This window comes from Pelodiscus sinensis, chromosome 24 (assembly GCF_052426305.1).
Source record: "Pelodiscus sinensis isolate ZL-2025 chromosome 24, ASM5242630v1, whole genome shotgun sequence".
NCBI lineage: Eukaryota > Metazoa > Chordata > Testudines > Trionychidae > Pelodiscus > Pelodiscus sinensis.
The window spans coordinates 15,170,835-15,231,782 of NC_143075.1; the positions used below are offsets into that span (position 1 = coordinate 15,170,835).

General features: G+C 49.9%; 2 protein-coding genes across 2 annotated transcripts; one reads left to right on the plus strand and one right to left on the minus strand.

The window, feature by feature from the left end:
- Window positions 1–38,840: 38,840 nt before the first annotated feature.
- Window positions 38,841–46,751, minus strand: FBXO2 (F-box protein 2). The gene is made up of 6 exons (XM_075906640.2): window positions 46,642–46,751; window positions 44,639–44,914; window positions 42,378–42,504; window positions 42,198–42,293; window positions 41,637–41,772; window positions 38,841–41,234 (listed from the first exon to the last, which is right to left on the minus strand). Exons 2-6 carry the CDS (start codon window positions 44,886–44,888, stop codon window positions 41,100–41,102), a joined length of 744 nt encoding a protein of 247 aa, XP_075762755.1. The 5' UTR covers window positions 44,889–44,914; window positions 46,642–46,751; the 3' UTR covers window positions 38,841–41,099.
- A 3,457-nt stretch (window positions 46,752–50,208) lies between these two features.
- LOC102457268 (F-box only protein 44-like) lies at window positions 50,209–59,718 on the plus strand. The gene is made up of 6 exons (XM_075906639.2): window positions 50,209–50,428; window positions 52,453–52,723; window positions 53,052–53,178; window positions 54,313–54,408; window positions 54,963–55,104; window positions 58,039–59,718. Exons 2-6 carry the CDS (start codon window positions 52,465–52,467, stop codon window positions 58,183–58,185), a joined length of 771 nt encoding a protein of 256 aa, XP_075762754.2. The 5' UTR covers window positions 50,209–50,428; window positions 52,453–52,464; the 3' UTR covers window positions 58,186–59,718.
- Window positions 59,719–60,948: the final 1,230 nt, after the last annotated feature.

A 60,948-nucleotide genomic window follows, 5' to 3' on the forward strand; every position in this document is an offset into this window, starting at 1 on the left:
GGCATGTATCATGTGCCAGGTGGTAATATGAAAGGACTCTATGCTTCTAAAACTAAACTGTCTCTTTATTAGGAGAACTGTTTATAGAGATGGGGCAACTTCAGCTAGCATTCCAGCCATGTGTACACAGGCTGAGCACTGTGTGCTTTCTCCAAATTCTTCCCTCTTGCAACCGGTGCTCCTCCCTTCTGGTTCCATGCTACAAAGGGGACAGCGCAGAAGGTGGTGTGAGGGCAAGAACTGAAGGGGTAGATAGCAAGGGAAGTGGTAGCTTTGGGAGCACTGCCATGGCTGTTACAAAGCAAGGCCAACTCTCTAAAGGGAGGTTTTCTAAAGAGTGAGGGGGATACGCTTTCATTAGAAGAGAGAGTTGAGCCATTTCTTTGTGGATGGGAAATACCCTCTGTCATGAACAGGAGGAGTGCTGACCAGATGATTAAAGGGTTAACTCAGGTACCTAGCAAAGGTGTCGGCCAGGGGGCCAGGAGAACCAATCGAGATAGGGGGTTGAAATTTGAATTGGATATAGGTTCCCTACCTGCTTTCTTTGTGTGGAAGAGTTAGATGAGAAGTTGAGACACAGAATGATTTAAACCCAGGCAAAACTACCATGCCCCCCACAGAATTCAGGGCATGGGAGCGGACTAAACAAAGTGGAAAATTAGAAGTGAGTACCAGGAAAATGTGAATCAAGTTGCATTCAAGGTAATTTTTCTTTATTTTGTGGTTTGGTTTGAACTATTCTGTGTGATTTGATGCCCTCCCTCCTTCCCCTTAACCATCGAAGCATTGTGCCAGAGGTTTTTTTCTGTTTTAATTTGGTTTCCTCAGTTGCTCTGTAACCTCTAGCAACCAAGTATGCTTTATCAAGTTTATCTTTTGTTTTGTAATAAAAATCACTTCTTTTAAGGTGATGATTTGATGTTTGTGTCCTGGAAGGTCTGTCTGTGTGTATCTGCATGCCTCTGACTGAGGGGTCAGCTACCAGAGGCTGCAGCTTTTTTTTCCTCTTTTCTGTTTTGCAAGCTTTTGGGGGGCAAAAGAGCTTGGGATACCCCTGGGGGTGATTTCAAGTGTTCACCCCTGGTGTTAGGGAAAAAGCACTCGATGGTGGCAGCAGGTCCCCAAAATCAGGGTATTATGATTCAGGGGGGAAGTTTTTGAAGCTCTTTTGCAAGAGCCCATTTTCTGCACTCAGAGTGCTAGAGTGGGGGACAGCCCTGACACCCCCTTTCCTCTGTTAATGGGCATCTGATGCACTGGGCAAGGCTTGTATCAAAGTGACAAATACCTCAGCATTCAGGGCCAGCATCACTCCTCTGTCCCTTGTGATTTTTGTTTTGTTATGATTTGGTCACTTCCTTGTGTGCAGAGTTTCTGATGTTTCATACAAGAGACCAACCCTGAACTCTCTCTGGAGCAACGGGTGGTTTAATGTTCCCACACCACCCGGCCAGGAATAGGTCACTGGGGTTTCAAAGCACAACCTCTTCTGGGAATGAACGTCTCTTCTTGTACAAGGCCCACTTTGTCAGGGGCCTTATGGTGCTTTTACAAGCAGGTCATGAACTGAGCCTCCCTGGGAAGTAGGTAACTATTCTGCTCCTTTTTCAACAGAAAGCATAAATTGGGAGTGAGCTGAGAAAATCACTGGGGGGAGGGGAGCGTGGCATGGAAGGAAGAGAGGGGGAAACAGACATATCAATACTACCCATTGGCATCTGTTTGATGTATTCAGCTGCGTACAGCTTAGCTATTCATCACGGCCAATCCCAGATAAATCAAACATAATTACAGTGCTGCTTCCAGTACCTGCACAGAGCCAGGTGCAGGTTCTTCTTAGTCAAGAGCCAGGATATTGGAAAGAATAAATCAATGTTCTCCTTATAGAATTGCTTAAGGAAATAGGCTGCTGGATTTTTGTAACTGTGGTTCTCCGTGCTGGGGTTGTGTCCTGGGGCGGTGTCCTAAGGCTTTGCTTGTCACTAGCAGATGGCCTCATCCCACTTGGTAACACTCTAGGCTTCCTGGCTGTTCTTCCAGTCCCTACTCTTGTGCTGACGTGATTGTCCCCCCATCTTTCTAGTGTTTGCTCAGTTCAGATGTTTAACCCGCAGCAGGGTCTACGATCTAATAGACCTTGCACCTTGTTTGTATTTCATTCTTGATAGCTCTCAAATCGAGAGGGATCTGCTCTCGAGGAGCTGAGATAATGGTCCAAAATGCTAGGTCCAGCTGTTTTTGAACCACTGGAATGGACTCAGCTCCTCCCAGATGGCATGCCCTGCTGCTATTCGGACACAGCAGGTAGTGTCCTTTGCCTCAGGAAAAGGCTGGTAGAAGAAGAGGGAATGTTTGTGTCCACCCAACATGGATGGAGTCATTTAAAGACTGTGATGTGTGCAGGGCGCAGAGAGAGAATTCCCCAATGGCAGGGGCTCTAATGGCTTGTGTGGAAAATTCCCTCTGGTTTTGGATTGCCTTCCCCTTCTCTCTGCCCTTCCCCCCATCAACATCTGCCACTTCCTTTGGACCGGCCCTGTTCAGTGAATGCACAGTGTGCCTCCCAGCCGCTCCTGGACAATGTTGTGTGGTCGGAAAGGAGAGGCTGATTCTTCCGAGCGGCGGGACGTTCTGATGAAATGAACAGGAGGGAGCAGGGGGAGTTGGTAGCAGGGCCTTGGCCAGGAGCTTGTGTAAAGCCTCCTTCCATGCTGCCAGTGACAACCCATGTCTAACGGGCCATGCGCCACCTTGCAGTGTGTGACTAGCTGCGCGGGCTCCTACGGGGGCAGCGCTGCTGGTGCGGATCACGAAGCGTTGGCTTGTTGGGCCATGTTCTGCGACTAAACCCTGGCTGGCCCTGTTGATTTCAGGAGGTGGTATGTGGGGGGGTGTCAGCTGCATTCTGTTCCCCTGGGGGTGGCATTAACAGACCGCAGGGCTGTGTATCCAGCAGGGAGCATGGGCTTGTTTAGCATCTTCAGTGACTGCCTGCCAGTCACCAGCATCTCTCCCTGCCGGGGGCAGCGGGCGGGGGGAGGGTGGTCTGGCGCTCAGTGGTGCCAAGGCGTACTGGGTGGGCAGGAGGAGGCTGGCGCTGGGCATGCAGACAGGCGTGGATTGGCGGAGCCAGCTCCCCGCGTCAGTGTAGGCTCTGTGACCCCTCGGGTGTTTGCTGTAATTTACTGGGGCCCTGCAGCTGATTAACTGCAGCGTGCAGATGATTAATGACTCTTGTTGAATGCAAACAATCCCTTGTGGCGCGGCTGCTGCTGAGCCTGCTCTTTGCTTTGCCCGGCAGAGAGGGAGGCGAGCCGGCTGCGCTGACCCAGGTGCTGGGGTGGGAATAAGGGGGAGGCAGACTCCACGGCCACCCTCCTCTGCCGGCTGCTCTGCAGGCCTCTCCTCCCTTCCCCCGCCCCGGTCTCCTTGCCTTGCCCTGCTCTGCCCGGCTGCCCCATGTTGTCCTTGTCCCTGACCCTCCTCTACCTCCTCCTCCCTCCCTCCAGTTTTATTATGAACCCCTCTGTTACACAGAGAGATCAGGCCCCAGTCTGGCCCCGGTTCACACCCCTGACCGCAGTGGAGTGTAAATCGGACCCTGAGGCCAGGATGGAGAGGGGCCTTATAGGGAGCCCAGAGAAGGGGGCAGTGGGAAAAGAGGCCCTGCAGGGAGCATTGTATTTCTTTAAGAGGCCTTGCCACAGGGTTTCTAGCTCTCCTGGTGAGGGGCAAGGGGCAGGGTCCAGCCTCTGCAGCAGGGCGCAGGGTGGAGATGAGGCGCCTAGGCAGGGCCAGGCAGAACCTGAGGACAGGGTGAAAGGGAAGGGGATGGGGCCATGCTGACGGGTTTGAGGCCGAGAGGCTCAGAAAAGCCCTGGGAGTTGAGGTAGGTGGGGAGAGAGGGCAGGGAAGGAGAGGCTGCTGGAGGCAGTTTGCCCCCTGGGTAGCATCAGAGTTGGGAGGGCGGAGCCAGAGAAGAGCTGTGAGGGCTCCAGGCCAGAGGCTGCTCCAAGGGCAGGGGAAGGCTAAGACGATGGTGGAGATGAGAGGAGGTGGCCCGGTATGTCCCCTCTCCGCTGTATTCTGCCCTCTATCCTGCGCCTCGCCCAGCTGAGCTAGGGTTGCATTTCAGTACCTGGGCACCTAGACTTCTGCCCCCAGGAACCCCAGCTCAGGAGCAACAGCTGCAGCTCAGTGATACAGCAGGAGGCCTTCACCTAATTGCCTCTGCCTTATGCAAATCAATACCCCCGTTAGTCCGTTTCCTCTAATGAGCTGAGCACTCAAAGGTTAGAACAACCACCTCGGCCAGACACGGGCCTAATTACGTAAACGTCTCTCCAGCCTCATCTCCTTCATTTAGATGAGAGATGTCTGGGTATGTAGCAAGGGAGACCGGAGGAGCTGCAGGTCAGAGTGGGGTGCAGTAGAGAATGGAGTCGGTCAGATCTGGGTCACAGTGGGGTATGCAGTTGGTTGCATCCAGGTCGCAGGGGGATGCAGTGGAGTACGCAGTCTGTCAGATATCGGTCACAATGGGATGCAGCAGGGTATGCACTTGGTCAGATCCAGGTCACAGGAGAGTGCAATGGGGCACGCAGTGGATCAGATCCAGGCTGCCGTGGGGTGCAGCGTGGTACACAGTCCGTCAGATCAGAGTCACAGTGGGGTGCAGTGGAGTACGCATTTGGTCAGATACAGATTGCCGTGGGGTGCAGTGGGGTTTGCAGTCTGTCAGATACAGGTTGCAGTGGGGTGGAATGGGTTTGCAGTCTGTTGGATACAGCGTGCAGTGGGGTTTGCAGTCTGTCGGATACAGGTTGCAATGGGGTTTGCAGTCTGTCGGATACAGGTTGCAGTGGGGTGCCGTGGGGTTTGCAGTCTGTCGGATACAGGTTGCAGTGGGGTGCAGCGGGGTTTGCAGTCTGTCGGATACAGGTTGCAGTAGGGTGCCGTGGGGTTTGCAGTCTGTCGGATACAGGTTGCAGTGGGGTTTGCAGTCTGTCGAATACAGGTTGCAGTGGGGTGCAGCGGGGTTTGCAGTCTGTCGGATACAGGTTGCAGTAGGGTGCCGTGGGGTTTGCAGTCTGTCAGATACAGGTTGCAGTGGGGTTTGCAGTCTGTCGGATACAGGTTGCAGTGGGGTGCAGTGGGGTTTGCAGTCTGTCGGATACAGGTTGCAGTGGGGTTTGCAGTCTGTCGGATACAGGTTGCAGTGGGGTGCAGTGGGGTTTGCAGTCTCTCGGATACAGGTTGCAGTGGGGTTTGCAGTCTGTCGGATACAGGTTGCAGTGGGGTGCCGTGGGGTTTGCAGTCTGTCAGATACAGGTTGCAATGGGGTTTGCAGTCTGTCGGATACAGGGTGCCGTGGGGTTTGCAGTCTGTTGGATACAGATTGCAGTGGGGTGCCGTGGGGCTCATCGCAGCTCAGAGCGGGATGCTGTGGAAAGAGCAGCCGTGCAGCGCTGGGTTTGTGCTAACAGGCTCAGTGAGAATAGGGAGCAGGGCCCAGTGGGCTGCACCAACAGTGGGCCCAGGAGACACTGGCTGCATGGCGGGAGGGCTGGGGTGAGGCAGTGTTTCAAAAGCGCAGGGCAGGTTAGAGCACTGCAGAGTGGGCACTGGGCTGAGGCAGGCATGGCAAGTCAGATCACTGATTCAAGGTCCAGAGCCGAAACCGTCCTGCCTTGCTCAAAGGCCAGGGGAATAGGCACCTAGCCTTCACCGTGCCCTGCCCTGCTCTGCTTATGGGCTGAGTGAACAGACAGCGGGGGCTTGTTCTGGCCACTAGCTGGAGCCCAGACTGGGTTTGGCTTGCCCTGCGGGAGGGACGGGCCCTCTTGTGACTGGCTAACTCCCCCACTTCTTGTTCAGACCAGAGAAGGCTCTTTCAGACCCCAGCTCATGGGGATGCCTGGCCCCAGCTGGCCCTGTTAGCCGACCAAGAGTCAAAGCAGTGAGAGACCTGCCCTTGCACACACACAGAGCAAGAGGCTGCACTTTCCAAGGGGACCCAGCATCCCCTCCCCCACACAGGGGGCAGCCCTGTCTCCATCGTCAGCAGACACATCTGTCCTCTCGGCCATGGGGGTGCCCAAACGTCCGGCCCAGGGGTTTAGGGCCGGGCAAGCCCCACATCTTTGCTCGGGTGCTCAGAGCGTGCAGACCCTGCTGCTAGCCCGGCGGTGCTGAGCTGGGGCTGGCTCCCCGGCTGCCCGTGGCTGAGGCTTGGCGCGAGTGCGGCTGGGTGGCGCGTGGGTCGGGGCAGAGGCAGGCGGGGGAAGTTATTAATTGCTCTACAATGCCATGTTACATGGCCCATTTGCAGCTTTTCCTTGTCTGTTTTGAAACTGTGAAATGAGGCGCAGTAATCAAGGAGGGTTTTAATAACCATCCCGGCTCTGACATTTAAATTACAGATGGCATTTTCAATTAAACAGGCGCGCTCAGCAGGTTTAATTTAGCTATCAGTTCTGCTCTGTTCTTTAAGTGCTTTCTTACAAACGGTGATGAATTTCAAACGCCTTCCAACAGCAGGAGTGGGAGCTGCGAGGCCAGTGGGGAGAGGGGCCAGGGGCTGCAGGGAGTTGCAATAGCTACTTCCTAATATCGACTCGCACACCCTGCCACCTCCAGCGCTGGCAGTAAGTGTCTGTACACGTGGGCGCACACCCGCTCCGCGTCCCCTTCCCGGCGCTGACGCTCTGTCCCGTGCGCACACCAGGACTCGTGCCGTTCCCATGCAGTGGGGCCTTGTGCACGTACAGCTCTCTGCACACCTCATCTGCCCACTCGCTACCCCTCGAAGCACAGCGCACCCGCTTCCTTCCCATGTACCCCCCAACAGCAACACTGACACACGCATGCCCCCATCCTGCCCAGTTGTCCTCAGCTTCTCTGCACAAACAGCCTGCCCTCTTCCTAGCACCTGGCCTCCTAGCAGGAGCTTTGGTATGACATGAGTCTGGGTCAATCGCACTGACCTACCGATCCATCCTGTGCACACACACATGTGCAATACACCCCCCATCATGTGCACAGTGTGCATGCGCACCCCCCATCATGTGCACAGTGTGTGTGCGCACCCCCATCATGTGCACAGTGTGCGCGCACACCCCCCCATCATGTGCACAGTGTGCGCGCACACACCCCCATCATGTGCACAGTATGCTCACACACATACACATGAATTCTGCAACCCTTGCAGATACTTGCTGAGTTCCCATACGCTTGCTCAACCCATACAAACACTTCATCGGCTGGACTACTCCATACATGTCATGCTCCATGCCCTAGCTCCCAACAGCCAATACCCTTCCTCAGAAACACCCCCGCCAGGCCATGCATCTCTCCCCATACAACCACTTCCATGCTCCCTTTCAGCACACACCGCTCCTTCCCCAACCCCACAGCTGTGCATAGCCCCCACCACACACACCTTCCCAAGCAGGGTAAACCCTCCCCTGCCTGGCCTAGAGCATCCCAGCAAGACTGGCTGAGTCAGCTCTGCAGAGAGCAGCCAGAGGGGCCCACAGGGAAGCTAGTGGGGATGATCTGTTCACACTTACTGGGTTCCCTGATGCCTGTGGTTTGCTCTGTCCCTTAGTTCTTGGCTGGTGACCTGCTGAGCTGGGTTTGTAAGTTTTTACATCCCTGGAAGCTGTAGCTTAGCTCCTGATTTCACGCATTGCCCTCCTGGGATCTCTGCCAGGACTACAGGTGGGAGCAGAGGAAGGACGCCGGTGGCTTGTTTCTTTGGCTCGGGTAAAGTCTGTTAACGAAACCCTCCCTCTGCAGGTCCAGTTGTGCTCGGCTGGGCATCCAGGGCTCTTATTTGCCGCTCTGCAAAGCAGGTGGGACTCCCCACTGGTTCTGTGGGCAGCGTGCTCAGGTGTGAGGTGAAGGATGCTGTCCTGCCACAAGGAGACACTGAACAGGCGCCCCCTCTTCTCCCGGTGCCCAAAGCTGCCACCGAACTGGGCGAAGGTCCCTATTCCTTTGCACAGGTGGGAACTGGGGCGGGGCCTCAGGAAAGACGCAGGCCCCTCCCCATGGCTCACATCCCCTCCTCTATGATAATTCAGCCTTGGGCCCCCAGTCCTGATTTGGAGGGTGCTTCTCTGTATAGGAACATAGGGACTACCAGCCCAAATGCTGCAGAGCCCTGTAGTGTACCGCTCATGGGCTATGTCTACACTACAGAGTTTTTTTCGGAAAAACAGCCATTTTTCTGAAAAAAACATCACTTACGTCCACACTGCAATCGCATTCTTTCAAAAACAAATGGAAAGAACAGAGGGGTTTTTCTGACATTGGTAAACCTCTTTCGATGAGGATGAAGCCTTTTTCCGAAAGAGCTCTTTTGGAAAAAGGCGTGTGTGGATGGGGACGAGGGAGCTCTTTTGAAAGAAGAGGCAAAAGCACAGGTGCTCTGGTGGCCACTCCATCCATAGCAATCACAGCTTAAATGCGAGAGAGCATCCATTCAGTGTGGACTCTATTTTTCGAAAAAGCAGATCGCTTTTTCGATGTGCTTTGGCAGTGTGGACGCTCTCTTTTGGAAGAAGTTTTTTTGGAAGATCTCTTCTGGAAAAGCTTCTTCCGAAAGAAGCCTGAAGACTAGATGTAGCCTAGGAGAAGTTGCCTCCTGACCTCCGTTAATGAAAGACTGGCTTGTGCCCTGAAGCATGCGGGTTTCTACCCCTCCATCACTCTCATTCCGTCCTCTGTTTTTCCCCACGCTGGCCTGGAGGGATTCCTGGGTTGCTTGGACTTGTGTCAACCGGAGGCCCTCCTCCAGGTACTTAACCCAACGTCCGGGTGGCCGCGAGAGGAGGAGAGGACTGGTGTGGAATAAGGAGTCTGTTCTGTTAGGGAAGACCCCGAGGGGGACCCAGCACAGAACCTGCTCCACCTTCAAAAACAAGAAAATTGTTCCACAGCAGCTGTCACAAGCAGCCTCCTCCTTTCTCTCTGCTGTAAAACAGGGCTCAATAATTTCATCACCGCTAATAACATTCCTAGCTATACAAGCTAAGATAATGATAAGGGTAATTGAATCTCATGCGTCGGGGATAAGCTGAGTTCCTGCGGGGGATCAGGAAGGAATTTCTTTCTCCCTTCCTCTGTGCTGCAGCTCTGCACAGCTGCCCACATGTGCTGGAAGGCTCAGAGCCACCTTAGGCCTGGCCATGGCTGGAGGCAGGGCACCAGCCTGAATCAGATGTCCCCTGTGGATGTGCCTGTGTCTCGGGGACCATGTCCCAGAACAGCAGAGGTGACCAAGTCCGTATCTGTCTCATGCTGGTGCGATGCCAGGAAAACAAAGCCAAGCAGAAAATCAATCCTGTAATTGCAGATGAGAGAGGTGTGAGGAGGGATGTGACCGATGGAGGCAATCAGCATTTTGGGACTTCGGGGAATTATCTGGCTGAGTGCCACGAACCAGTCTCTCCTTTATGGGCCAATGTAAATGGAAAGACGATGGGAAGAGCCTCTCTTTTGGGAGGAGCCAGAGTGCGAAGATTCTTTGTGCTCCAGCTGGCTGGTGACCAGAGCTGCTCCAGCTTTTGCCAGTTAACTGCACAGCTACGTTGGCTGGGCTCTATGGTGTTGGGGCTGGCTGCACAGCTGTGTCCCCTTGCGCCTACTGAGCATGCAGTCACAGCCCAGGCCACCTCAGTTGGTGTAGGGGAGACCTCCCACGGTTTATTGGGTCCTGGTGATTCAGTAGAGGGCTCTCTTCCTATACTGCTGAGGTCTCTTGGATGAGACCTAGACCTTTGGGTCTCACCATGTATAATTGTTAGGCCTATGGGTATTGACTGCCAATCAGTGTGTCTTTGATCCATGGGCAATCACAGACCTCACTGAAACTACTGGAAATTCTGATCAGCTGCATTCATGTTAATTGAGGGAGCACTTAAATGCCCCTTGGTTTAGAGAGAGCTGAAATAATAGAAGCCACTGCCCAAGGTTGTGAACTGCATATGGAAAACTTGAGCAAGAACTAACTTGGAAAATAAGAAGGGTTTCCTTGGACCAATTGCCAAAACGGGCTGGACCTGAGTGTGTAAGAAACAGACGGCACTTGGAAAAAAGATCTGGGCAGCACTGGTGAGTGTGGCTGTGGAGAGGGAGCTGAGAGGGAGGGAACTTCTTTTGGACACAGGGCTGGCTGGAAGGGCAGGCTTGAATTTGTGAGAAAGTATGCTGTTCCTGGCTTGTTCCTACGGTGTTCAGGGAAACAGTGCTGTGTGTACATTCTTTGTAAATAAGCAATATTGCATCAAGAATATACCTGCCTCAATGTATCCTCCTAATGGAAACAACAGCGCAGCAAGGCCTTGAATATTTGCCAGCTGCTTGGATCAAGGGACAAAATAATTCAAGATCCCACGAGACGGCATGTTAACGTCAGTATCCTGGCCAAATTTCAACTCCGGTAATTGCATCCTGTCTATTTAATGGACTCCTGCAATTTCAACTGGATACTTTTATTTTTCTTCTTTTCCACCCCAAACTCATGCTTTGTAGCTGCACAGATGAGCAATGGTTTTCACCTGCAATTAGCCAAACGTGGGAATGTTTGTGGGTGATATTTGAATTTTGTGAACTATATGGAGCTGGGTCCATGCCTCCTGGGCATTCACATCCTGCAAAGTTGACTTGAAGGAACATGGGGTGAAACAGGGAATTTTAAGTGAATGCTTTGGAATATTCACAGCATGAAAATGTCAGATTTATCATTGCAAATGGCAGCAGTGGAAACCAGAGATCCAAGGATTCCACTGATCCAATCCAGCGCCTGGAAACCTACCATCTGACTTCCATGTCCAATCAAATTACATGATTTTCAAGTACAAGAAAGCGCAGGCCAAGGATCATTCATGGAAATTATTGAACAACCAATTTTGAACAACAACATTTGCCGAAATAATCCTGAGTTTGGATGATTCACATATGGGACACGAGGCAAAACTCATTTAAATAGTGTTTTGTTCTGCATTTCTCTCCCAGCTCTCGCTGCATCCCCAGAGGTGGCCGCAGCTCCACAGCCTACGGAGTGATTGTTTTCTATTCCTTCCCCATTTCAAAGCAGCTTGATCTATGCTTGTGGTGAGACTCACAGCATTTTGAGCTGTTGGGATGAAAGGTGTTAAATCCAGAAATGAACACCACGCTCAGTGTGGCTCGTTCTTCCAAAGCATTGCAAAGGGGAAGATGGCACCGGACAGGGAGGCTGTGCAGCAGGGACTGGCAGATGCTAGCATCTGTTCATATAGTCCCTCTATCTACTTAAATATTTATAGTCCCACCCCCATCCTGTAATATCTGAACATCCTCACTACAGCCCTCTGAGGCAGACCAGTGCTACTGTAATGCCGACAGGTGGAACCGAATCTGAGATCTCTGGAGTTTAGTGCATGAGCCTCCACCATAGGGGTGGGCAATAATTTTTGCCCAGTAGCCACTTCAAAAATGTTTGGCCTGGGGGCGGGGGAGCACGTAAAGCCTTCCCCCGCTCCCTGCGAACAGTGATGTTCGTCCATCGTGTTCGAAGAGGACCTTGACTTCTAATGAGTTGTGGGCTGTCCACGGTGTGTCCGCAGATGGCTGATAAGGCCAATGCGGGCACGAAATGTTCTGCCACATGTCGGGCAGACATGTGCAGGCACCACTGTTGCAGCGTTTGCAACTCTGGCTTTACGGAGTGCTCGCTTCTCTTGTGCTATGGTTGTCCTTCTGGCTTCAGATGTTTGACAGCCTTGGTGAATCAGCATGCGCCATGTCGATCGGTCTTGTGCCAGGGTCTCCCAGGAGGTGGTGTCGATTTCCAGGGACTTTAGAGAGGCTTTAAGCGTGTCTTTGTACCTCTTCTTTTGTCCCCCGTGTGATCGCTTTCTTTGAGACAGCTCACCATAGAAGAGCTGTTTAGGGATGCGATGGTCTGGCATCCTTGCAACATGGCCAGCCCAGCGTGTCTGGGCTTTCATCAGCAGGGTGTGAACTGACGGCAGGCCTGCTCTAAAAAGGACTTCTGTGTCTGGCACCTTATCCTGCCACCGGATCCTCAGAAGTGTGCGGAGGCAAATCGTGTGGAAGTGGTTCAGTTGCCTAGCATGCCTCCTGTATACAGTCCAAGTCTCACTGGCATACATCAGGGTAGTTAACACTACTGCGCGATAGACTTTAAGCTTTGTAGCAAGGCTTATTCCACGGAGGTCCGTGCTTCAAAGCGCCATGTCCTCCTGGCAGGGCGGGAGGAGGCTTCCCATGCTCCCCCACCCCCAAACCCTGATTGGCCTGGGGGTAGGGGAGCAGCAGGGCCTCCATGGGCTGGATCTATCTGCTTGGTAGGCCGGATCTGGCCCCCAGAGGCCCTTTTGCCCACCCCTGCTCTACCAGTTGATGTAAAAGCCAAGCCAATTGCCTCTCTGCTAAGGCTGTTGAGCAAACTCATTCTCTGTCTGTCTGTCTCTGTCTCTAGGGGCTAAGTGCCTCTACATGGGATAGTGAACTAAGGATATTAAATTGTGGTTAATTGACTAGTCGAGTAGTTGATAGAATTTCCATTGACTACTCGATTAGTCAATAGGCACTTCTGTATTCCTCCTTTGAACTGTACAAAAGCCCTCACTGGGGCTCTTGTACAGTTCAAAGGAGGAATGCGGAACTCTGCGTACAGCCTGGGACCAGCAGAAAGTCCTGCTGACTTTGGGCTGCACGCGGGTGCCTGCTTTGAAATGCACAAGAGCCCCCACTGGGCACTCCGCAGCAGACCCCGGATTTCCCCAGAACCCGGGGAAGTGCTGCTCAGAACCCAGGGTTAGCTGGAGAGTCCCCAGCTGACCCCAGGCTCCACGGCGCTTTGGCATTTTAAAGGGGCAGTTCCACACAGCTGAGCGGCGGATCAGCTGTGCGGTGGCTACCCCTGTGAAACATCGCCTTGGGGTTTCAAAGTGGAAGCGCTGGACAGCTGATCCCAGGCTCAGCTGTGTGGCGCTGCCACTTTGAAGTACCCCTTCTCTCATCCTCCTTTGCTGCTTCTATCTGATAGAGGCAACAAGGGGAGGGGAATCGACTGGTCGACCGACTGTCTGATAAGCATTTGCTTGTTGGATAGTCGACTAGTCCTTAACATCCTTAGAGTGAACTACACCCAGTAGGTGTGTGGGTTACTGTGATGGGGTGTGTATATCCCACACGGAGACAGGAGGAGTTAAAACCCTGTGGGCAGAGGAAGTCCCGCCCCTCCACCTAGACCAGGCATGCTCCAAGAGCTAGAGCGGTATAAAAGGAAGTAGCTCAGCTCAGTCTGGACTGGACATAAGAGGATTAGGCTCTCCTAGGCACTCTAGAGACACCCCAGACGGAGACCATATTGAGCCACCAGTGCCGGAAGAGCCCCGGGAAGAGGCTGGTGCTGCAGGACCAGAGGACCAGAGACCATGCTGGAGCATCCCCATGCAGACTCTGGTAGGAAGTGACCCAGGGAAGGTGCATGAGTGGTATCTCCCACCCAAGTGAACTTACATGTTGTGGTCAGATTCCCCACTGAGCAAGTGGCGAACCCCCCTCTCCCCCTGCTCCCCTAACAGCACTGCTAACAGAACTGATTCCATTCCAGAGTGCCTTCTTGTGGGCATGTGACCCAGAGTTTCCTGGAAGAAGCCGCTGAGGAGCGTTGCTATTCATTTCTCCCGTTAGCAGCTGTAAATGGATGATCCACCTTGACCCAGCACTGGGCAAAGCCTTTCCAGTTCATTATTTGCAAACCCTGTCAGAAGCATTAAGCTTAGGAACAGAAGTGTCTCCCTCTTGAGCTCGACTCAGGGAACCATTTATTATTTATGCCTCAGAATGAGGCTGCTGGTATTGATTTGCAAGGGAGGCAGTGAGTGGAAAAGGCCCCAGTCTTTCGGGAGTGTAGCAGCTTGGGGGTCCAATGTGCTCACCGGGGGATACACCGTGTGGGTTAGTTTGTAACTTGATTGACTGGTAGTGGCCAGACTCGACTCAAAGAAGTTCAGGGTGATCATGCTGCCCTGTTGCTTCCAGGGAAGGAGGTGTTGCCCATAACAGCTGCATGCTAGGAAAGGCATATATATATATATATATAAAATAAATAAATAAATAAATAAAAATAAACCCTAGGCAGCCATTTTGCTGTCATCTGGCAGACAGAGGATGGCTCTGGTTAACGCCGGTGAGAAGATCTATATGTTACTGATAGCTGAGTGCTAGGGGTCTTTGTTTAAGAAACTGTGTTTCATGGGCAGAGCCTGGTACTTCAGGGACATAGCGGGAACCGTGCCCACCTTTGTATTCATTCTTCGGATTCATTTCTCATTGATGCAGTACGAAATGTGGATTCCTCGCTCATAGCATCTGCTTCCAGTACTCAGATTTCCTGGCCAGGCTGTGATGGCGAGTCGGGGAGCCCCCGACCCTGCACCCCCATCCACAGCTAGATGTGAGACTCAGCCAGCCAGTAGAGTAGAAGGGTTTATTGCTTCACAGAGACAGCGCAGCATAGAAGCAAGGCTAGCTCAGACAGCCTTATTCCTCTGGGGGGGAAGGGGCTCACAGGCCCTGAACCCCCCTTCTTGCTCTGTCTGCTCTCCTCCTCCTACCCAGACGAGACTAACTCACCCTCCCAGCAACTGGGCACTCGGCCCCCAGGCAGCCCTGCCTCTTGCTTCTTTCAGATTCCTCCACCTAGCTCAGGTGTCAGGCCTCTGGGCCATCTCCTACCTGCCTCACCTCAGGGACTCATCCCCCGCCTGGCACGGCACACACAGTCACTGCAGACCAGCATAGGGCAGTAGGGTCACACCCAGCACAACACAGCAACCAGTGAATGCAAAACCAGAGTGGATCCAGGGCCACAAGAGTGGACAGGCCCCTCTACCTCCACTGCGTCACACCACGCAAGCCCCCATGGCTTTCCTTGTGCCCCAGCTCTTGTCCTGCTCTGCCAGCTTGCTCTGTGCTCCAGCCAGGGCACGGGCTGGGAAGTGGCGGCTCCAGGGAGCAGGGCCACAATGCTGGGGCTGAACCCCCACCCCCATCATTGCCCACCCACCCGAAGTCGGGGGCTTACCCGAGTGGGCCCTTCTGGCTACACCACTGCTGCTGGGTGCTTTGGCATGGGCCAGCTCCCTTGTGTGTTGGGAGGAAGGGTAGGAAGCATGGCTGTCTGTTTCAGTGAAGTGGTTAAATCCGCACTTCCGATTTACCTCCGTGCATACAAAGGCTCATGTGCACAGGCTCACATGGGCCGGCAAATGGCAGCAAATTAATTAATTGACCTAGCCTCCCTCTTTCTCTCTCCCCCTCCTTTCCACATCTCATTCCAGCCCCAGTAGTTTGAGCAAACACAGCCATTATAGCCTGCTCCCACCATTCGGTGGAGGCCAGGCCATTCTCAGTTAATTGCCCTTATCTAGCGATTTGCAGATACACATTTCGGTAATTTTGCAAGGTGGGAATGTGATCGTCTGGAGCAGCTAATTGGTCCACATGGTCTCCAAGGCCAGCTTTAGACTCTTGATTACCTGTGTGGATGAGCCAGGTAATTACCGCTGCTCTGCATGTCGAGGAAGGCAGGCCTTCCATAGGAAGAAGATAGGCTGCCGGGTTAATGAGTCAATTTGAAGGTGCTCGCCCAAGTCAGGAAAAATGACTGAATCACAGAGCATCAATTACTCTGGAGGGGTTAGAACCTGAAAGCCAGCAGCGCGGTCTAGTGGGTAGAGCACTGACATGTGGCTGAGACACCTGGGTTGTATTCCACTGTGTGACACTTTGCGGTTGTTTCCTCCCTCATCCTTTAGTCAGGTCTATTTAGACTGTGACCTCAGTCTCCTACTGTGTGTTTGTACAGCACCTGTCACAATGGGACCTTGCTGTCCATCAGGGCCCTTAGATGCTGTTGGAATCCACAGGAATGAATCTATGAAACACTGCGGAGCTCACGAGCCAGGTGTGAGAGGCATGCACAGAATGCAGGTACTTCCCCCTCTCTTCCTTAGCATCCAGGGAACAGGATGAAAAGCAAACTGGGTCCCGGAGTGCATGGCTGCTTCTCCCCCCTCCCCCAAATTCCACCCTTGTTGCCAGCCCTGACTTCTGGATAATTACATACTACTACTGCTAGCTAATAGTCACTCCTTCAGCTCCAATGGCAAAGGTCTGTGTAGCAGCAGTGAAGACACAGGGAGGCTGTTACAGTGTCCCAAGTTATGGGATTGTGAAGGATGGCGCTCCGGAAGCCAGTGTCCCCATGCAAGAGTGTGAGCGCTTTTCCTGTGCGGGGGGAGGGAATTAGATTCCAAGCATTGTGTGTATTATTTCTGTTTGTGTGAAGCAGCAGGTTAGACTGACTGTTGGAATAAGCTTTTAAGCCCCAATCTCCATAATTAAACAGGTAGAACGGAATCCATTCCAGTCGGTGTCATTAGAGATGGATGTTCCTGTTCCCGAGCGGCTGGCTGCAGGCAGAGCAGGATGTGGAGGGCCGGAACCAGGGGGCTGGCAAGTGGGTTAAAAAGGAATCAATGTCGGAGGCAGGAGCTGGAAAGCAGACCTGCGGAGCAGCTTTCTGGCAGGTACCCAGCGATTTAATGATGTGGTTAACATCTCAATAGCGGGCAAGGGGTGTGTGTTTGTGGAGGATGGAGAGGGCATCAGCATGTGGGGATTGGGATTTATAGAACTTGCAAGAGGCTAAACATTTTTAGGAGATGCACGTGCTCAAAGAATTGAGCCATCAGCATGGCCATGCACCTCCCAGACCCAGGGACACTCCCAGGGCAGGCCCCACAGTGCAACAGCAACTGTGCACCCCAGCTCTGCCTGTGCACCCCACTATCAGCCCAGTACCCTTAGACACTATTTGGAGTAACACACAACTCCTGGACTACAGCCTATTATCCCTGTACCAGGACTGCCCCCCACCTGACTCCTTCACACCAGCAAAATATTCTCAGGTGCAATCCAGTCCTTGTGCTCTGCATGCAAGGTGGCAGGCCAACCTTGTCAAACCCTGGTGACTCCTTGGAGGAAGGGATGGGGGTTGGCGTGGCAGCTCATAGGCTCCTCCCACCTGGTAGGGATGCAGGAATGTGGCAGCTCTGATCCCCCTCACTAATGTGCCCAAGCAACTTGAAAACCCTCCTCAGAGCTCTGTCAGGACTTTACCATAAGACAGACAAATATTCACATTCCACAGTCCTGGGAGCTCTGATCACATGCTGAAATGGCCCAGCCCAAAAGGGAGAGCAGACAGTGCCAACCCAGCTGCTCTGTTCCCTGCCCAAAGGGCTAGCACTGTGGCCCACAGCACAAGAGTGGAGGATTATGGGAAGTGGGTTCAGTTTCTGACTCTGCCATTGACTCCCTGTGTGACTCTCTGACTCAGTTATCTCATCTGTAATATGGGTATAATGGGACTTGCCCTCCTTTCTAAAGTGCTTTGAGATCCTTGGATTGAAAGGTGCTGCGTTATGGGCTCCCTGTGGTTGATGAAAATTGGCTTATGAATATGTGTAACTCAAAGAAGCTGTATGTGAAATGTATCATTTTAAAAGTTGTAATCCACTGTATCGATATATCCTATTTGTGTGCATGTATCTTTCTTGTATCTAAAGTTAGAAATATGAAATGGGAACCTGTTTTATTCATTTAGGTATCTTGTAAAATCCATTAGTGATAATTTATTAACTTAATGGCTGGGTCATCGAGTTCACAGTCTGTGAACAGTTTTATTTTTTCTGTAAGCCCAGGCCATGTGGCCAGGCCACCTGGTGCTGGAACCCATTTTGGATCTGGTACTTTTCCACTCAAGGTGAGACAAATTTGAACTGAACACAAAGAATTCCCACCTTAGGCATAATGGATATAAAATGGAGGGGACAAACAATAGGGTAGTGGTCCCCAACCTTTTGAGGTTGTCGGGCGCCGGGGGCGTGGCCGTTCGCCCGCCGGGCGCCTGGGGGTGGGGACACTTGCGCACCCGGGGGCGCCTCCCCCCCATAGCCGCATGCCCCGGGGCGGCCCCCCCCCATAGCCGCATGCCCCGGGGCCCCCCATAGCCCCGGGGCCGGGGCCCCCCCATAGCCACGCGCCCAGGGCCCCCCATAGCCCTGGGACCGGGGCCCCCCATAGCCACGCGCCTGGGACCCCCCATGGCCACGTGCCTGGGGCCGGGGCCCCCCCATAGCCGCGCGCCCGGGGCCGCCGCCGCTCCCCCCTCCCCCACAAGCACCGCGCGCCCGGGCCGGGGCCGGCGCTTCCTCCCCCCCCCCCACAAGCGCCGCGCGCCCGGGGCCGACACTCCCCGCAAGCGCCGCGCCATGTGCCCGGGGCCAGGCCAGCCCCGAGCACCTGGTGGGCACATGCAAATGCCCCCGCGGGCGCCATGCCGTGTTGGGGACCACGGCAATAGGGGAATGGTTAGATGCCAAGAGATTCCCCTCCTCCCCCACTTATCACCCAAGATGCCTGCAGGAAACATCTAAGACTGAACAGGGGGAAGGATCGGGGCCAAGCTAGGAGGCTGCCTATCTTGTGAAACAGATGAGTAGAATAACTGTTGGGGTAAGAATTTACCTGTAACGAGTTGCTTAGTGAATTAGGATTCGTTAGCATACATGGTTTATTTTAGCTTAGTGATTTACCTTGATCTCTCTGTTTTTCCCTTGCACTCTCTTAAATCCTACTTTTTATACTTAATAAAAATACTTTTGGTTTTTATCAAGCCCAGTGTAAATAATTGTTTATTTACAGGAAGGAGTAACCACTGTGCATCTCTCTCTTTCATTGATAAAGGGAGCAAACTTACAAGCTTTCTCTGTGTACAATTTTTATACCGAGTAAGATGGATTTAATGGGGGGGTCTGCTCCTCTTTGGGGTTGTGTTCCTAAAGGCTGTCACCGGCTTTATAGCTGAGCCCTCCCAGAGCTAAGCTGGTTCAGTGTCTATGTTCTGCTGGGGGCTGTTACCCCAACTCTGTGCCTTGGCGGAGGAAGACCAGAGCTTCTGGCCCAGCAGGACAGGGTCGTGGTGTACCCCTGAGGGCAGGTTGGCAGACTGTGGCATGGCCAGCACACCAGGTGACAACCCCAAGGGGACCTCTGTGATCCAACCCCTTACATCATAGCTGTGCAAAGTGCTGTTGCTGTGAGAATTACCATTCCCCTCTCTCTGCCTCCCACCATCTGCACATCAGTAGAAGCCACTGTCCTGTGACTGGTGGAAACTTGTCCAACTTTCTGATGATGGCTTCAGCTGCAAGAGGGGGAGAGCTTATTTGTGAAGGGAAATAAACAGGCTGGAAGACATTAGGCTAAGCAGAGCAGAATTGCCACCTGCCCCTTCTGCCTTTGCCAGCCCACAATCCTTAGATGTAACGGGGAAGAAAATGCAGCAGAAGGATTTAGAAGCAGCATGGCTTTCTGGGTTTCAGCATAGCTGTCATTAGTACAACAGCAGGAGCTCTGCGTTTTGGTCTGCAGCGATGGTCTCTGCGGACCTGGGTCAATTGCCTGTCTATGCTGCGGCATGGATGAGAGAGGATCGGGCAGCTTTAATTATTCATGCAGTTCAAAGGTTGGCACAGCCATCTGCTCCCTTGCTGGCATGTGTGTCCATAGAAGGCCGCTGCTGCTGCAAGCTGCAAAGAGAGCCAGAGCATTCACTGTTGTCCAGCTCCTCTGGCCATGGCAGAATCTTCAGCAGCAAGGCTAAGCCCCCAAAAGTTTTCAGGACCCAGCTGAGTAAAAGGGGGTGGGAGAGAGCCAGCCCTTGCTGCTCTGGTACTACATCTCTGCAGAGGCCAGCAGTGACAGGGCACTGCTGAGAGGAAGCTCACATCTTGCTGGCGCAAACATTCCAGGTGGCAGGATCAGAACCACGCTGACCGGAAGCTCCTGCTAGACTCTACCCTGACGGGGCGCCGTTGTTAGGAACCTCACATTACTGGGGGCCAATATGACGCTGATAGGATGTGAAAATCCTCTGACACACTGCTCATTCTGCAGGCTGGCGCTACTGGAAACGCCAGCTAACAAAGAGGGGTGAGCTATGCACGAAGGAAGGGCCCTTGTCATAATAAATAGTTTAATTCCCCGGCACACTGGAGTTCAAGCTGCAATGTGATGCTTAACTCCTGCCATCCCTGCAAACCCTTTTACAAGAATAGAGTAAAAATGAAAACCCCTCAGCCATAGAACCCTCAGGCTGTTTAGAGCTAAAATTAAAGGTAAATGAAACCCATCCATTGGAATGGGGCCAGTTAATGGACCCCGATGACCTTAACTCAGCACACAGAATGATGACCTGAGAAAAATCAGCAATTCAGAGGTTACCTTCTCCACCTGCAGCAAACAGCTTTATCTCACCAGTGATCATAAACTCAAATGCCCTACTCTTTCACCTTATGGTGGTTGGGCCGACTTTGTCTTTCTGCATGGCCATACATGTGCCATAGGTGGGGAGGAGGGGGAGAATGGATTGTCCAAAGTCTGAACTGGCATGGGCTGGCTGGGTAGTGGGCACGCTACAGACCTGGGTTCCATTCTGGGCTCTGCCACAGACTTCCTGTGTGACCTAAGCAAGTCACTTATTCTGCCCAGTGCTCTGACCTCTGTGAACTGGTAATACCAGGAGTGCTCCCAGCAACTGTTCACCAGGGGTGCACTGCTACACTCCCCCTGCAGTGGTAGATTGGCACAGCACTGGGCTCTTCCTCTTGCTCTGGGCATTGTGACCTGGTACATGGGGCCACTGGGCAGCGTGACCTACAGTGCAGGATTCCAGTGCCATTCACACTTGGCCCGGTGCTGGGTGATGGCAGTCACTGCAGTTTGGCCCTGCGACCCCCGTGACAGAGGGGCTGCCGAGCTAAATCTGAGTGGCACTGTGAACCCTGCATGCTGGGTTGTGATAACACTTGGTTTGAGAGCCCCCTCACAGCGGGGCTGGAAGCCAGGGGCCAAACTGTCCCTTTTGCCCCCACTCTGGGCAGCCCTGCTGTGTTCCCTGTATGCTAAGCACTTGGGCAGCCACTCAGGATTGATTCAAATGCTGCCCAACTGATTAGCAGAGCGCCCACAGCCAGCAGCATGTATTTGAACTGGTGGTGCACATTGGCACAGGCTTTGGTGCAAATAACAAAATTTATCCCGCATGCAGATGGAAAAAAAATTGAGGAAACACTGCATCCCTGCCCTCAAATTGATGCCTCTCCAAGGGTATGTACCATGGGCAATGTGCAGACAGCTGCTGGCACCCTGGGTAATACTTGTCTACCTTGCGAGGAGAGGGAAGGACTCGTGAGGACAGAATACACTGATGAGGGTGAAGCACTCGCTTGCTCTGGTTCTGAGAACTGAGTGACTACCTACCTACCAATCAAGGCAGTCTACACAAATACTCTGCTGATGGCAGTCATTCCCCATAGCTAATTATCCTAGATGGTGGTAGTGTTAAAGCTCTTGTCTCTCCCTATATGAGAATCCCCCAGGATCCAGTTAATGCTGTGGAAGATCATTGTTGTTAGTACCGGAGACTCACGGGCATGAAGGAAATTGTTGTGGTTTCATCTGCTTAATGGGAGACTGGCATCAGGAGGAGCCTGATCCAAAGACTATTAAATTGAATGGAAGGTTTTTTTTCCTCTTATAGACATCAGTGGGCTTTGGATGAAGCCCGAAGTGGGCAAAGTTAAGGTGATATTCAGCATTTTCACACCTTGCTCCCTACCTTGTTTGGCTTTGCAAGGGATGTGTTTTGTTTACTGACTCTAGCCTTTCTGTAGGGATTTTTACCCTCCTGCTCTGGCTATCTACTCTGTCACTTTAATAAAATGTGACCCACCATGGGCACAGTGTAAAATGTGTGGGCTGGATCCAGCTTATTGTCTGCCTTTAACCAGACCCGAACACCACTAAACCAGGGTCATAAAGCCAGTGGAGCTGGGATGCAGGAGCGTATGAGGTGTTTTGGTACGTGTGCATTTCCACAAAGGATTGGCCTTGCACTGCTGCCTCCTTTTCAAATGTTGCTTGGAGACCAAACTCAATTTTCCTCTAACTCAGCTGAATCTGCAGTGCAGAATTCATGGCATGAGCAGAGAGGACAGTGGAGGTTTTTTATTATTATTATTTTCAAGGGTTTTTTCTTTTTACAAGGAATAATTCATTTTTCTGCTGTTTGAAGGAGGCAGTAATTGATCTAGGGCTTTGCAGCTTGCCTCCTGGAATGGTTTCATTCTTAATGTAGGAATAAAACTCTGTTAGGTCAAATGCACGGCAATAAATACAAGAAGCACATTACCTTTAATATATTGGATTATTCCACTTGGTGGTGACGAAAAATCCAAGATCTAATTCCCCTGGCAACGCAAGCAAAGAAAATCACTTTCCCTGCCCATTTTTCACCTCCTAAGTCATTTTTGTCTGTCAGTGCGAGCGCTGCAGGCTTCGAATGGGCTCCATTTTTTTTGGAACCAGTGTGAAAAGGAGACGTATTTCCTCTAACTCCCACTAAATTGGCCACAAATTCACTGAGCAGCGCCTTTTATTTCTGGCAGTTGTGGATTCCCGCTCTGGCTGGGCCCTCGGTGCTGTCAACACAGCCGGAGTAGTGATGAAGTGAGCCGCTGAGTTCTTGGCTGTAACTCCGCCCCCGGAGTCAGGCAGCGGAGGGTGACAAAGAGGTGGACGAATTCTCCTCTCTCTTCCTGCCACATCAGTGCTTGCAGGGACTCCAGGGCCGTGCCATCTCTTTCCAGTGTCATGTTCTGTCATTCCGTGCTGCTGGCTTCCAACCAGTAGTTTGGTGCTTCGGGGCCGTCTCGGCTTCCATCACAGACATCCTTCCTGTGCCACCGTCTACCACCGTTTTTCTCTGTCTGTTTCCATCACAAGCCACAGTCATCACACTTCACACTCTTCCATTATTGCCCATGATGGGCCATGGTCTTCTTGCATCAAAGGCCATAGTCTCTGCTGGTCCTTATGCTAAGCTTTCCAGGGAAGCAGTGGCTTAGGTTCCACCTTTTATGGTCCCAAAGGACCTGCTCCCCTGTTTCCCGTCAGTTACCTGATAACATGAGCGGAGAGATCAGAAAAGTCAACGAGGCCAGGCTGGAACCTCCCCATTGCATCCCATCATCTTTGCAGGGTGGGTAAGAAACCTCACTCTCTTCTGTTCCATTTGCACAATCTCTGATGGTGAGGGATGTCTGGAAAGCTGCCGGGGTGAGGGCCACGTGGCTCAGTGATCCTTTGCATTAAAGTTATCCAGTTATCGCTTCACCAAAGCAGGCCTCCTCCACCTAGCCCCTCTCTGCCTGTATTTGTCGAAGACCAGACTCCACAGTTATCTTGCTGGCAATTAATTGGCTTTTGTTCTGCAAGAGTGAACAAGATCTCATCTTAATCTGCTTCATTATTTCTCCTCGTACAGCAGAGTCAACACAAGATTAGGTTTAATTTACAAAAAAAAAAAAAGCTAAGCCATGACTCATATCTGGATCAGGATGTTATCTGCTTTGCTTTGCAGTGCTCCCTAGGGCAGAGTGAAAGAGGAGCCGCTGCATGCCGTTCCAGAGGTGGAAAGGATGCGCCGTGGCCACAGGAACCCGGGGGGGGGGGGCGTTCCACTCATGTGGCTCTGAGATTTCCCTCCCAACCCCCTTGGGATGCCCCAGCTTCTGTGGGAGATTAATCCTGTTTCCCAGGAGGCAGCACAGTGGAGACATTCCTGCATGGGCTGGGGATGGAGAGTCCTGGGGGTGGAGCTTTGGGAGGCAAGAAAGTGAGTTCAGGCAGACTCTGCTTGGCTGGGGTAGGATCCCCAGGAATATGCCCTGTTCTGCGTCCTGCTGCACTGCCTCGTTCCAGCATGGGCAGGGCTGGCTTCCTTTAAACTGCCCCAGCCATGCACCTCCCTTGGCCCTGGGTTGGCGAAGCTCCCTTACGAGTGAGAGTAGTGATAGAAATGTAGCCGTGTTAATCTGGTGTAGCTGAAACAAAAAACAGGACTATGTAGCACTTTAAAGTCTTTAAAGTGCTACATAGTCCTGTTATGAGTGAGAGGTGAGTTCAGGCTTTGCTCTCCTAAGCTGATGCTACTCATTAGGGTGACCAAGTTTAGGAGTGGCCCTGAAAAAAAAAATCTAAATGTAGGCAGCTCTGGTTTGGCTCCAGGCCACTCCGAGCAGGGCAGATGCCACTGGTAGGTATTCCCGACAGCCTTGCTGTCTGGTATGGGCCTGTCCCAAGAGATCCAAAGGGGTTGGGCTTCAGAAGTCCAGGAGGACGTAGAAGGGGTGTGTGTGTGTGTGTGTGTGTGTGTGTGTGTGTGTAGGGCGGGGAAGGTGTGTGTGTGTGTGTGTGTGTGTGTGTGTCGGCACCTGGGAAGCAGCTGTCGAGATTTGCACACACACACTCTTTCATCTGTCCTTCAGGCCCCGGCATGGCAGAGATCTGGCACAACAAGCATGTCTCTTCCCCGGGGCTCCCCTAACAATGCAGCCTTCACCTCCCAAGTGCTTCACAGGAAGGTGTCTCATTACCCACTTATCTCCACTGGGGATCACAGAGCAGCTCACCTACACTGTAAATGGATGTGTCCCCAGCCTCCCATCGGCCTCCCTGCATTGATTTCTTCTTGGCCCTCCCTTCCTGTGGTCCCCTCGCCTTGGCCGAGAGTGACAGTTCCTTTGCAGCTTAATGGGTCGTTTATTCATGCAAGCAAAGCAGCAGTGGCTGAATAGCATTGGGCTGCTCAAATGACGCAAAGGAGGTTCTCCCAGGACACGTGCCCTGTCTCCAGGACTCCCCCGTGTGCTTGCACCCAGCGAGGCCAGCGGGCATCTTGCCAATAGGCCAGGCCAAGAGTGACATGCATGAGGGCGGCGCAGCGGTAGCAGGAGACGGGGATGTGAGTGAGAGGCTGCGACTGAGCACAAGCAGGGGCTCCCCTCTCTCATGCTAGCTGAGCTGCTTTTAACAGAGTGGAGCAGAGCATTGATTTTTCAGTTCAGGGAGCGAAATGAAAAATCACATTGAATCAGAGCATTGCCGGGCTTGGGGTTTTTTTTCTTGCCAAAATGAAAAACTACCAACCATGGTCCTAGTCGAAAGGACTGGTTTGTTTTCAGCCAAAATGTGTGTGTTGGGGGGTTCACTTTGGTTTGGGTTGCTTTTTGCTCTTTAAGAAAAATAAATAAATCTAACGAATTGTCAGAATGAAATTGCTGTGAAACCGAACGTCATTTCGCAGTGAGAAGTTGAAACGTTTGGTGTCCTCGAGGTCAAAAGAAAACATTTCAACTCCTTTGGGAAAAAATATTTTTGGCTGAAAACTTATTGGCTGAATTCAACCCAAATTTGCAAATTGACCCCAAACTGACCTTTTTGGGGAATAAACTATTTGTCTGAATAATTTCACTCAGCTCTACGGCTAAGTGCCCCAGAAAGCCATCTGCTTCTCTAGCTGTAGAGTCACTGCTCAGAGCCACTCTTGCTATCAGGCTCTGAGCCAGCTAGTCTAGGGGTATGTCTAGACTGCAGCCCTCTGTCGGCAGAGGGATGCAAATTAGGGAGGTCGACATTGCAAATGAGGCAGGGATTTAAATATCCCATGTCTAATTTGCATAAAAATGGCCCCCGCGTTTTTCCGACTCAGCACTTTGTCGGCAAAAAGCGGCAGTCTAGAGGGAGATCTGTCGAGAAAGAAAGCCTTTTTTGACAGATCCCTTATGCCTCCTGCAAGGAGGTTTACAGGATCTGTCAAAAACGGCTTTCTTTCTCGACAGATCCCTCTAGACTGCCGCTTTTTGCCGACAAAGTGCTGAGTCGCAAAACGCGGTAGCCATTTTTATGCAAATTAGGCACGGGATATTTAAATCCCTGCCTCATTTGCAATGTCAACCTGCCTAAACTGCATCCCTCTGCCGACAGAGGGATGCAATCTAGACATACCCTAGATGGCCCGCATTGGCAGGCAATAAAGCACGTAGCTGCCTCTCCTTCCCACCCACACCCCACACTCTGTACATCAGAATCTATGTCTCCATAATTATAAGAGCAGGAGATGAAGACCTCTGGAAAACCCTTTATCAGAACTATTATTTGAAATAACAGGGTAGAAATAAATGGTCAGTTTTCAGAACCAAGGAAGGTAACAAATGGTGTCCCACAGGGGTCCATACTGGAGCCATTCCTATTCAACATATTCATAAATGATCTGGAGAAAGGTGTAAACAGCGAGGTGGCAAATTCTGCAGATACTAAACTGCTCGCGATAGTTAAGTCCAAAGCAGACAATGAAGAGCTTCAAAAGGATCTCAACAAAACTAGGTGAGTGGGCAACAAAATGGCAGATTTTAATGTTGGTAAATGCAAAGTAATGCATATTGGAAAACATAATCCCAACTATACATATAAAACAATGTGGACTAAATTAGGTATTACCGCTCGAGAGAGATCTTGGAGTCAGTGTGGCTAGTTCTCTGAAAACATCCACTCAATGTGCAGGGGCAGTCAAAAAGCAAACAATGTTAGGAATCATTTAAAAAGGGATAGAGACTAAGACAGAAAATATCTTATTGCCTCTATATAAATCTATGGTACTCCCTTATCTTGAGCACTGTGTGCAGATGTGGTCGCAGTAAAAAAAAAAAAGATATCGTGGCACTGGAAAAAATTCAGAAAGGGGTAACAAAAATGATGAGGGGCATGGAATGGCTGCCATTTGAGGAAAGATTACTGGGACTTTTAAAACTGGGACTTTTCATCTTAGAGAAGACTAAGGGGGATATGATAGAGGTCTATAAAATCATGACTGGTGTGGAGAAAGTAACTAAGGAATAGTTATGTACTTGTTCCCACCACTAGAACTAGGGGCCACCAAATGAAAACAATAGACTGCAGGTTTAAAACAAAAGGAAGTATTTTTTCACACAATGCAAGTCAACCTGAGGAACTCCTTGCCAGAGGATGTTGTGAAGACCAGGACTTTAACAGGTTTCAAAAAAGAACTAGATAAATTCATGGAGGTTAGTCCATCAATATGACTTACTATGGGTAGGAATGGTGCCCCTAGTCTCTGTCACACGCTGGAGAAGGGTGACAGTGGAGGGATTACCTGATGATTCCCTGTTCTGTTCATTCCTTCTGGGCTACCTGGCATTGGCCACTGTCAGAAGACAGGACAGTGGACTAGATGGACTTTTGGTCATTCTTATGTTCCCTCCTGTAGAGCAAGGACCTTTGGGTTGAAGTGCCATATCAAAACAGTGCAGTCACCCACACCCTGTCCTCGTGAGCGTGTGGTCAAAGTGGGGTCCTATGGGACCAGCTAATGCCTCAGATCATGATGCAGTCACAAACCAGTCACAGATCCAGTATGGCCAGGGACCTCTGTGGGCAGACTGCTGAAAGGCACTGAGGAGAAACCCAAAGGCATGTGTCCCATAGGTGCTATCTGCCAAACTTAGTGTGTATGGAAACAAACAGGGCACCATAGGCAAGTCACTCTCCCATTGACAAGTATAAGCTGAGGAAAGACACAGACATGCCAATCCCAGCTGTGATTTTTGCCAACTCCTAAGCAGGGTCCAAGGTCAGTACTTTGGGTGGGGCCCACTAAAGCAACGACAGGGGGTAGGTAAACAGCACTTTTCCTATAGCGTGGTATTGAGCCAATGCCCTAGCATAGCACGTGATGGTGCCAGGCTGCTAGAAGTTCCCTGAGATGAGCGTGTTGAGCGATGGCCAATAATGCTTCACTTCTTTGTCTTTGGAAGAGGTAAAATCTTAGCCAGGGCACTGAAATTCATTTCTGGCGGGGTTATAACGTCTCTGGTAATTTGAGCTAAAAGTAATATATTCTTTCCCTTCCTGTGCTGAACAACTGTGCGGCATAGAAGTGCACCACCCCAGAGAGGGCTGCATTCATGAGCAGGAAAAGCATGGTTGCCCTTAGATTAGTAAAGTGCTTTGGGATCGATTTGGCTGAAATGAGCTATGGAAATTGAGACGGAATATTCTTTTAAAATTAGGATGGGCAGAAGAAAAGGAAATTGATAGGATCAGCTACTTCTGGGGGGGACGACCAGCTTCAGGAATTGGAAACTGGAATCAAAATGTAAGATTACATTTAAAATGTTTTCAAATATTGCAGGTGCTGTACACTGCAGCACCCAAGGAAAGAGTCAATGAAACCTCAGAGCTAGAGTCCTGCTTCACTGAAGCTACAGCCAGAGTGCCCCCTGCTGGCACTGATGCATTATAACAACCTCTCCTTTGGCTGTTCCCGCACAGCAAAACTGGGAGTATGGAAAAACTGGTGAGAATTTGGCTGAAATCTTGGCCCTGTTGAAGTCACTAGGAATTTTGCCTCTGATTTCAGTAGGCCCAGGAAATCATCCCTAAGTGGAGAAACTGAAGGAATTGAGAATCTAGCAGATTAAAACCTTCTGGAGCACCAGCCATCAAAAGCATGTGGCATGGATATAATAAGAATTGCTAATATAGTTCCTATTTTTAAGAAAGGGAAAAAAAGCGACCTGGGTAACTATAGGCCTGTTAGTTTGACATCAGTAGTATGCAAAATCTTGGAAAAAATTTTGAAGGAGAAAGTAGTTAGAGACATTGAGGCTAATGGCAATTGGGACAAATTACAACATGGTTTTACAAGAGGTAGATCGTGCCAAACCAATCTGATCTCCTTTTTTGAGAAAGTAACAGATTTTTTAGATAAACGAAATGCAGTGGATCTAATCTACCTCGACTTTAGTAAGGCATTTGATACAGTACCACATGGGGAATTATTGGTTAAATTGGAAAAGATAGGGATTAATATGAAAGTTGAGTGGTGGATAAGCAACTGGTTAAAGAGGAGACTACAGGGGGTCATATTGAAAGGTGAACTGTCAGGTTGGAGGAAGGTTACTAGCGGAGTTCCTCAGGGATCAGTTTTAGGGCCAATTTTATTTAATCTTTTTATCGCTGACCTTGGCACCAAAAGTGGAAGTGTCCTGATAAAATTTGCAGATGACACAAAGTTGGGAGCTATTGCCAATTCAGAAAAGGATCGGGATATCATACAGGAAGATCTGGATGATCTTGTAAATTGGAGTGATAGCAATAGGATGAAATTTAATAGTGAGAAGTGTAAGGTTATGCATTTAGGGATTAATAACAAGAATTTTAGTTATAAGCTGGGGACACATCAGTTGGAAGTAATGGAGGAGGAGAAGGACCTCGGAGTCCTGGTTGATTATAGGATGACTATGAGCCGCCATTGTGACATGGCCATGAAAAAGGCTAATACGATCTTGGGATGTATTAGGCGAGGTATTTCCAGTAGGGATAAGGAGGTGTTAGTGCCATTATACAAGGCATTGGTGAGACCCCATTTGGAATACTGTGGGCAGTTCTGGTCTCCCATGTTTCAGAAGGAAGAATTCAAACTGGAACAGGTACAAAGAAGGGCCACTAGGATGATCCGAGGAATGGAAAACCTGTCTTATGAAAGGCGACTCAAGGAGCTTGGCTTGTTTACCTTAACCAAAAGAAGGCTGAGGGGGGACATGATTGCACTCTTTAAATATATTAGAGGGATAAATACTAGGGAGGGAGAGGAATTATTTAAGCTTAATACCAATGTGGACACAAGAACAAATGATATAAGCTGGCTAGTAGGAAGTTTAGACTTGAGATTAGACAAAGGTTTCTAACCATTAGAGGAGTGAGGTTCTGGAACGGCCTTCCAAGGGAAGTAGTGGGGGCAAAAGATCTATCTGGCTTCAAGATTAAACTAGATGGATTTATGAACGGGATGGTTTGATGAGATAACATGATCTTGGTAACTAATTGACCATTCATTATCAGTGGGAAATAGGTCAACAGAGGGATGATAGGAATTACTATAGAGAACTTTCTGGGTGTCTGGCTGGTGAGTCTTGCCCAAATGCTCAGGATTTAGCTGATTGCCATATTTGGGGTCGGGAAGGAATTTTCCTCCAGGGTAGATTGGCACAGGCCCGGGAGGTTTTTCGCCTTCCTCTGTAGCATGGGGTACAGATCACAGCTGGAGGATTCTCTGCATCTTGGGGTCTTCAAAGTATTCGAAGGCTTCAATATCTGAAATATAGGGGAGAGGATTATTCTAGGAGGGGTGGGTGAGATTCTATGGCCTGCACTGTGCAGGGGGTCAGACTAGATGATCATAATGGTCCCTTCTGACCTTAAAGTCTATGAGTCTTTGAGTCTGAGTCTATAAGGTCTTTTTACAGCTGCTTACCTGAGAGTCTTAAAGCACTCCACAAAGGTAGGAGAGCATCATTATCTGCGTGTCCCAAATGGGGAAACTGAGGCACAAAACAAGAAAAGAGACTTGCCCAGTATGTCAGAGAAAATCCAGGGCAGGGGTAGGTATGGAATCCAGATCTCTTGATGCCCTGTACCCTGCTCTAACCAGAAAACTACACTGCCCCCTTGAATGTTTTCCTGAGGAAAGATCCCCCTAAGGGACAGCAGGGAATGGACCTGCCTAGGCTAGGGTGTGGAGTGCAGAAAATGGAAGGAAATGGTAGCTTGACATTGGAGTGGAAGTATATCTTGGCGCTCTCAGTATTAGGAATGTGCCCATCAGAGTGGTGTCTGGGTGTGCAGACATCTGGCTGCCTGCTGCTGGCTCAAAAAGCCATTTAATTTAAAGGGAATCAGTCTCCTCAGGAAACTGACTGAAGCAATTGGGCAAGAGAAATACCAGATCGATTTCCCCTCTCTCCCTCACTCCCCCAAATCCTGAATCCAGGCAGGGGTGCAAACTCCTCCATCTGGCCACAGAAATCCCCTGTGGATAATAATAGCTGCTTCATGTAGAAAATTCAATTAGACCCAACAAAGAGATGAATGTTAGTGCTTCCTCGGCAGGCCCCATCCGGTTCTGTTCTGTTCCTCGGCAAGAGGCTACCCGCAGGGGCTATTATGAAAGAATCCTTTCAATTCTCGTGGCATTTATAGCTAGGGCTGGCTGGAGTGGGCTTTTCAGAAAGAAAACCTACAGTGGGGCTCCAGCCTGGAGATTGCTGCAGAGGGATGATTGGCCATTGTGTGCGTCAGATGCCACTTACGAGATGGGACACCAGCTGCTGTGGATGGCTAAGGACTGAATATAGGCTGTGTCTAGTGCTTTTCTTCTGGCATCTCCCTGAGCTGTTGATGGGTTCTGGCCATGTTTAGGTAACTCTTAGTTTGCTTTTATAAAAATCTCCCCCTCATTTATCCTCTTCTTCACAAATTCCAACTAGAAACAGAAAATGTCTCTGTTTCCTGCCTTGCACCACTGCACCTTATTGCCAAGGGCATGTTTGAGAGCAGTTGTGTTCCACCCCAGAGGTGGCTACAGGGTACTTTGGGGTTCAAAGACCCTGTGGAAGTGAGAGTGAACATTACTCCCCTGGCTGCTCTTGGCACCGGTACAGGCAAGTGTTTCACCACAGGGTGGATTGATTTAAGTGACAGCGATGTAAATCATTGACTTAAATCACCAAGAAAAAATCATTGATTTAAATCAAGTTTTCCATTGTTGCTATCTCACATATTTCCTAAACAATGGTGCAAATCTGATCACTAAAACATGCTAATTTACAACTCAGTTCAGCATTTTACAACATCTAAGAAGGTATACTTTGTGTAACTGTTTTTAGTAGGGCTGTCAATTGGCCTGCAGTTAACGCAGGACAGGATTAACGTGTTAATCGCAGCATTAATGCTGCACTGACCCTTTGAAGTGCTGTTTTGGTGCTTTAAAGGGGCAACGCATTAGGACGGCACTTCAAAGGGGCTTTGCAATGTGGATCAGCTGGAATCCCCAGCAGATGCCCGGCACCTAATGTGCTGCCCGTTGGAAATGCTGCCACAGCACTTTCAAGAGGCAGCACTGCATGGAACCCAGATTCCAGCTGATCACGGGCTCCATGCAGCGCTGCCCCCATTGAAATGCTGCTGTGGTGTTTCAAAGGGGAGGTGAATGCAATTACTCGTGATTACATTCTTTTAATTGCGCAGTTAATCATGATTAAATTTTTTAATCACTTGACGGTCCTAGTTTTTAGATAACTTGGATTTGTATTAGTTTAAGGAATAGTACATAATATTAATTACCTGTGTCAAGCTGCAGATGCAGCAACAGTACATTAGGAATGGTAAAAACTAAGTCACACACACAAACACAATAGCACTCAGATTTTATTAAACTAAATCTTACATTTTATATAAATGTTTCACTTTTGCAATAGCAACAGTCCCCTTGAGTTGCCAGCTTATGGCTGTCCTGAAACTTTTTGTTTTTAATTTTCAAATTTTATTAACCCTGAAAAGTCCTCAGAACACTAAATGTGCGGTGTCCTTAAAACTTCTGCAACCAGCTCTACGATACGATGACAATATTCTCTCAAAGCCTGCAGAGGAAGCTATTGCTGTGAAAAGTTAGCTGAGCAACTGAAGGAACTCTGTTAAAAGGTACCAAGCTAATGATTTCCACCAATTCAGAGGGAGTGACTTTGTTCAAAACATCATCAGTAAACGTGTACTGATTATGTTTTCACTCCAGCCCTGTAGTGTATTGTGTCTGGCATAACTGAGGAGTGATTATTAGATGCCCATGCCATCTCAGCAGCTTTTTCTTTAGAAATTAGGCATCTACCTTTATATCTGGGGTTGAGAATGTTTGCAAGAAAATGAGGTGGAGTTAATGTTTGATCCATTCACTTCTTTATTGCCTGGAGTTTAACTTTTTGGTGTGGTATTTTCTTTTGTCAATGTCTCTTGAAGTGCCCTCCAAATTTTGACAGCCCCAGCAACAGCAGCAGCAATTTCTCTGAAGTTTGTTTAGGGATATGGATATAGTCCTTGGTATACTGAGTATATCCTCTGTATTCCTGTTCCATCTATTTAATCACAGTTTTCTTCACAAAGTTTTATGAGAATTGGCCAGTTCTTAATAAATTGGTTCAAAACAATCAACCACAGAATCCCACTGAATATTTTGAGGGATAATTAGTTTAGAGCCTCCTGATCTCTCTAGTAAAGCTGAAGCAATGGTTAAGGAGTATTTTGCAACTTCAATAACATTTTCCTTTATTCTTGGGGGAGGGGACAGACATACTTCAGTCTTTGGATAAAAGATGCATTAAATAGGCACTGCAGCCAAATGTTATTATGGAGCGTACACCATTTTCTTCTATGTATCTTCTCATCTTTGCCACATTTGCAGCATTGTCTGACAAAACTGCATCTGTTACAGTTGAATTTTTGTTCACAGTTTATTACAGCTTCCATTTCTACTTCTTTTAAATATTCTGTTGTGTGGGCATTTCCTGATGTATCTTGTTTTTGAAAGATATTCATCTCCATCTTCTGTTGTCCCAGAGGGATATGTCACTGGATCATTGTGTACATTGCTTCAACCATCAAGGCTTAAACTGGAAATATCTCCCTTCAGTATTTCTTGCACACTATTAAGGTTCCTTCTCATACGCTGTACCAGGTGGAGCATAGCCTGGCTATAAGCGATGTTCCCTCCAATCTTTTTAATCCGTGTAAGGATTTTTTTGCAACCATGTGCAGAATACATTTTTGTATGTGCACCAAGGCATGTGTGAATATGCACCATCAGTAGAAACAAAAAAACCTAACTGTGAGTGCTGTGATAATCAGTTGGGTGGCATTTGAATCTCTCCTGAGTGGCCGCTCAAGCACCCAGTTTACAGTGAACACTGCTCCTAAGGACTCAGCCATGTCAATGAAGTGTTTAATGTTAACAATGCAAAAAGGATAATTTGTGGCATAAATGAACAGAGCAATCTTTTTATCTATGGTGTCTTGTTGGTATTTGCTGGCCCTATAAATCCATCCATGGTGATGGTTTTATTGGATGATTGAAATCTTTTGCTTGCCACTGATACTAAGGCTATTCTACACTACAAGGGAAAGTCGAATCAAAATACACAATGCCAGTTACATAGCTGGAGTTGACGTACATTGTTTCAAGTTTCCCCGCCATATCCACAGCGGGAGGCCGACTGTAGCAGAAGCAGGAGTATTGGCTGACAGGGGAGGCATCCTCTGAGTTTGATTTAGTGTGTCTTAACTAGACTCACTAAATTGAACTCCAGAAGAATGATCGCAGCACCATCCACCTTCCATTTAGTGAAAACATGGCCTTAGTTGTCTGAAATGTGCTTAGTTGTAGCATTGCTGCTAAAGGTACCAACAGATGACTCTGAAGTTGTTACAGATAAATGATTTAAATCTCTTATAGTTAAATGGAATCCTGGAACAAAATTCAAAAATTTTGAAGTGTCATTCTTCGTCTTACTCTATTATTCAGTTAATCTTTTTTTCCCCTGAAAAGATGCAGATCTTAGCACAAGCTAAGACTGACTCCACTTAGAGTGCACTTAATTTTGGAGTAACCCCATTGAACTCTCTGTTACTTTTGAGAAACAACAATAGGATGGGAAAAGCTGAGTTATGCTGAAGTAAAATAGAGAATAGACTTATGGCATCACCATTTTGGTCTGTGACCATGATGCCCCAAAATAAGGGGCAAATATATATCTACTATATATTTTTGAGAATGTATCTGTCTGTCTGATCAAGAGCTTCTCCTAACCCTATTGGTAAGAGCTCGGACCACCAAATTAAATATACAGCTTCCTCGTATCATAACTTAGAGCAAGGTAAGGTTTTGGTTGTGCCAGGAAAATGGGATGTGCCTGGAATGGGATGGCTTCTCGTAAAACAGAAAAGAGACAGAATCACCAAATCAAGTTCAATCCTCAGAATTGACATAAGCAATATGACGTTCAACATTCAGTGAATGTTGAAAGAGACTGAACAAAGATGAGCCAGAAAAATAGTATGAACCTGGAATAGGATTGCTTCTCAATAAACCTTAAGGTATGAAAACTAGAAAAAAATGTTATTGGAAACCAAATTGACTCTAGCCCTTTTTTGTTAAAACACCATTAATTATAAGAGTTTTTAGGGATGAAGAAAAAAAATACACTTGGTAGACTTCCTGAATTATAGACCTGAGCAACGCTGCGTAAATCTGTTACTATAATATAAAATAAGAAAATGACACTTAGTGGCAACTCTAGATTACTCCTATACTGCATACTTGGGTGATGCATTCTAAACCTAGTTTAATTAATTAAACGGGCCGTAAGATTAGCTAAGCTAAAACAACAAACATGACAGTTTGGGAAATTACTTGATAAATCATACTTCTACTAAAAGGCATAGAGAGCGTCTTGAAGAACGATGCATTGCAAAGTGAATTATTTACGTTTCTAACCAGTTGATCCACATTGTTCTTCAGACATATCCACATCTTTAGCCACGTCATTTTCTCTTGATGACACCTATGGTGGCCTGTTAGCCCAAGGAATTACTCTGAAGCCTGTTTCTATGGGGCAGCCCAAGGACCCAGCTATGCTCAGTTTGCCTAGTAGACGTGCAGTGTGAACCGGGAGACAGATCTCTGAAGGAGGATTCTTTGGACAGATTTCCTTACTGGTGGCAGGAGCCGTGTGTGTGTGTGTGAGGCGGAGGGGAGCACTGCAAAGCAGAGATGCTGGAATACCTTTTAGTGTGGGGCAGCTGCCCCCTGCCGCCTCCTAGAGCTGGGGTCGGAAGTAGGGCAATGACTTCTGGAGGGCGGTACAGACTGAGTAAAAGGACCAAGACTGGGGCCACACTGGGGGAAAGGAGGAAGCTGGAGCCCCACATAAAACCAACTCAGGGGTGCTGCAGCGCGCGCGCACGCACACACACACCCACACACTCCGCAGGAACTGCAGGTCATGATCGCATTGGGCAAAGCAGCCACTGGTGTGCGCCCTGCAAAGGGAGCAGCTGCTGCTTACAGGCATGGTGGATTTTCTGAGCTAGCTCCAGAGATCGCGGGCCTGTTATTGTGGTACTACAGAGCCATCTGCTGGGCGCAGGAGATGCCAGCCAGCCTGCCTATGGAAGCTGGGCCCCATTCAGCTGATCCTTACCCCTCAGAGCAGCAGAGGCCTGGGCCTTTGAGCTCTTAGGCTGGGTGTAAATCAGGAGTGGCTCCCCTGGCTTCAGCAGAGTGACACAGGCCAAGTGGAAGCGCGAGAGAAATCCAGCCCTGGTTTCAATGCAGCAGGAGAGAGGGGAGCTCTGGAGTGCAGGGATAAAGAACAGGCAGGAGCCTACGGGGGGCCAGGAACTGCCAGGAGGACCCCCACCCTCGGGGGGCAGGCCCAGGGCAGGCAGGATGGCACAGGAATGCCACCCGCGTACATTCAGAGCCTGGCGCAGCTCTGGCAGCGGCATTTCCGGGAACTCCCGTTGGTAGCAGGTGGGCAAAGCATCCCCTAGCCAGGCCCTCCTCGAAGCACAGAGCGGCTCCTCCTTTGCCCGATGTCCTGTTTATTTTGTTCTTCTCCAGAGGGCCAGGCTGAGCCCCTGGGCCTCCCTCAACCTCCCCCGGACGTTTCCTGCTGGCTCACGTTCAGGGAGGACGGGGCTAACCTGCTGGCAGCCATTGGAGCCAGAGTGACCTCACCTCGTGCCGGAGGAGGTGAGTGTCAACCCTGCACCTGTTACACTCGGCAGGGGCCACAGCAGCCAGCTCGGTCGCTTGCCTCTCCAACTATAGGAGCTGCAGAGGTGTATCTGGCTGTGGGAGCTCCCTGTTTCTAGGGAATGTGATAGCTGGAGTTTATCCCAGGAGAAGTAGCCTTACTGCAGGTGTAGCCCCCCCTCTCCACCTGGATCTGGTTACCTTCTTTAAAACCAGTCTCCTTACAGGTTTCGATGGATAAGTCTGGGTTCTTCTGGATCCCGCCACCCACTCAGCTTTATTTTTTCCGATGGATTTATTTGGCGGTGCCTCCACCCCCCTCACTCCTTCCTGGCAGGGTCACCAGGGCAGCGTGGGAGGAAAATTCTAACCCAGGATAATCCCCATGTATTTGCCAAATAGTTGGAGACTCCCAGAAAATAGCACAAACACATACACTATAATAAACACAATTATATTAAACAGGAGACAAATAGAACAGGGTAAAACACTATTTTTAGGGTCACCGGTGCCCAGCAACTGTAAGATCAGTGTCCCATTGGTACCCGTACTTTGTTGGGGCCCTTGATGACTTTTGACCACAAAAATCTTCTCTGCAGTGGTTTAGCAGTGGGGCTGACTAGGTCCAGTACAGCCCAAAGGCCTCACACATGGGAGAAGGCAGTACATCCCTCCATGGTTTAATATGCAGCAGGTAATAAAATCCCCAAACAAATTCCCTGACTTACTAACTAAAAGATGGTGCACTCACACACTCCATGAATGAGCCTCAGGTTCAGAGATGACTCAGTCACTGCAGAGGGGCTGCTCTCTTCTCGCAGGGATCCTCTTCAGGCACTGCTTCGGTCCCAGAATTTCCCCTCACCACAAAGGAGTGCAAGGCTTAAGGTGCAGGCCACACAACTGCACCAAAATTCAAACTATAACCTCTTAGCCCAGCATTCAGATCCACACAGCAGGCAGCAGCCCTGAACTTGCAGATAGAGCTGAGCTGACCATGCAGTGGCTGGTCTCACCCAGGGAGCCGGAGAGCCAACTCAGCCTGGCTGGGGAAGCCTCCCAGCAAACTCCACAAACTGGGAATCAACAGTGGAGACATAAAACCCAACTGAGGGATCCTGCTGTCAGGTCCCTAGGGGCTAGTTCTCAGGGGGAACCCTGCATGCAGGCCTGGGTCTTACTAGCTCCCACACAGCCAGTCCTCCCCTTGCCCTGTCTGGCTCCAGACTCCCCTCCACAATGGCCTCTCCTTCCCCCTCCTGAACTCCCTGGGAGGGGCATCTCACTCCCTATGGGTTGTGGGGCGGACTCTGTCCCTAGTAGGGAGGGGGAGCCAAGGCAAACTCAGAGTGCCTCTCCCTGAGCTGCCAGCGGACAAAGCCCCGGGAATCTGAGTAATCTCCTTGGGGGTTACACAGGCTAGCAAGGATTCACAGCGTGGGGGTTACATGGAGCCCACTGCTGTCTCTGTCCAGTCCCATTCCAGGCCCATGTGTCTTCCCAGGGGACAGGCAGCTGACCAGGAGCTGAATATTAACTGGTGCCCTGTTGAGTAGCTGTGAGAACCCATGTGACATGAGTGCAGTAGAGAAGGGCCCAGAGACCCTACCCAGCAAGCAGGCAGTTCCCACTGGGCTTCAGGCAGAGTACCAGGGCAGAGTTGTAAAGCAACGGAGGGGACTCGAGGCCCTACAGGGAGCTCCTGGGAGCCAGGTGGAGAGAGGTCTTTGACTCTGAGCAGGCAGAGCCTCACCCCCTGTTCAGAAGGGGGCCAGCTCACAGCCCAAGATGTGCCCTTTGCACAAATTGTGTCTCTTGGAGCTTAGCGCCCAAGGTGCGGGGAGGGGACGTGCTGGTGAGAAGCTCTTGTGGGTGCCACACCGGCTCCTGTGCTCTCCAGCTCCCCGGGGATGATGCCTGCAAGGGGAGCCCAGATTTACCTCAGCCACTTTGTGCGTTTGATTGGTGGGGCTGCAGCACTTGGTCTGTAGCGCAGGGGCAATGGGTCCCTTCGCCTAGGCACAGCCTGCTCCTTAAGAGGATGGGTATAGCTGAGGTGTTGGCATATGCACTTCCAGGGTGTGTGGGGGGGGGGAGGGGGTGTAACACTGAGAAAAGTAACACAGGAGGAAAGTATGAGCCTGGAGACACAGGCAGACACACACGCTTGTATGCACAGTACTTTTATTGATGGTCTTCATCCAGAGAGAGCCTGTGACTTGGAATGCAAGAGGGCCCATCCAGTTGCAGAGAGCCCGCCAGAAGGCCGGGCACACCAGGTGGACCAGGCACACAGAAGCGCTTGCCCGGAGCTTCATTTGTAATGAAAGAGAGGCTGGGCTCAAGCCATTTTTTTTACCTTCTTAACTGATGTGGCAAGCCCAGAAGGCGCCAGAACACTGCTCTGGCCTTTTGCAAAAGAAATGCGAGCCTGTGGCATTGGGCAATGGCACACTTTGATGCTAAGGAGTTGAATTGGAGGCACTTCCCCAACAGCCCAAGCAAAGAGAACAGAGGGACAGACAGACTCTCTCTCTAGACACTAGCCCGCCTAAGGGAAGGAGTCCCTCTTCCACTAGGACTGATTTGCGGGGGAGGTTAGCCTTGGCTCAGCTAAGCATAGTCAGTGCTATGGGCATAGTCAAGAGGCAGTGGCAAGAGGCACAAGGTGGGAGTATTTCCATAAGAGTTACCTTGCATGTGCATTAGAGGTGGATCTGTGGTTTCCAGAAGTCCTGTTTAAACAGGCAGGTATCATCTGTGAGCAGGTGCTGCTGAGTAGCAGTTCTCTAGGCTTGGGGAGTGTGATTAGCAAGGGGCTAGTTACAGGCCCTGGGTGCAGATGAGAGGCTGCAATGGGTTCTTTGGCTTTCTGGATTGCCTGGCTTTCCCTTCCACCTGTTATCTCTAGTGGGCTGTGTAGGATCCTGGACTACACCCCACAAAAGCAATTCCTGGGAGCTTCCATCCCAAGAAATGATGTAGGTGTCAGGATTGGGAGTGCAGGAGAAAGTCCACGAGAGACGGAGAGGGATGGGGAGCAGGCTAGCATGGAAAGGGGAGTGAGCAAAGTGGAGAGATGGAAGGGAACAAGAGGAGATGGACGTGGGGCAGAGCAATGCACTGCTCTTGGGGGGGGAGGGCGTAATCAACTGAAGGGCTGATTTGCAGAGGATGTGAATCTGTTATAGCGCTTCCTCCCTCCTCACCCCCAGAAGCCTTGGGTTTATAGCTCAAGCAGGAGCTGTTTGCACCTTTAGCTCTGGAGGTCCTTGGTGCATCAGCTGAGCTGGCGGCTTTCATGTATATATGTTCTTCCCTGGTCCATGAGGTACAGCACACAGTGGAGGTTGGAGAAGAGGGCCAGTGTTCCCCAGGGATGAGGCAGCAGATGCTCTTTAGAGGTTTTCTATAAGACCCTCCCCTGTCTACACAAAAACAAAGCCTGGCCCCATGAGGTCAGGATTAACCCAGGCTCAACAGAGGAGTTGCCCCAGGAGTGAAGACTGACAGTCTAGAGACGTCCCTTGGGGCAGGTGGAGCTAGTTCCAGTCTCTGTGTCTGTCTCTCTCTCTACCTCTCTGGACCATCTGGATTTATTTCCAGCTGTTCTGCCTTGGCCCAGGCCCGGGTCCCTCTGCACACGTTGGCTTTTACTAGCTGAGATGCTTCATGTTTAGTAAAACTAGAAAGGCTCCAGGGCAGATTCCAGTTTAACCTTTTTTTTTTTTAATGTTCCCTTCCCGGGCTCAACCAAAGATGAAAGGCACCCTGCTCTCCCTACAGCTTAGCATTATTATTCATAATAAAGAAACCAGCCACACAGCATAGCAAACTTTAATTAGCCCTGTCCCCAAGAGATAGGCAACTGTTACTGCAGCTGGGGAGAGAAGCTAAGTGATTTGCCCGAGGCCACAGAGGGAGCTCAGTGGCAGAGCAGGCTGTGTTGAGACCATAGGGCCATGCATCTCAATGTGGATTGTCTCTGACTCTGGTAAGTGGCATTGTGAGTCACTATTCAGTGCAACTGATGGGGAGGAAGGTTTAAGGTCTGAGGTGCCCAAAGTAGAGATAAGGTCCTGAAATCATTTATTGCCAGCTCGTTTGCCCCCCCCCCCCCCACTCTGAGTCTTGCCTGGGCACTGTTCCAGAGCAACGCTGTACCTGGCTGGAAGGGCATCAGGCTAGTGGGTGAGGGGAGAGAACTGAGGTTTTTTAAAGCTTTCTAAGGGTTGGTGCATTAATGGAAGCAAAACCTGCTACTCCGAGTCCCTGCAGAGAGAGCAAGCAAGAGAGACACACTCTCTCAATGCGGTAAGTGATATACTCTGGAACTCCTGGAAGCAGCACCATGCAGAAACCATTCCAAGCCCATGGAGGATGCCAGGGGCTAGCTGCGGTGAATGGGACCCGGTCTGGCTTGAGGGCCATGGCCTGGCTAGGGCTCCACCATCACGCTGCTGTTGGTCACACGGACCCCGTACCATCCTTTCCAGAATAGCGTGTCCTGGCCGCCGTGTTCAAAGCGCACAAAGCGAGCCCCGGGACCGTAGTCGGAGAAGGTGTGGGAAATCTGAGGGGACAGAAAGAGACAAGCCACCCCTGAATCTCCCCTACATGAGGCGCTGAACCCCACCCGGCTGCATGGGGTCACGGGCCACAGGGACGCTGAACTCCCTCAGGGTCTTCGGGCCCCAGTGTTGCACTCATGTTGTCACTTCCCTCTCCCGCATCCACTCCCAGCCTTGTGAGAAAGCCAAGACATTTGTGCTCCATAGTCCTAGCTGCACAAGAGGAAAGAGACGTGATCCCAGGATAGATACCCCCCTCCCAGTCTTCACCCCATCCTGCTCCTTCTGCAAATAAGAAAGCTCCAAGCTTGTCCAGGGGGCCCCTTCCCAGCCGGATTCACGTGCAGGCCCAGGGCATGCACCTCCCTGTCCCATCTCCCTGGCTTTGTCCCGCTGTGGCTCACCTCGGTCCAGTCAGCGTCGCTGTTCTGCGGAATGGCGATGGTGTCGCTCTTGTACTCTGCCAGGACGTCCTCGTGCTCTGACAGCAGCTTCACGTGCAGCTGGTAGAGGCAGCCGGCGTCGCTGCGCCCTGCATACCTGCAAAGAGACCCAAGCTGCCAGCCCCACCATCGCTGGCCCCGCGACCACTCTGTAAATAGCCCCGGTGCTGAGAAACGTGCAGCTGTGCTCACGCTCGACACCATGTGCTGCAAGTTGAGACGGGGCAAGCCACATCCATAAAGCAAAGCCCAGATTGCAGTGTGCGTGGGCCGCTCTCCCACTGCTGCCAGCAGCGGGCAGCGTTAGTGCAGACCCAGGAGTGGAGTTCTCACCAGTGTGTTCACAAGTGGTGTGGCTCGCTGGCTTGCCCCATTGCTATCTAAGCAATGGTGGGAAATACGGGTCAAAGAAGCCCAGTGTAGACACAGCTCCTGCCTCTCCTCAACACTCTCTCTCTCTCTGCTTCTCTTGGCCCTTCCCCCACCCTGCCTGCCAGCCCAGCACAACACCCCTCCACTTACCAGTCCTTTGCCACAATTTTAGGCTGCGTTGTGTCCATCAACTCCTCCCAGTAACCTTCCGCCCTGAGGTCAATGACCTGAGACTTGCGGCACCACCTGGAAGATGAGAGGTTACTGGGTGAGAACGGCCCTCGTAGGCCTGTGTGGACTAGAACCCAGCCCGAGAAAGGACAGCCCTACTCGTAGGAGGTGACGAAGTATGTGTGGACTCCATCGCTGGGAAATTCTTTTCCGAAGTCTCCTGGCAGCTCCTCAATTTTCCAGCCATCGCCTCCGTTCTCCACTTCCTCCCAGTGCTCTAAAGTCTCTGCAGGTGGCAGAACAAGAGAGACGCTTTGGGTGATACAGTCCCAGGGCTTCAAGCATCTTTCACCTTCCTAGGTGAGAATGTCTACTAGATCCCGGCAGGGAATTCAACTTGAGTTGTGCTTGACTCCGCAAGTGAGCCCATTGACTTCAATGGGACTGGCTGCAGCATAAGGTACTGCTTGGTACAGCTATTGCAATCTGGCCCTCGATTCTCAGCACCAACACTCGCATCATTGTCAGAGCAACCTCCCTTCAGTTCAGAACCCTGCCCAGCATGAGCGGTAGGTGAAGGCCCAGCTGGGAAAGGCAAACTGAAGCCCTGCACCTTCCCCCCCAATACCTTACCCCATCAACAACTCCCCCTCCCCCAGCAAAGCCTCCTTCAACCCCAGCTGAGGGCCGGAGCTGCTGCCTGGCCCCAACCCTCTCTGGCTCCTGGAGAGCTGCATGGCACGGGCCCATCCCCTCCTGAGCAACTGGGCAGTGTAGGCAGTTTTGGGAAGGCAATGCCTTCCCTTGTCTGCATTACCTACTGCCCATGGTGTCCAGCATTTCAGACTGGTCTGGGTACCTATCACAACAGTTTAAGTACAGGGCTGAGGTTAAATGGCTGTGACTGGGTGTGTGGACCAGGCTTTTGAGAGATGTTTTATGGGCCAAATTCAAACCAAACATGTAAGTTTGGTAAAAACAAACTTTTACAAACCCCACAATTGATTGCAAGGGTTCCATGAACATTTAAACAAGTCCAAGTCCTATTTGTGCTGTATTTCAGCACTCCCAGTGCTGCAAAATAGGGCCGGCGCAGGAGAGGATCTGTTTCCTTCTCTGGGCTGAAATGAAATGCACAGAGCTAGCATTTGGCATCAGTGGGGACAAGCTCATTAGATTTGTAAAATCTTTTCTAAAGTGTTACTGAGAGACAGAAATATTTTAAAAGTTGGAGCCAGTATTCCTTGTGTAAGGCCGCCAGTTGGCTAATAGCCAGTAGCCAAGACTGCAGAGCAGACTCACTAGTCTCTCTATGGATATGTCTAGACTACATGGTTTTTTCGGAAAAAAAAACCCTGCCCTTTTTTAGAAAAAACTTCACTTGTATCCACACCGCAATTGCGTTCTTTCAAAATTAAATTGAAAGAACACAGGGTTTTTTTCGACATTGGTAAACCTCAAATTCTGAGGAAGAATGCCTTTTTCAAAAGAGCTCTTTCGAAAAATGGTGTGTATGGATGCAGAACAGGGACATTGTTCAAAAAAAGAGGCAGTCAAAAAAAGCACAGGTGCCCTGGTGGCCATTCTGTGAATAGCAATCAGAGCTATCTTTCGAGAGAGCATCCAGGCAGTATGGATGCTCTCTTTTGAAAAAGCAGATTGCTTTTTCGATCTGGTTTTGAGGTGTGGATGCTGTCTTTCGAAAGAACCTTTTTGAGTCAAGAGCTCTTTGGAAAGAAGCTTGCAGTCTAGACGTTCCCTAAATGTGGTCTCCGTGACACTAGATGGGATAGGAGGTATGTGGGTTACACTTGCTTAGCCTTGTTTTCAACCCTCCTCTAATGTGGTCAGAAGATTACAATGTCCCTTGTAATCTTTTCCATCTATATGTGGATTTTTCCATCCATGTGTGGAATAAATTTTTATGTGCACCAAGGCGCATGTGAATGTGCATCACCAGTTGAAACCAAATCTTAACTCTGGGCTCTCTGCTAATGACCAGGGCAGAATTTGAATCTCTCCTGAATACCTGCCCAAATGCCCAGTTTACAGGGAACACTGCCTGCCACTCTTCCTTTTGGCCTGAGCATTTTCAGAATGTTACTAGAATGTTGGAAGGAAATTGGCTCACCCATTGGGGAGTGAGGCAGCTAGAAACAATATGATCCAGGGGTCTGGAAACAGGAACCAGGAGCTCTTGAGTGCTCAGCTCTGCCACAAGCTCACTATTTGGGCTTGAGCAGATCATTTAAAAGCAGATTTTCAAACACGCATCGCCTATGTTCCCCTTTGTAATATTCTCCTCCCCCCCCTTTTTTTTAAGACCCCAATGCTGGCCAAATACTTTCATAATCCGCCCCCGTAGAGACCCTTTGAACCCAACCCTGTATCAATTGATGGTATCAAATTCAGCCGCCCACCTTCACCGCATGGGTTCTTGATTAAATTCCTCTTCCGTTTACTCAGGAAGTAGAACGTTTGCCAGTCCTTGGCCTCCTCCTCAGGCTCTGCCTCAGTGAACCCATCCTGCTGGCACTTCAGGAACCAGATTGCTGCTCCATCCACAAGGTTCTTCCACTGGCCGCAGACCAGGCGGCACACCAGCACCAGCTCCACTGCGGGGATGGAGGCCAGGATCTGGATCAGGACAGCTTCAGGGAGCGATTCCATCCTCTGGCCAGGTTGGGCGGAGCTTTCTGAGAACAAGGGGAGAGGATTTACACCCCCTGAGCAGGTCCATAGCGCTGGTGTCCCACCTCTGGCAGTAGCCAATGCTTACAGCTTCAGAGGTAGGAGGGAGAAAAAGACAACGCAGCCTATGTTGCACCAGGCTGTTGGGCAGCAGTGTCAAGGGGGAATGAGTTTCTCCCAAACCCAAGGCCTCCTGACCCCTGAGCACCACGTACCCTGAAGCATGAGAGTAGATTGTTCCTACAACATGTTATTACAAAACTGCAAGAACTTTCTTATTTAAGCCTCTGGCTTCCTGCAGCAGCGAAGTGATAGACAGACAACTAAAATGTAGTAGCCCAAGAATAAAGCTTGTGAGTACTTGAGGTTGGGCATTTTCATTAGGCAGCCTCGGGGTCTGTCCTTGGGAATTCTGGTGCCTTACACAGCCGGAGCACCTGCACCCCCCATCCCGCCCAGCGTCTCTGCAAGGGGTGTTGCACTCAGGAGCTATGGGGAGCAGGAATAGTGCTGGTGGGGAAGCAGGCAGGAAGGGGGGCAGTGCAGCCTGACAGATCTGTGGGGTGGGAAGCAGAACAGGGGCCAGGGGATTGGGACACCGGGACTGGGAGGCGAAGCAGAAGGCAAGGGGCCAGCAAGTCAGAAGTGTCCCTTAGCACTCGGCCTACTTCAGTGTGTGGACTCAGAAACCTTCCGTGTCATGGAGCCCATCCCTCCAGGCCCAGCCTGTGGCCCCAGCTGTGAGGGAGCAACCAGAGATGCGTGTGCAGATTCCAAACCACGTCATTAAGAAGAGAGGCAGCATGACGGTGCTTTTATCCCATCTGACTTCCGCTGCTGGGAACCTGCTAAGGCTGCAGCAAGACGCAGTCTGGAGGGGACCTGGCCAGACTCCCCAGGAGAAATCATAGAGCCTTGCACTAGAAGAAAGCTATTTGGTCCATCTCCAGAATGTTACCAGGAGCAAATGGAGCCACATGGGCAAAATAGCTTTGAAATGCCATTGGGAGAAACCTTGGCAGCATTAACAGTTGGCCACCGGCACAAAGTGCTGCGTCACTTGAGCAGGGCAGGATGCAGAATTGCTGTTGGTATCCTGAGTCGGGTCTCTCCCATCTGCACTGCACTGGCATCAGATGGCAAGAGCCATGCAAAATTCCACAGCTCTGCGGGGTGGGATTAGCATCCTCCCACCCAGCCATGCCATAAGCTCAGTGTTTGATAGGAAGGAGATCCTGGGCGGGTGGAACAGGCCAGACTTAGATCTTGCTGGCTCCAGTCCCTGCTGCACCCACCTCGACAAGCTCACCGGGTCTCTGAACTAGCTAGACCCATCAGTTCTCCTTTTTCACATCTTTGCCTGAGTCTCTGCCCCAGTCCTGCTTTCACTTCCTCCCCCACCCTTTCAGAAGCATCTCCCTTTAGTTTGCAGTCATCTGAACAACTTCAGATTCCAGCTTTTCCCCCATGTGGGGGCCCACCCTGATATCCTCCACTACGTGCCCTGCCCTTCCCAACCCTTTTCTACGCCCTGTCCTCTTGTCGGCAGTAGCCTTGAAGAAGCACAGAGTGCAGGGAGTGCTGCAGGGTCACAGCACCCGTCCTAACAATGCCAGTAACATACCAAGGAGGCTGCAGCCCAACCAGAGGCTGCTCTGCAAAGGGCCTGCCTTTCTAGCAACCTCCCAGCCCTGCCAGGAAAGAGGAACAGGAGATGCTGAGAAGCTCCTACCTCAGCTGCTGCTCCTGAGACGGCTGCACGGTTCTGGCTTGGTCTGTCGCAGGCAAGTAACTGATGCTCTAATAGAGCAGTGCCAGCATAGTGCAGGGAGAATGAGTTCCCCTCTTAAAGGGACAGCGCATCACCTGCTGCAGTCCATGAGGCTCTCGTGTATTGGCTCTTGCGGCTGGTTAGAGTTGCTGAGGGGTCTATGCATGAGACTGGGAGCCAGCCAGGTACTCCTGATTTCTCATTCAGGCTCTGTGTGAGCTTGGGCAAGTCACTTGCTCCTCTCTACCTCTGCCTCCTCACCAGTGGGAGGGGTGTGTGTTTACAGTCACCTCTCTCCCCTGGTGTTGGGAGGATTAATATTGCCTTTGCCACCCCATACTCCCTCCAGCACTAGGAACCTGTGTCTGTTTCATGCAAGAGCTCAGGACAAGGGGAGACCAAACTGCACGTTAATAGGAGGGACCAACCAGTAGTGCAGAGCTTACGCCAGCTGTATCCCATCTCTACCCGATGCTCTGCTTTACACCTCTGGGTGCCGTGGTAGCTTTGGAGGGGCTTGCCCACTTTGAGCATTGGGTGAGGGGTGCCCAGCAGCTGTGAGATGCAGGTCTTGAGTGCCACACTGATGAGGGTGGTATAAACAGTTAGATAGACAGGAGGAGGACCCCCTTAGACTCCCCAGGGACAGAGAGAAATCCCAGCAGCTGGGGCCAGAAATGCCAGTGGGATGGCTGGAATATAGGCCAATGCCACCTTCCATATCCAGCTAGTAGGGAATGGGAGAGGCTAAGACCAGACAATTCATCCCCACCGACTAGAATGTCTTGGATTAACAATGATCTGTGCAAGTGAATTAAATCTCTAAGTGCAACTGACATTCCTTTCCCGAATCCGCCCTCTAATTTATTGTCATCTTCTACGTCGGTTTTGGGGCTCTCATCATTCCGCTGGAAGATCTGCATGACTATGACTCAGTTCCCTTCTCTATCTCTAACCATAGCTGCTCCTCCTCCTACTGTCTCACGCCCTTCTCTCCTCCCAGCTGCAGGCAGGCAGCTGCGTGTTCAAAAGCAGCCTCTAATTTGTGAGCAGTGTCACTTTTTTGGATGCCCAACTTGAAACATTTTGGACCTGATTTTCAGACAGATCAGGTTCCTGCTGCAGCCCCTGTGGGGTTCATGCAGCCTGCAGCTGCTCAGTAGCTCTGGGTGCAGGAGACCTACTCATCATGTGCACAGAGTTATTAGTGTGCATAAGTGCTTGGAAGACTAGAGCCTCTTGGTTCATGGTCCGAGTAGAGTTAAGTGCAAAAAGGGAATGAGCCACATAATTCTAGCTGTTATGTATGCAGGGCTCAAATGTGCTGGGTGCTTCACAAAGTCAGTGACGAGTGACAATAAATAGCAACAGGGACACAGGATGGACAGAGTTTACAGTAAGAGGCTGTCATGGACAGCTCCTAGGCCACTAGTATTTGATTGGTTTGGGGTTACCAATGGTGAAAAGTAAACTAGGTTTGTAAAATTATTTTTCTTCTAATCATCCAAATGTGATTAGCAACTAAGGAGAGGAAATAGGTTTGTTTATAACAGTGTTGTTTGGGGTTTTTTTGTTTTAAACATCCCTTTGTTTTCCTTTATCTAATTATAATCATGTTTATTGTCACAAAAATGATTCTCTCTTGCTAATTTCCTCTACTTGTTTATTCTTTTGCCTCTTATAACTTTTATTTCCTCCCTGTTTGTTAAATATAGTACAAGTTGTGTTATCCAGCTCTTTAATATCTGGAAAACTTGGTTAACCAGCATTCCTCCTTTAGTGAACTGGAAAAATTCCCATAGCCATCCGGTATCATTTTTCAACATTTTCCAATGCTTGTGGAAATCAGGTTTGTAAAGTTTGTTTGGGCCATGCTTCTGCATATAATACTGTTATCGGATATGATCTAACTCAGTGTTTCTCAACCAGTGGTACGAGTACACGTAGGGATACTCGAGAGAAGTCTGGGGGGACGTACGTCAATACAACTGAAATTTGGAGAAAACTGAATTTTTATTTTAAGTTTTACAGGGCTTTATTATTTTTGTACATTTTACACACCAAAATTTGCCCAGCTACGATTTAGTTGTTTAAACAAATGTTTTGCAATGGTAGAAAAAAATTGTGTGTGTCTGAAAACTGTAGGTACTGGGGGTATTTATAATTTTTTTAAAGGGGTACTTTATAAAAAAAAGTGTTGCAAAACACTGATCTAACCCATCTTGCAACTATAGCTAGCGTATGGTGAAAAAATGCATGAACCATCAGGGTAACACTCAAGTAACCAGCACCTTTGATTAATCAGCAACGCCCCATTCCCCACGAATGCTGGATAACAAAGCTTGCGCTGTCAATTTTGCTTGAAACAAGCCAGTTGCTGTAACAAGAGTCAGAGCCTACAGCTCACAGAAGCTGTGGGTAAAATGAAGGCTGCAGACTCTGGCTGTCCACCCATCTGGGACCTGGTCTACAATCAGAGTGGTTTCCATCATGGCATAGTTATGCTGGCAAAGCACTCCTAGGCTATGTCTACACTCCTGGCTTCTTGCGTGAGTAATATGCAAATGAGGCTAAGTGTGGAATATCGCTGAGCCTCATTTGCATACCTAATGAGCCACCATTTTTTTCAGAAGAGGCTCTTGTGCAAGAAGGAGCTGTCTACACTGCCTCTTCTTGCGCAAAAAAGCCCCTCTTGCGCAATGCCGTTCCTGGAAAGTAATAGGTGTAACGTCATTGCGCAAGAGGGTTTTTCTTGCGCAAGAAGGGGCAGTGTAAACAGCTCCTTCTTGCACAAGAGCCTCTTCTGAAAAAAATGGTGGCTCATTAGGTATGCAAATGAGGCTCAGCGATATTCCACGCTTAGCCTCATTTGCATATTACTCGCGCAAGAAGCCGCGAGTGTAGACATAGCCCTAGGCTATGTCTAGACTGGCATGATTTTCTGGAAATGCTTTTAACGGAAAACTTTTCCATTAAAAGCATTTTTGGAAAAGCACGTCTAGATTGGCAGGACGCTTTTCCGCAAAAGCACTTTTTGCGGAAAAGCATCCGTGGCCAATCTAGACGCGCTTTTCTGCAAAAAAGCCCCGATCGCCATTTTCGCCATCGGAGCTTTTTTGCGGAAAACAAATCTCTGCTGTCTACACTGGCCCTTTTGCGCAAACGTTTTTCGGAAAAAGACTTTTGCCTGAACGGGAGCAGCACAGTATTTCCCCAAAACACTGACAATCTTACATGAGATCGTCAGTGCTTTTGCGGAAATTCAAGCGGCCAGTGTAGACAGCTGGCACGTTATTCCGGAAAAAGGGGCCAGTCTAGACACAGCCCTAGTGTGGACACAGCCTACACGGGTTGGACTGCTCTGCTCCAGCACCCTTGGGACAGGTCCAGTCCGGAACGCGGGGATTTGCCGAACCAGGGGAGGTCTCTGCCGGACGGTCCGTGCTGCCCCAGGCTGAGGCTCCACTGCAGGGGCTCGCGCTGCCACCAGCCTCGCTGCTTCCGCTGGGCAGGGGCGGGGCCGCGCATGCGCCCTCTCCCAACCAGGGCACAATTACCGAGTCTGCCTGGGGCGCCGGAATGGAACGGACCGGCCCCACCTCGGCGCTGTGCAGCGGGGCTGCCCGGGGGAGGCGGCTCCGCGCTGGGCCCCGTGACAAGCGGCGCCGCCCGGGCGGGTTTCACTTTCCCTTCCCCGGCGCGAGGCCGGGCCCTGAGCGGCGCAGGCGGGAAGCGGGTCTCCGGGCGGGTAAGGGCGCGGGAAGGGGGGGGGGCTCTCGGCTGGAAGCGGCCCGGGCAGCCTCCCCTGCCGGGCGGGTCGCGGCTGCCGCCGGAGCTGGGCTGGGGCCCCGCTGCCCCCGAGTCCGTCCCGCGGGAGGCCGGGATCCCTGGTGGGACGAGGCGGGGGGGGGGGCGTGGCGGGGCAGGCGGGGGCCCGTAGGGGAGGCACCGCTGTGGGGACAAAAGCCCTGGCACCCCGGGGTGCTGCTGAGCCCCTGGCGCTGGCTGGCTGGCAGCACCCTCCCGGGGAAGCCTTGGCCAGGGCTGCCACCTTGGGAATGCAAAGAACCAGCAACTTCTCCCCTTGCCCCCAGGCAGGCCTGGCACAACTCCAACCAGGCTACTTCACCCCCCCACCCTCCCACAGCAACCCAGAGCAGCGATGGGCAACTTACTAGCTGCACGTGGCCCATGGGGGCTTGAGACATTTCGTGTACTGTTGTCCATGCACAAGGTTGCCAGATTCTGCTGGTTTCCGTCTACACTGTTTTTTCCTGCTGGTGTTACTAAAGAGACACGCACGTACAGCGAGGTGCGTGCTGGTTGCACACAATGTTGGCTGCCATGCACTGCCTGTGATTCCTATCAAAGTGCTGCTGTGGTTCTTTTGGCACATCCTGCAAATGTTAGGTATGCAAGTGTAGTGAGCAAAACTACCCTATCCTGGGAGACCGTCTTGATCACGACAACCATGCAATTCACTGAGATGGAGGAGAGCCTGCTCACTAGCCTAGGTTGCCCATTGCTGATTTAAGAAGCCAATACACTTCTAGATAACAACTTGTCTCCTCATGACTCAAACCCTCTTTGGGCACTTGTGTGTTAGTGGGCAGGGAGCTGCTGTATTTCCAGCTGTTTTGATGGAATTTTTGGACTTGGATTGGGAACACAGCGGTATTTTCAGCTGGCTGCAGAAACGAATAATGTTAAGTCTCTTCCCCAAAAACTTAAAAAGTGAATGGTCCTGTAGCACCTTAGAGACTAACCAAAAATACAGATAGTATCATGGCACAACAAAAGCTCATGATACTAACTATATTTTTGGTTAGCGTCTAAGGTACTACAGGACCATTTGTTGGTTTTTAAAGTTTTTTTTTTTTTTTAGTTACAGACTAAAACGGCTACCCCTCTGACATCATTAGCTATCTCAGTGTGTTGTGAGAATAATGCAAATCTGTAGATCCATGTAAAAAAATAATAATGGCTGCCTGATTTTTTTTTTTTTTTTTTACAATTGGCAAATCCATTTAAAAGAAAACAGCCAGTCTGGTCATATACTGGCTAAGTGGTAACCACTCTAGGAAGTCTAGGGTCCATGCATGTGTAGATGGGGTGCAGGATCTTTTGGCCTGGGCTGGGACATGCAAGGAATTGGGGAGATAATCAGGATTCCTAGCATAGGAAACAGCAAAGTGAACCTGTTTGACTGGAGGATGTGGGTGCATCTCACATTGCCTATTGACTGACACCTGCATATCCCTGCCCTGTGAGGTGGGGTTAGCAAGTCCCAGGAGGGTGTAGGCAGAGGCATTTCAACAAAGTTTTCCGCACAGAGCTGCAAATCTCACCAGAGAGATGTCTAGACACATCTTGGGATCAGCTAGGCTATGTCAACCTGCAGCTGGCCAAAACAAACTGGAAACCAAATGTAGCTGGAGCCATGTTTGAATGGTGTTTAGATTCTGCTTCAGCACAGGGTTTGAAGCCCAGCACCTCAGGGTCAGCTATTCAGAAGTATGTAGGAGCCTTAAGATGCATCTAGATGCCTAAGAGCATTTTCAGAATCATGTCAGTAGGTTAGGTGCTTGCTCCCCATAGGGACTCCCACATCCCACTAAACCCTATATGCATCTTTAGACACCTAAATGTCTGGCTAACTCCCTTTCCTTCTTCCACAATTCAATGGGAGACCTTCTTTGCTCAGTGTGTGTCCCTCTCCTTATCTGTGCTGAATGTGCTGAGTGTGATGATTCTCTCTGGCCTGCGTTACAGGCTGCTGGGAAGATGACGAACATCAATGACCTGCCTGAAGATCTCCTGCTAGAACTCCTTTCCCTGGTCCCCGCCCGGCAGCTGATCTGTAACTGCCGGCTCGTCTGTGTCCTGTGGCGTGACATGATCGATATACCTACTCTGTGGAAACGCAAGTGCCAGCGGGAGGGCTTTAATCATCAGAAGTGGAACAGGACTATCTCGGACTGGAAGATCTTCTACTTCCTCTGCAGCCTGGAGAAAAACTTACTCAAAAATCCTTGCGCTGAAGGTTCACTCCTTTTTATTGGAAAGTACGGTGGGAGGGGAATTCCTTAGCAGCTATGAGGATGGTCAGTTTCATAGCCCAGCCCAAGGCCTGATTTCTTGGGCCTTGCCTACCCTGTGAATTATTGGCCCTGGTTACAGCCGTGTGAGTCTGTCTGCTGATATAATTGTGCTGGTGCAACCACTAGCATAGGCAAGTAAACCTGCACTCAGGAAATTTGAGGTGAGGGCTGTAAATGTCAGGCTGTAATCGCCCTTCTCTCCTTTTTGGCGATTAACCCTCTGTCTGCAGTTTGAGTAGCCTCACAGTCCTCTTTACAATCCCTTCCTAGAGAGCTTTCAGTTCTGGAAACTGGACTCCAATGAGGGAGACGAATGGAAGGTTGAGGACCTGCCTGGGAATCATGGGAGACACTTTCCCAGCCAGCAAGTGCACAAGTACTTTGTCACCTCGTATGGGTAAGAATCAGATTCTCATGCTTGGAAGCTGGGCCTGGAGGGAAGAGGGCAAACTGGCTGGCTGGGAGTGCACCAGACTTAAGGCAGGTGGGTGGAGCTTGGTCCAGGAAGAGCAAGCGGAACAAATAACTTAATTATGGTACTTTGTGGAGATACAGAGGGAGCATCCTTCTCTGCCTTCATGAGGCATTCTGCCAGCCAGGCAAATTCTCTGAAGCGCACTCAATGGCTACAAAACCCAGGAGAACTTTTTAGTGCAGATGGAAGCTCCTCACAGCTTGGGTTCTTGTTTCTTTTCTAATAGCAGCAATGGTCATACAGGTTAACGGCTACGTCTCCACTGGCGGCGGCTTGCGCAAGAACTCTTTTGCGGAAGAGTTCTTGTGCAAAAAAATCTTCCATAAGAGCGCATCCACACTGCCATGTGCTTTTGCACAAGAGCATCCATGGCAGTGTGGACGGTCTCCTGCGCAAGAAGGCCTCTGATGGCCATTTTAACCAGTGGGACTTCTTGCACAAGAAATTCATATTGCCTGTCTACACTGCCCTCTTGTGCATGAGCTCTTGCGCAAAAGGGCTTATTTCTCACAGGGGGAGGAATAACTCTTCTGGAAGAAGCCCTGTTTTACAACGCTATACCGTACATTTACTTGTGCAAGAATGCTCGTGCAGTGTAGACAGCAGGCAAGCTTTTCCGCAAGAACGGCTGTTCTTGTGCAAGAAGCTGCCAGTGAGAACATAGCCATTATGTAAAGGGTTGGTAAATGGGTTATAACGTAGACAGCTTTCCTCAGTCATTTGCCAGTAAGATTGAATGGTGTTTCCAAACGTGTGGGATAATCGGATTCAAGTTCTCGGTGTGTGTCTGGTTCCAGTAACCCACAATAAAAGGCAGTTGAGTAGGGGTCAAAGGCGAGTATTAGCTGCTGTTGAGTGGGTAGCACATCTGCTGCTGCATCCCTGAACCATGTGCTGTCTGGTCTACCATGTCTGGCACAGTACCTGGTGTTACTAATCTGGGGTGAGTTTGGGCTTTAACTTAAAGGGAACCACTAAACTTCATTGGAGAGATGAGGAAATAGACTCAAAACCAAGTTGTATGTGAAGCTGAAAACGTACGTGATTTGTTCCCAGGTCGTGTCTGAAGTCTCAGCTCATTAACCTAAAGGAAGCGGGTTACTGGGATCAGCTGATGGATGAAGTACGGCCTGATATTACAGTCAGGGATTGGTGAGTGTGTGCGTTAAAAACTAAACTGTCTGCATATGCTATGATGTCTGGATTTCAGCTGGGATTACGTCAGTGGAACTCTTTGACTCTTAGCCTCCTGGGACTGTAATGATTTAATAAAGAACTAGTTAGGCTTGGGTCCTATTCCTAGTCTGGAAGGGATCATGATCGAGTGTTAACTCAGAGCCAAGATTCTGGAAATCTACTCCCAGCTCTGTCACTGGCTCACACAATGTCTGTGCCTCAGTTTCCCCTCCAAAGGCTGACAATACTGCCATCTGAACAGTTCTTTGAGGTTCTCTAAAGACAAATACTAGTTAATAGTAACGTCACCTTTTGGGTTACTGTAACACTGGGGACACCATTAGTGATATGGAGGGCTGGATTTCCTATCCCATGGGCAGGATTTCCGAGCCCCTGTATAAAAGGACTAGTCCTTGCCATGCCAAAAGCAGGGAGGGCTTGTCTCTAGCAATGGACATCCCCAGAAGAGTGACTGCCCTGTGGCAGGTGTGTGTATCTTCCCAGTGCCTGACCTCTCGCTGTCTCTCCAGGTATGCTGCCAGGTTTGACTGTGGGTGCCGTTACAAACTCTGCGTGCGGCTGCTCTCTGCAGAAAACATTGTCCTTCATGAGTTCCGTCCGCAACCAGTGGTCATGAAGCAATGGAGTGAGATTGATGTACAGTGGAGAGAGGTGAGGAATCCAGGGAGCAGCTGTGCTGGCAGCAGCTTTTGGAAATCATGAGTGGTGTGGAGAGGGCTGATAAAGAAAAGTTATTTATTAGTTCCCATAATAGAAGAACTAGAGGACACCAAATGAAATTAATGGGTAGCAGGTTTAAAACTAATAAAAGGAAGTTCTTCTTCACACAGCGTGTTGTCAACCTGTGGAACTCCTTGCCAGAGGAGGCTGTGAAGGCTAGGACTATAACAGAGTTTAAAGAGAAGCTGGATAAATTCATGGAGGTTAGGTCCATAAAAGGCTATTAGCCAGGGGATAAAATGGTGTCCTTGGCTTCTGTTTGTCAGAGGCTGGAGAGGGATGGCAGGAGACAAATCGCTTGATCATTGTCTTCGGTCCACCCTCTCTGGGGCATCTGGTGCTGGCCACTGTCGGTAGACAGGATACTGGGCAAGATGGACCTTTGGTCTGACCCAGAACGGCCGTTCTTATGTTCTTAGACCAGTGCTGTAGTTTTAACATGTGACTTTCATGTGAACAATAGCTGGATAACAGTGGGTCTCGCTTCCCCAACACATCTTCTCTCTTTGGGCATGCAGCTCTAATGTTATTCTTTAGTGGCCCTGGAGAAGCACAGCAGTGGGAGAGGGAGCTGGGTTCAGTAGAGGTTGCAGATGCTCAGCACTTGCTATAGTTGTTGAAATGTGGAGGGTTGAAATAAATGCAGATATTGAAATAAATATTAAACTGGTGCAAGACATTGTGTAGATATTATTTTGGTTTGTTTTAAACCTCTTCCAAATCTAACTAAGCAGAGAAACCATTCTTAAACCAGAGAAAGAGCTCACCAGCAAAACTGGGCACCTCAGGTTATATTGAAACAGCTTTCTTGTGTAGATAAATCTTACATTCAGAGGACACTGGCCTGAAATCAGGGTAATACCCAGTGTAGACAATGCCATTGTCATTGGAAACATTTGTATTTTATTTTTTAAACAAATGTCCTGACCTGTTGCTTTAATGAAATATTTTGTTTGTTTGGGTTGCAAGAAGATTTAAAGCAGAAGATTTAAAAATCCAAATATTTTCTGATAAGCCTGCCACTATCGGAATCTAGTTTAACAATAAGCATATTGCTACCTCTGGCACCAAATCACTTATCAAATATGAATGAAAAGCTTTGAAAATTAATCTTTTCCCCCCTCTGCTGTAACATTTTTTGTTTTCTATGCTTCCATCAGTGTTACTGAGAATCCGTTTCACTTTTGCACCAGGGAACTGTTGGTTAAGATAACAACCAGCTTTTGTGCTGACATTTCCAAATCCTTCCTGGGCAAACTCCTATTAGCATTTTGTCAAAACAATTTTGTAAAGAAAAGCCAAGCTGAGTCAGATATCATTAGCCTGTCCTCTTTGGTGCGTCTTTAACTTTGTGTCTGAATTCCCTGCATCCTTTAAGGTCTGGATTGCTCCTCTTTCCTGGAAGTATTTTAAAATACCTGTTGTGGGCCTCGGTGTTACTTAATATGGGAGAGGCAGCAGCCAGAGGAGTCATTGATACACAGCAACAGCAGCTGGCCCAGTATGAGAAGGGAAGCTGGGAAGGGGAGGTGACTCGTTAGAAATAGAAGGGAAATTTGACTGGTGACTGATAAAGGTGACCTGAAAAGGAATAAGAGATTGGGTGAGTGCTTTGTAGGACTTAGAGCTGAAGCAGTCAGGTGTGTGTGTTTCTCTGCTTGCTTTTTTTTTTCTTCCCAATTTAGGCAGTGCAGGAAGATTGGTTTTCCTGGCAGAATAGTAGGGAGAGACGGAGGTCATAGAAGAAGCAGTGTCAGTGTCATGGCAGCATTCAGCTTATTGAGTAGAGCAGTTTGCAGCCGCTGGGATACTTGAATCCTGGAGCTGTTGCTGGAGGACACTTGGTACACAGCCACACAGGCACTCGGCTGGTACAACAGTCCAGGCAGAGAGGCTTATGTCACTCAAGCTGCTGTAACTTCACTGGCTGGAGTTCAAAGTTGTGTTGGCAGAACTCAAGCTTTGTGTGTAGACACGTGTGCGTGGCTGTGCTGTTAGAAGCCAGGTTTTGCTAGGAAATCATCATCATTTGTTGTTGCATCAGTGCCTAAAAGCCTGAAACAAGGACCAGGACCATTATGCGCGATGCAAACTCAGAACAAAAAAGACAGGCTTTGCCCCCTGAGCAGACAATCTAGCATAAAACAGACAACAGAAGAAAACAAACAGGCAGCACAAGGAAAACACTAGCAGCCTACACCTAGTAGTAAAGACCAAGTCTTGATGATCTAATGGAAGATGGGTCAAAATCCCTGCAACTGGTTTGAAAACACCAAGTAATGATTCTTCACCAGCAGTAGCACCATAGATGCGGAAGCTACTGACTTAGCAAAGGGTTTCATCTTTCCCTGTGCACTGGGTGGCTAAATGCACCATGCCTGTCTAAGCAACAGTATCCAGTGCTGCCATGAGCTGAAGGAGGGAGAACTTTGAGATACTAGTACCTAACTATAGATACCAAGGAGGCTTCCAGGATAGACAAGGCTGGATTTTAATGTGAATCTTTATTTTAACCTTTTCAGGCCTTCAGTATAAAATAGCACAAGCCTCTGTCTCTTTTCGCCTCCCCACTCAGAGAGAGTATTCATGAGCTAACTTTTTTACAAGGCCATCGCTTTCCCACAGGGATGCCTGCTAAAACTCCTCCCCTTACCCGCCTCTGCCCGCCTTGTGCTAAAAATAGCCTGCTTGGGCTGTAATCCAGGCTCTGAGAGCCACCCTCCTGCTGGGCTGACCTGCCTCTGAGACTCCTTGCCTTGGGTTGCTGTTGGGTTTTTGCAGTGAAACCGTGCTCTTAGTCACAGGACAGGGGCGGAGTTTATCAGTCAAAGTGAAAAATTTCTCTCTCCCTTTCTTACCCCTCAGATCTCTCACACTTTCCAGAACTACAAGGCTGGAGTTCGTTACATCTTCTTCCAACACGGCGGAGGAGACACTCAGGGCTGGGCAGGATGGTATGGGTGCAGAGTGACCAACAGCAGCATCACCATTGAGCCAGGGACGTCCGCGTAGAGGTTCCATGGGGAAGACTCAGTCTCTGGAACCAAAGGTCGCTCGTCGCCCTTCAGTTAATCTGGGTGAATTCTGCCAGTTCAGACTTTGTTTGGTATCAGATTTGGTTTGCTTGGTTGTTTTTTTCCTGCTGTCCCCAGCCTCTCTTGTGACTGTGTTTCCGTACTCTGGCAGACATCTGACAAGTGAGCTCTCGGGAGTGGCAGCCAGCCTCCTACAAGCACTGCCCTCTGAAATGGCTCTTCTTCCTTATGCTTTCTTTGCCAGGCCAAGCTGCAGAGTTTCTCCCCCAGGGCGGGGAGTGTGCCCCAGGGCTAAGGAATCTGCCTCTTCTAAAGTACATGGGCTTGGCTGTAGCACAAGGAGCCGAATGTCAGAAATGGGGGCCCCTGCAGCACTTTAAAGGAGACCTTCAAAAGGGTGGAGATTAGGAAGTGAGGATTGTGCCTGTGGGTTTCTGTAGAACAGCTGAGAGATGTATAAACCTAGTGAGCTTGGGAGGATGTAACAGGGGGTTCTAACTCAGCATCCTGTCACTCTGCCCCCCCATTCATGCTAATTGAGCTGGAATTGAAAGACAGGCTGTTGGCAGAGGAGGCCAGTTATTGGAGTAAGGGAAAGCTAAGGGGCTTGGTTCATAGAAGTATCTCCAGCAGTGAGAGCTGCTATCAGCTGAAAGGAAGGAAGAGGGGGATCCCGGAGGAAGGCAGAAGTAGGCAGGACTGGCTAATGTCACTACTATTGTGCCCTGACCCAGAAGCAAAGGGCGATGCTACTGACTCACTGCAAACCTCAGGGGTGGTGAAGGAGAGCTGGAGTGGGTGTGGTTTGCGGTTAAGGGCTGCAGGGACTCACCAGGGACCACTTTGGGGCAGGGACTTTTGTTGTTTTACCTGCTTTAGGGTCAGGATTTTCAGGTCCTTTGAGAGCAGCATTTTGCTTGGACATAAATGTTGCTTCTCTCCCCTAAGTTTGGGTGTAGGGCTGTTGTGAACCTTTCGAGAGCTTGGTTAATTGTCCGTGGTTTCCGTTGTTAGAGACGTGAACAAGTTCTCAATGGTCTGAATTAAACTGCTTTCTTGGAATCACTAGTCAAACATATGGGTTCTCCAGGCACCTATAGAAGCTTCCCTGGAAAATAAAGGGAGACTCCAAATTGTAGCATGTAAAGCAAGTGACAAAAAAGTTGCCAGGCCTCCTTTATATGCTGAAAACAAAACCACCTCCTCAAGCCCATGTCACCGCTCCCCCCTTCCTACAGTGTGAAAAAAATCTCACTCTGATTTCAACCCTGGGTGTCTTGGATAGCTACGGATTGACTAAATGTAGCGGGGCTGATGGAACCAGGCTGTAGCTTTTCCTGTACACTAGGGCCTCACTGCTTTAGTGTGTGGCTAAAAAGAAGGGTCCTGGAGCATCCTAGCACCAAGGAAAGGAAGTGGGGCAGAGAGGAGTGAGTTTTCTTTGCACCTGAAGTGCTTGTGCTACTGGCTGGCTAACAGGAATCAATAAAGTGAAATTAGGAAATATGCATATTGCTAGTCTATTTCTTTAGTCTCTTTCGTCTGACAATTCTGCTCTGACACTAGGAGTAGGGCATCAGGCGATTCCACGGTGCCCATCTCGCTGACTGGTCATCAAGGGAGCTCAGTGAGTAAAAGGTATTTCTTTGTCAGCCTTACCCCCACTCACTGCTCTTCCCTTTTCTACCCTCACCAATACTACAAGTTTTTGCAGTCCCTCCCCCCGAGGCCTGGTTTTGATAAAGGGTGTTGTGTAGACTTTATTGGGAACAGTGTTAGTGAGTGTTTGTAACAGCAGGGGGAGTTTTACCATATAAATTATTAACTGCATGTGCTATTTAAAAAACCCCTCCCTCAAACAACTCTTGTAGGAGCTCAGACAAGGAACAGATGCCTCAGCTTGCAGAGTAATAGCACTGCACCTCACAGAGGATCTGGAGGGGGCAGAGCTGAGTCAGGAGATGGGCCTATGCTACAAGGACAATGCCCTTGTTTATTGTTTCCTCCACAGGATGGAGAGGAGACCCTTCCTAGAGAGGCAGGAGGGTGGTGCTGTATTACCTTTGCCATGGGAACTGCCTCTTCTTGAGTGAATCCTGAGTGCTGGGTCTCCAAAATATTGCATGTTGTCTGAGTGTGGCATAGGGAGGCCCAGCATCTTGTGTGTACAGCGCTAGTTTCCTAGGGATCGATAGGATGTGAGGGTAACATCTTTCTTCCCATAGAAATGTATGTGCACAGGGGATATTGGATTCCACAGGAATCTGGGAGTTCTCCACCCCCTCCTGAAAACTTTCCCATGGAACCATGTGGTCATCGCTTGTGTCTAACACTGAAAACAAAGAGAGAGCAAGTCCACTGGGTGCAGTGGTGCCAGTTACCCTTGGTGACAGAGTGAAATGGTGCTCTGACCAGTACAGTCCCTGTACCTCTACTGCTCAGGGGGAGGCTGTGTTTGCAAAGATTCAGGCTACCGCCTCGCTGGTAAAACTCGCTCAGTATTTATTGATAACTACAGATCACTCACAGGGGACACACATTGTATGTCAGGACCCCCTCATCCCTGCTGTAAGTCCAGCGATTTCAGCGAAGTCACAGCAGGAACAAAGTTGGCCCCCAATCTCAGGCTTCCAGCACAACAAACCCATCTTATCCAGCTGGATGCTCAGAGGTAAGAAAAATGGTTATTGACATACAAGTATCAATGTACAATTGAGCTGCCCTATTAATGCTTAAATTG

Coding starts and splice junctions, on each gene's coding strand:
- LOC102457268 (XM_075906639.2), top strand. CDS start 52,465: ATGACGAACATCAATGACCTGCCTGAAGATCTCCTGCTAGAACTCCTT. Junction 54,409..54,962: donor GATATTACAGTCAGGGATTG/GTGAGTGTGTGC, acceptor CTGTCTCTCCAG/GTATGCTGCCAGGTTTGACT. Junction 55,105..58,038: donor TTGATGTACAGTGGAGAGAG/GTGAGGAATCCA, acceptor CTTACCCCTCAG/ATCTCTCACACTTTCCAGAA.
- FBXO2 (XM_075906640.2), bottom strand. CDS start 44,888: ATGGAATCGCTCCCTGAAGCTGTCCTGATCCAGATCCTGGCCTCCATC. Junction 42,505..44,638: donor CAAGAACCCATGCGGTGAAG/GTGGGCGGCTGA, acceptor TGCCACCTGCAG/AGACTTTAGAGCACTGGGAG. Junction 41,773..42,197: donor AAAATTGTGGCAAAGGACTG/GTAAGTGGAGGG, acceptor GTCTCTTTGCAG/GTATGCAGGGCGCAGCGACG.